Consider the following 72,089-nt stretch of genomic DNA (forward strand, 5'->3'; position numbering starts at 1 on the left):
AGAGATGAGTAGAAACAGTCTTCTTATATTAAATCAGCATGTCAAAATACAGTCAAAAAGTGTTGTAGAAACAGTCTTTAAAACAGAGTTTGATAACCAAAACAATTACAGCAATTACAATATCAAAAAGCTAATCTCTAAGCATTGGCAAACGCTTTATTTATAGGCACAGAGACAAACTGTCCTCTACGTAAACTAAGCAACTACAGTCTTAACTAATTAACTACGCAGCAACACGCAGGCAACTCCGTGCACGTTTGGAGGAAACGATCATCATGGGGAGTAAATCTATGGTTAGATCCTATCCCTTGCTATCTTCGTGGCATGGAGGAAATGCCAGCTGTGGTTCTGTGTCTCAGTTGCTCATGCAGAGTTGTGCCACCGTCTGGAACTTAACTGTTTGACCGTGGGTACTCCTGCGTTGACCAGGGGCATACGTGACTGATTTGGCCCAACCAATAGCATACGAACCATGTATACATCCATACCAACGTGCCCATGTGGCCCGTTCCTGGAGAAGACACGTGGAGTATAGCAAACAACAAAAAGGCTACGGAATCTCTGAATAGCTGTGGAATTGCTGAGTAGCTGCGAAATTGCAGAACAGCTGCGGAATTGCTGAACATGTACCAAAATTCTAAACAAACAGTCAATCATTAGCACAGTCAACAAATCATGTTAAAAAGACATATAATGCAATGAATTGAACAATTTTATGGAGGAAATGATGTCAGAAGAGAGAAGTGAATAGGGAAAAGTTGTTGGGAGGGCAGGTAAATGAGTGGAAGGTTGAGGCTCAACAATTACCAGACAAATTTCCATTTTCTTTGGAAATCATTACAGGTTTATGGATGCTTTTGCAGTGCATAGGAGTAGGGAGTAGTTACAAAGCCAATAACCTAAGAAATAGTTAAATGTTGAATTAAGCATGGGTGCATGGTGCTAGAGATTGACCACCATCTAGTAGAGTAACTGATGGCTTTAACTATCAACCATAAACCGTAATTCTACAAGTTAAAAAAAACCCAATTCTATCGTGCATTCAAGACAAGGAACCATCAAAGGTATAGAGTCACTATTTAATCATGACTTGTTTGTTCTTTGTTATGTTACTCATCTTTAAGTTATGTTGGTCAAAAGTTCAATTTTCGGTGCTACAAGTCTCAAATTACTCCATGTCCTTGTGTAGCAGGGAGCCTTGGGTTTTAAAGTAGTTCTATTCATCTTTCTTATGCTACACCTTTGTCCATGATCTACACTGTAGTCATGAATAATCAATAAATTCACTATATATGAAATGAATTGTAATTTGGCCTAGATTGGTAAGTTATTCATTCAAAGTCCATTAGGAGAAGTCATAGCCATGTTGTTATCTAGCTTGCTTAATTCAATCATACTGTTATGTAAAAGTGTTGTAGTATCATTATGTTAGTATGGCATGCCATGTATTAATCAATTGAGCTATAGGTTAAATCTGTATCGACAAAACTAGTTAGTTTCATGAGTATGTAATCAAAAGGATCAGAACTCTCAAACCTGTGCATGGATCACTGTAAGGTTATTGACACCAGCGAGAGTAGATAATCACTACAAATCATCGAACTAGGCACTTTACAAGATTGAAATGCCTCATAGGCAAGCTACAGGCATGTAGGCCACCTATGGGCTTAACTGATTCATATGGATGTAGGTATTCAGGCAATTTAACGAGGTGGGCAACTGAGATTTGGGCATGGTTATGTGCTCATGCAATTTAGAATTCCCCAGCAGATCCAAAGTTCATTTTCATAGAAGTATGATTGGTGTGTAGATGTTTATTGGCATGAGATGGGTAGGTTGTATTCAAAAGTGTAATGAAGCACCCCAAAATACCTTTGAAGAAAATATTAAGGACAAAGGTTATCTGAAATGATCATATGTTAAACTGAAGTAGAAATGACTAATGCCATTAGTGAACCAAATATCATCTTAAAGTGCTTTAACCTTGAGAATCGACTGAAAAGGGATGAATTGACGACATAATTGAAACATAAGCAAGATGAAAATAGAAGTGAAAAGTAGAAAAAACACAACGATACCAAATAGTAAGATTTATTACGGAGTTCGTCCTTGATGGACTACACATAAAATTAACCAAACTAATTGTGCATGCAGGCACTTCTAGACACTGTCACAAGAAATCTCTCTGAATTATCTTTCCAACGACTGTCTCGGTTCCCAATTCCGACTCCCGATGCTCCTGTTACATTGAAAACAAAATAACATATATCCTCATGAATCTACATACAAAACTCAAAACCACTCTCTCCTTCACTTCAACAAGCCAAACTGTCTTTATAGCCCTGAAAATGCACTGTAACCTCCTTGGACTATGTTTAGGAGTGAATGAGCTAAATTTAGGGTTGGTTTAGGGTTTTTTGAGAGGTTTTTATGTCACTTAATGACATTTGGCACCTTAGGTGTATTAAAATATCAAATTTCCAAACAAAAAACCACCTACAACCTTATAATAATCTAAAAATAGTTAGCCATTTTCTAACCAGGTGGAGGAGGGTGATAGCACATGTGCATAGGCAATTTACCCCACGGTTAGGGCTCCAATGGTTTTACTGACCATTTGTCGTGATGGTTGGTAGTTGTAGCTAACCTAGTTTTCACATAGCACTGCTACCTTGCCTGACCGTAACTATACAACAAATAGTGGAGACAAACCCTAACTACCTGGTGAATGAGATGCTATTCACATGTCTTGTCCCGAGGCAGTTACAATTAGAGACCTGTTCTGATGTGGTGACACAAATATCTGTTGCGGTCTAACTGTGACCTCCTAACTGCTCACATGAGCTCGCTGTAGTCTTCTCCCGGTGTAGTTAGGCCAGTGGTTATGGGGTTTTTTTATGTGTTTTGCAATGTTTTTATATGTTTTTTAATGTATTTCATGACCTGAGAGGGTTTAGTGGACTAGGTTTAATGTATTTGAATACATGGTGTAGTTATAGGTTAGTTTTTTAGGTGTTACGGATATGGCTTAGGATATACATTAGGGTTTTAATATGATGTATTTAGATTTTAATCTTTTTATTTTGTCAAATGAACAAAAGAACTCTTTTTACAACAATTGTCACAATGTGACATAAAAACCCCACAAGGTGACTTGTTCCATCCCTGACAACCAAACCCCGACAGAACTGACGACAACCTTATGTCGACAGTTAGGTACATAACCTTTGAACACCATGAAAACCACATCAACCATTGACATCACTGGGCAACATGAACCATAAACATCACTGTCAAAGTTGAAGACACTAAACACTGAATGCTGACGATGAATACTAGCAAAGCTGATAAAGTTCAAGACCTCAATGACCAATAGTCATTTGACAACTACTTCGATGTTGAACCACTAAAGACTCCGCTCATGCTGGACTAACAAGATCCTCTTGGATCAATCCTCTCCACTTGAAAGCTTTTGGACAACAAAAGTTTGACTTAAAAATATGGTTGATAAGGGTAGAGCTCCCTCACTCTCTACCTTGCCGTGATGATGTACCAATACATTCGATCAACCACCTGAAAGTGATGACCCTGATGATGCTGATCATGGCACATTTTGAATCTGTGAACTGTACCATCGATCTATAGTATGCACAACTTGCGAATATGGTTAAACAACCCATTATGAACATGGAAATTGACTTCTTTCCACGAAGTACCATGAATTAGTGATTCATAAACATCTTTGAAAACGATCTCTACTAGTTATTGTTCAATACTATTGACGTGTATTAACAATCTATTTTGTGGAATGGTAGAAACATTCAAAGACATTATTAACATCATACCAGCTACTTGATTTGATATACTTCCCTGATTCCTTATTACTAAGTGAACTTACTGCAATAAACACATCAAACTGTAATGTCAAGAGTGCTACAACTTAGTTTGATTTTGAAAGTATTGAATGTAGGATGATTTATTTGAATCACTATTTCTTCATTCATTAAATGATGTTTCCATTGATTAGCACCTTCCCCTTATGCATAAGTTTCCCTTAGATGTATTAGATACTTTGACACTTCTTTATAAAAGGATTTGATATGAAAACAAATGGGCTTCCTCTCCACTTGAAAAGAGGCTTCCAAACTATTTGAGACACGAAATGGCAACACAATACAAGAGAAATTTAACACTGAATTTCCCAAATACTGACTTGCATCCCTGTAACTGATAACTCCCAAACTTGGACTGAAATGATTCATTCTGACATTAGGAAGAGGAGATTTGGACATCAACTGTAACTCATGTTGTATTCCCTACTTGTGAGTAAGATGTTTTGTTTCTTTAAATAGAACTGAAAAGTTTTCTACCTCTTTGATCAATCTTTAAGCTGAGACTCATAACTTGAACAAACATCATGTCAATTCTTATGTTGTTCCTTTACACACATGAATACAAATATCTTATTTGAACTTATTAATCACTTCATCTGATTAGAAACAACTAAATTCAAGCGATTTTTCCTTTCATGTGCCCTGACAATAAATTCAACCCCATCTTTATTAAGGTGATATTTATGCTCTTTCCTATAAAACACTGCATCACGATCATAAAGATAAGGAACTCCTAAGGCAACTCCACATATGTCTACTGGAACCACATCTAATTCCACTTCATCAATGTAATTAGCTGTAATGGAAAATCTTAATCGACATCGTTTTGTGACTTTTATCTGAGTTGATTTATTTAGCCATCCGAATGGGTAAGGTCTTGGATGATTCCGTATCTCCAAACCCAAGTTCTTAACTAAATATTCAGATATTAAATTGGCCTGTGATCCATTGTCAAACATTGTATCTATTTTTGTGTGCTTAGAAGTTATCCTTAGGTTAAATAATTCAACATTTTTACCCTCATTTGAAGGATTTATGTTTGATGAAGATGCAATAGTATTTGAACTTGAACCAGTGTCAAAAGTTTTACCTATCAAAACTATGGAAGTTATCCTCCTTTCATCACTTGAATTGGAACCTAGATATTGCTAGATTACTGCAATTGCTTCCTTTTCATCCTTCTCTTTAAGTAAATTTTTGGGCTCAAGATCGGGATGAAGTTTCCAACACCTAGATTCATCATGATCGATTCTCTAGCAATGAGAACAAGTAGGTATTTCCTTCTAAGTTTTCGCTGATTTATTTCTCTTCTTATTGTTCTTCCCCTTACTGTCATTGGATTCCTTGATTTCCAGCTCATTCGATGATTGCAATGAAAACATGAAAGGTCTGCCTCCTTATTCAATATGTATGGCTTGAACACACAATTCATCAAAATCATCAGGATTAAATACTAATAATGTATGCTACAAATATGAATGTAAATTGTCGATGTATTTTAATAAATTTTCACGTGTATCCAATGAAATACCAAGCGTCAATGTTTTATTTCTGAACTCCTGAGTAAACTCCTGAACACTCTACTCTTTACCTTACCTCAAGTGCTGCCAATCAATAACAGCTTGCTGCATGTATCCTAAAGGATAGAATTGTTTCCTAAGAGCTTTTAAAACTTAGACCATGAGGAGATGACTTTACCTTTCCACTTTACATCTATTTGAGTTTTACTTTCCCACCAGATTAAAGTTGTTCCACCCATTCTAATTGTAGCTAACTGAATTTTTGTTTTATCGTAAAAAAAGTTTTGAATACAACAATACACTTCTAACTTCTTAATCTAGTTATCTATCTATTCAGGATTCATTTCGCCATCATAAATAGGTAACTCAAATTTTACATCAAGTTTAAAAAGAGATGTTTTCTTAGGTTTCTTTTCTGTTTCATATTCTAAACCAGAAGAAGAAGATGATGATGATGATGGAGATGATCAAGGTGAAGGAGGTTTATCAGCCTTGCCTTTACCTTTTCCCTTCTTCGATTTCTTTGAAGAAGAAGCTGCATCTATCTCCTTCTTATCTTCGTAAAGTTCTCCCAACATTTGTTGCATACTCAAGAATGCTTGCTGAAACTATTCCTCGCTCATCTTAGTTTCAGGATTTTCACCTGCATCAGATCCTGTCATGGTTGACTTATGAGCGACTCTTTGCTTTCCAATCTCTGGATCAATATCCTTGAGGATTCCTTCTCCACATTGCGACTTTGACCTGGTTAACATTCACTGACAAATTCTACAAATGAAACCTGCTTTGATACCAAATTATATGATCTAAAATGATCATATGTTAAACTGAAGTAGAATTGATTAATTCCATTAGTGAACTGATTGTTAACTTAAAGTGCTTTAACCCTGAGAATCGACTAAAAAGGGATGAATTGATGACATAATTGAAACATAAGCAAGATGAAAACAAAAGTGAAAAGCAACAAAAACACAGCGATACCAGACAGTAAGATTTATTACGGAGTTTGGCCCTGATGGAATACGTCTCCAGGGTCACTTTCAAGATGGGCAACCGCTTTATTAGGATTGAATTTTAGGAGTTCGATTACACAGAAAATTAACTAGACTGATTGTGCACGCAGGAAGTTCTGGTCACTGTCACAAGAAATCTCTTTGAATTAGCTTTCAAACGCATGTCTCGGTTCCCAATTTCGACTCTCAATGCTCCTATTACACTGAAAACAAAACAACATATATCTTCTTGAATCTGCATACAAAACTCAAAACCACTCTCTTCTTCACTTCAACAAGCCAAACTGTCTTTATAGCCCTGAAAATGCACTCTAACCTCCTCTGGCTGAGTTTAGGAGTGAATGATCTGAATTTAGGGTTCGTTTAGGGTTTTTTGAAAGGTTTCTATGTCACTTAATGACATTTGGCACCTTAGGTGTATTAAAATATCAAATTTCTAAACAAAAACCCACCTTCAACCTTATAATAACCTGAAAACCATTAGTCGTTTGCTAACCGGGTGGAGGAGGGTGACAACACATGTGCACATGCTATTTACCCTATGGTTAGGGCTCCGACGGCTCCACTGACCGTTTGTTATGATGGTTGGCAGTTGTGGCTAACCCCGCATTCACATAGCACTACTACCCCACCTGACTATAACTATCCACCAAACAGTAGAGACAAACGTTGACTATGTAGTGAATGAGATGATGTTCACATGTCTTGTCCCGAGGCGATTATGATTAGGGACCTATTCCGATGCAGTGACACGGATATCCACTGTGGTCTAACTGCGACCTCCTAACTACTCACATGAGCTCGATGCGGTCTTCTCCTCGTGCAGTTAGGCCAATGGTTATGGACTATTTTTATGTGTTTTGCAATGCTTTTATATGTTTTTTAATGTATTTCATGACCTGAGATGGTTTAGTGGACTAGGTTTAATGTATTTTAATACATGGTGTAGTTCTACATTAGGTTTTTAGGTGTTAGGGCTAGGGCTTAGGTTATAAATTAGGATTTTAATATGATACCTTTAGAGTTTAATCTTTTGAATTTTTTCAAATGAACAAAATAACTCTTTTTACAACAATTGTCACAATGTGACATAAAAACACCACAAGACGACTTGTTCCATCCTTGACAACCAAACCCTGGTGCAACTAATGACAATCATATGTCAACAACCAAGTACATATCCTTCGAACGCCATGAAAACCATATCAACCATTGATATCATCGGGCAACCTGAACCATAAACATCATTGTCAACGCTGAAGACACCAGACACTGAATGCTGACGATGAATACTATTGAAGCTAATAAATTTCAAGACCTCATTGACCAATGATCATTTAATTATCACTTCGATGTTGAACCATCAAAGACTCCACTCATGATGGATTGACAAGATCCTCCTAGATCAAAAGGAAAGTAGAAGAAAGAAGGAACTACTAGCAACAACTACAAGCCTCTTGCTTCAAGATGAGTAGTATAACAATTGGCAATTGAGAAAGAAGTAGATCAATGTCACAAAACATGAAGAATAATTTATGCTTTCATTGCATCTTAAGCAAGAGATAAGTCAACAGAGTGATTCTTTGATTATGGAGCTACTAAGCATATCACTAACCACAATGATTGGTTTATTGCATTTGTAAAAGACAAAACCACTTTGTGGTGGTTCTGGGTGATAAAAAGAAGCACTCTATTGAATGGAATTGTAATGCGTAGGTCAAGGTGAGAGGTATATACCTCCATGTTGATGAATATGCTTTGTTTTCCTATTTTAAGTAAAATTTTCTTTTAGTTAGTGAAATTATAAAGCCTACTCTATTTTTCAATGTTTTGGAAAGAAATATGCTTTGTAATTGATAAGTAAAACTAGATACAAAGGAAAAATGGTTGTACAATATTATGGATGATAAATGGTGGTTGATATCCTTGATATCCATGAGAAGAAAGAATAACAAGCAAGCAACACAAACTACCCTTTGAAAGAGGGAAGGATTGAAAATCCAAAGGTGTTTTGAATCTTTCCCATGATGATATTTGTAATGTATGCAGACAACTTCAGTGGTCGGCACAAGGTATGTCCTATTGCCTATTGCATTTATAAGGATAATATGTTGTCCCAAAAAAATTGACCACAATTCTTTTGAGGAGCAAGGTTTGGTTCTAAATGTTATTTCCAATGCCATTGGTTAAAAGCAAAGAGATATTAAGAAATAAATTTGGTCATGAAAAGGACAAGTTTTATGAAACATAGAGAAAGAGAAATAGTTGAAAAGGGCTCCCTAGAGGTACATTATCCTTTAAGGAAAATTCATAGTACAAAAGAGTGGAAAGCTGGGATAGACCCAATATCACAAATGGATGGTGAAAACCATGCCAACGTTAAAGGGGACAAAATCTTGAAGTTGCATGGAGGGAAGATCAGTTTGTTGGGACATGATGAAAAAATGTATTCTCAAATTGTAGGTGCTATGCTTGATGGAGGGTTGAACATCAAAGAATGAGATAACTCAAATTAGACAAGTGTGCATTTTTTAGAGTAGCGTCAGTAGATGAAGGTGCAAAAAACATTGCATATTTTCAAGAATTTTTTGGAGAAAATAGAGGATTCAAGAGTACAATGCAAAGTCAGATTCCTTTCAGCCCATGGAAAGAATGTTATTTTTAGAGAGTAATTCCATTCCTCTTCCATGAGAATTTTGTTAATGGTGAGAAATTATTTGAAAATCAAGCATTTGAAAAAGTAGTTAATGTGTGCCAATAAGGAATTGGATGGAATGGAATGAAAGGTTCTAAAACTACAAAGGAAGAAATTGATAATAAATGGGAATCCATGTAAATATTTTATTGTCAAGAAGCCTATTTTATGCAAAGTCACAATTCCTCTCTCATTCACATAATTTTAATTTTATTTGCAACCCACAACCCATAATCAGAGTTATCAATACAAAGAGTTTAAAAATAAATTTACCAGAATGCCTCATTTACCTATGATCGAGTCAGTCAGATGCCTCAGTTAACTGTGATCCCTGGGCAGAGTTCTGATGCCTCATTTAACTATGTGATCCCTTGGCAAAGTTGTCTTGATTCAATAATTGATAGGCTACCTGCCTTTGCCTCTCTGAGAACACAAGCACGCCTCTACCTCCAGCTCTCACTCTTCAAAAGGAGTTTATACATGGTTGCAAAGTAGTATTATATTGCATGGAGACATAAGGAATACTAAATTTGGGAGTGGGTCTTGTAATGTTTAAGTTCATTAGATGGATGCATTATGCTCCACTAGGCAAAACTTGCCCAGGTAATTTTATTCTTTCACCGAGTCTTGGTATATGACATGCTTTGCTCTATTATTTAGGATTCGGTGCTTCCTTGCGATAAATTTTGTCCAAGAATGATGTCAGTAGAAGAAAAAGATATATGTTTCTTTGGTGTGACTCAACCCCCAAATCAGGGTGCTCATTTAGCTTCTGTGGAGTTTCCATCCCAGTGCCATGTTGACAACCAAGGTCCAACAATGGGTGGAAATCAGACCAAAGGTATTAGGATGTTGTAACCCTGAATAATAAAATAGTGGAATGCATGCAAGCTTGATTTTAACATCTTTATTTGTTGTCAAAAGGATTAAAGAAAAAGCTGAGGTCCAAGCTAGCCATGACTACAACTAGGGGTGGGGAAACTCAGGAACCTTATCCTAGGAGTGGGCAGTTGAAAAGGTCTTCTGCGACACAAGATGTTGGTTACAGTTTTGATCCTTGGGAGGAGCAAGCTGTAAAGTGGTCAGGAGGGATGGATAACGGTTGCATAGAACACACAGAATCTCCCAAGAGCACATCCAAGTGAGTAAGAATGCTAGAGCCACTTATTGCACAAGATTCAAACAAAGACGTATCAATGGACAGTAGTGTTGCAAACTTGACAAATGACGAGCATAAACAGTTAGACAAGGAAAAGGAACCTGGTGCATTTTGTTCAGTAAATGTTTTAACAAATATTGAAAAAATAGATGGTCACTACCAAAAAGCAGAGAAGACTAAAAATTATGAATCTTCTGATAGAGCAACAACTGGAATTCTGACAAGGTGAGAACATCTCTAAGGTCATATGTTTTTCTTCAAGGTTGGAAAACCATTGCATAAATTGTTTATACAACCACACCACATAGATAGACTCACCAAATAGATGACAGAAACATACATAACAACAGAGACTAGACTACACTCATACACACACAACACACAGAGCATGAAACTAGACCACACACTGCAAAAAATCTTAGAGGAGGAGGAGAGGCACAACGATGGAAATTCTAATGCCAATGTCAATCAATAAATGCCACTCGGTTTGACTAAGAATAATCACTGACTTGTAAGTTTTCCTAATAAATAATATAGCTATGCTTGAATTTTTGCTAGTAGAACAGGGGTTCATGTTCAGTAGAGAAAATGCATATTTGTAAAATTGTACCTTAAAGGATTCTCTGCAACTGCTGCTATTTATATCAAACCACAATATATTGAAATCTAATCAGCAAATATGTCAAATGTAATCCGACTATGGCATGCTAATTTCTATTCTTATTTTTAGATAAACAGAGTAGTCTAAACACCTAAATTGAAATATTATATTGTGCAATTGATTCTAAATGCAATGTGCATTGAACAAATATCTCTATTATAAAAGCTACGTAATCATTAATTTTCCACGCCTTATGTATTGAAGTCATTGTTAAAGATACCTGTTACTGACGGCAAACTAGAAATTTCATCGGCATCATCCTAGAAAAATAAACTTATTACATCTTAATATAAGAAAAAAATTCCAATCGATCATTATGCATACAGAGAGAGAATTACCTGTGAATACAAACCAAGCTAGAAGTTCTTGGCTTCCTCCAACTATGAAATCCTAGACTCCAATATGTTTACCCGCTCGATAACTTCAGGATTGTTTACGAAATTCGAGAATCTAACCACAAAACAATATCAAAAATCATTTAGTCAACCATACCACTTTCTCCAACAAACCTTAAATGGTGGCCAAGCCTGATTTCACACCATAGATTGGACTTGATAGGAGAGTGCATTCATAATGTGTTTAAGGGGAACCAAAGGAAAACTTGACAGAAGTCAACATTACGAATTAATTTATGAGCTTTTCCAAGATATATACTCAATTCTGGGACCCTGAATATTGGCCTTAAGCTTCAAAATCTTCCTAGATCTGGCAGAGATCTCATCTGTCATGGCAATGGGAAGGATTTGTTTGGTTGTTTTGTTGGCATTGGCACTGTGTTTGAATGTTTCACTGGCATCGAAGAAGAAAATGAAGATCTGTGACAAGGGATGGGAATGCAAGGGGGTTTATTGCTACAACCAGACTATATCAGAGATTTTCACAGTGGACAATTTTGAAGAACTCTTCTCCAAGAGGAATACCCCGGTGGCTCATGCATCAGGTTTCTGGGATTACTATTCCTTCATCAACGCGGCTTCATAGTTTGAGGGCATAGGATTCGGTACTATTGGAGGACAGCTAGTGTGAGAGAAGAAGATTGCAGCCTTCCTTTGAAATGTTGTAGTTGAAACTTCATGTGGTTACTCTGTTGCTACTGGTGGTCCGAATGCTTGGGGTTTGTGCTACAAAGAAAAAATGAGTCCAGACCAGCTTTACTGTGATATACTCAATTCTGGGCAGGGTATTGATAAATTTCCCTTAATATCTATCATGATGGTTTTTATATGACCCATCCACACCTTCACCATTCCGTATAGGCTTTGACTATAACCATAAATGAACTGTCATGGAGATCCAAGGTAGTGACACCAATGCATTTGGCAGGACCACTGTGCCCCTCCATCACTACAACATAACATATTCTGCTGCCACCTTCTTCCCTTTTCCAAACCCTAACCATCGTATCAACCAAGCCACTGAGGAGAAGGTCACTAGACAAAGAACAGACTGAAGGTGGCCTCTAAGGAAACCGAAGTAATGCAATATTCAGTCTTCCTCACAATAATGAAAAATATAGTCGTACTTTAAAATTCATGCTTTTTTTCCCTAAAGTTATGGAAATTATAGCCAGATTTTGAAAGGGATTTCTGTAAATCCAAGTAAAAGCTGTCAAAATTCATAATTTTAGGTGTCTTTGACATTTTTGATGGTGCTGAATCCATTTCTACCATCAAAAACATGATTCAAATACTACATCTACAAGATTGTTTGAAATTTTTTTGCCTGGATTCCGATCAGTTTTGGCTGTCCAGGAAATTCCTCTGCCTCAGTAGATGACTCCATGAATGTATCCATCGTAACATCCTGCTTACAAAATGTGTGAATCACCTAGACTGAGGGCACATGCTTTCATGGGGATCGTTGCATGTTGAGAATCATCATTAAGTTTTTTTGCACTCGCCCACAATTTCATTTAAGGGTGAGTGCTTTCACGGGGATCATTGCATGTTGAGATTCATCATTAAGTTGTGATGCACTTGCCCACGATTTTATTTATTGACAAAAATAGGGGTACAACAAATCGATGAATGTATCAAAATTCAACCATGAAACCCTAACTACGGGTGAATCACTGGAAAACATAGAACAAATGAATGTGAAAATGTAAAACAAATCTGCAGCTAAGGCATTAGAACTCAATGGATTTGAAGATCAAGAATTGATTTAGATATCCCAAAGATCGATCTAGTACCTGCTTGGAGATTCATGTATTCCATGTATTCCCAGTGAAGATTGGAGATTCATATTGCCTTGCTAGAGTACCTTTGTCTTTTTGGTTGGAATTAGATCATGGTAAAATATGTTTTAACCACCCACTCAATTTTGAGTAATATGTGTTAAATTATGGGATGGATAGATATATTTGAAAGCGCTCAATTTTGAGCAATATGTTTTAAATTTATTTGAAGATTTTTGACATTTCGACATTTTCTTTATTTTAACATTTTTTTTTTAATGGTGTGGAAAATAAAATTTTTTCTTCATTTTGAATTGTCACAAAAGTATGCATGTTAATCATTTTGGAGGTCAAAATTTTCTAAGAGCTTAAATATTTGAGATGTAAGAGTGAGATACTTGACACAATGAGTTTTTTACATTTTGGATAAGATCTTTGTTTCATTTTATATATTATAATTTTCTGATGGGCACATTATGATGTTAGTAGTGTTTGGTAGCTTACAACAACATATTTTTCATTTTTTTCATAGCATAGGTTTTTTCATCTGCACATTGAGTAGGGTTGTATTCATATGCTCGTGCACATCATTGTAACCTTGCTCATCATATCATTTTTAGTAGCGCTCGCAAGTTTAGTGATAACCTATCTAGTAGAAATTTCACATACATAGCACCATCACTAAATTGAGAAGAAAGTGGGGAAAATATCCATCTAAGTTGGGAGGACCTAATGTGACACATTAGGCCATGATCATCAAGGAGCATCATCACTAGTAGTTCACCTCCCATGAAGGATCTCTTTCTAGATCTTAAATGCTAGTTTGTTAGTTAGTTGCATATTTTGTTGTTTCTTCTAGCCTTTAATTTGTATGCATGCCAAATTTAAGGATTGACTCTTCAATTGGTGATCTCTTTGTAAAACTATAAAAATTCCATTGCCAAATGAATAAGAACCAATATTTTTTCTTTGGGATTCATTTATGGTTTAATTTCTCTATTCCCTAGGTATTTTTTTTGTATTTCTTTGTGGATGTCTAAGATAAATATCACTAATCCTAATAACTTATTCTTCTACATGAAAATTGCTAGGTTTTGAAAACATACCAATAAGATGATAAGTGACATACATAGACCCTTAGTTTAAGGCATGTTACCATAAATTCAACTTTAATACCATTTTCAAAGAAATGAATGACGTTGTATGACATATAGGCTAAGGTGATTGCGATGATTTTAAAATTCAAGAATGTAGATGAATTAATCATGCACAATAACATTTCAACATACACAACATAAATTGAGCGTAACATTCAAGCATAAAATTTAAATATTAAATAATAGAGTGATTTGAATATTTATCCTTATAAACGTCTTACACCACTAGTTACAATTGTCAAATACTCCATCCAACCGTAGTTATTTTTGGACTAATTCTCTCTATAATAGTCAACCCCTAATATAGGGCTATGATTCCACAAAGGTGAGCATGCTCCTATGGATGTCTATAGTCAACACTAAGAGACCAATACCTACTAAATTAAGAGTGATGTGACCCTTACAATAATTCCTACAATCATATTTCACAATATAAGGATGATATTTATTTCTATGTATCATAGTCCCTTATACAATCTCCATCCCCTTTAGGGATCTAACATAGATTGGTAAGGAGCTCTTAGTTTTGGGATTTAGGAAATCTAGCTACTAGTGGACAATGGATATAGAAATCATGTTGGATGTCTATGTTCATCCTTTACCTTCTAACATTACATGTGTTTGGCTATGTAATCAACCTAGTGTCCAATAGTTTTCTCATACCCTAGTGTCCAACATATGGTGCATCACACATTTCTCTTATCACTAAATTTCTCAATTCTTGAGAATTAGGAACATAAACTTGTGTTCCTTTGCAAGAGGTTTCCATCCTCTTCTAGCATGTAGTCGTTAAATTCTTGGTGTGAATCACCTTGTTGTAAGCCTTCTTTAATTTGTAAATAGTGTTAGTTTGATCCTAATCTTCCAAAATTATTCTTTTTAATTCTATGTTGTATATGCTAATAGCTATAGCATGCATTACATGCACCCTCTTAATGCTAAGTGCACTAACCTCTTTATTCTCTTTTCCCTTAATGTTGTTGATGTCAAAGTCAGATTCACTAGAGCATTCCAACCATCTAATTTGTCTATGTGAGTATTTCAAACTGCTATGGTCTATTTTCAACTCAAAATTTCATCCCATAAGATAATGTCTTCACATTTTCAATGCATGGATAATAATTGTAAGCTCCAACTCATGGGTAGCAAAATTTCTTTCATGTTCTTCGATTTCCTTTATTTCATATTACATGCCTATCATGCATAAGGGATCAAAAAAGTCATTCTTTAAATGCATTTATGCACACCAAAATATCCTCATTTGGATTTGCATTCTTTAGAATAGGTGCATTGGTTAATAAATATTTCAGCTATTGAAAATTATCTTCATAATTTGTAGTCCATTCACTCTATACTCATTTTTGTTGCACTAAAATAATTGAATGTACAATCTTATAGAAACCTTCAATAAATATCATGTGGTAACTAGGTAAACCCATAAACAATCTCACCATTGAAATATTATTTTTGTGATGGCCAACCTTTGATGGATTTCATCTTCCCTGGGTCCATTTCCATGCCCTCCTCTAAGACATTGTGAAGTAAATCATGGATTTTCCTCTGATTGAAAGTGAACTTGCTCAACTTGGCATACAATTATTTCCCTTGTAACACCTATAGCACCATCCTCAAATGTCACTCATGCTCCTCTTTTGTCTTGGAGTGTATAATAATATCACCCAAGAAGGAAACAACAAATTAGTCTATATAAACTCTAAACACTCTATTCATCAAACATATAAAATTGAAAATTGCACCACATGTTTCAAAGTAAATGTTGTAAGGTGGTAGCATAGGAAACAATATCATAGAAGAAAGAAAAACTTTTATGCAATTTTGTTTCTTTACAACTAGCATTTCTTTTTTTATCATATGTTATATTTCAGGGAGATTTCAACGAGGCCAATATTCTAGAATATGTTCAAAATGAAGGTAATGCACAACATCTAAACTCCAAAGGATTTATGAAAATTCTCTTCATTAAGATTCATGAACTATTATAAGTAAATGATTTAAATCAAACATTTCATAGCACAAGTAAACTCATATCACCTTTTATTCACAATGCAATGGATAATAGTTTTTGTTAGAAGGGATTCAAGATAATGTATGTGCATTTTGAGTCATTTTTATGTCAAATGTTGTTATGAGTAGAAAATTTTAGTCATTTTGAGTCATTTTTATGTACTTAACATTGTAGATGGATTTAGAGACACTCTTAAAGGGGTCTCTAAATTTTAACACCGCAAATGGACTCAAAGACCCCTTTGTCTCTAAATTTAACATTGCAGATGGATTCAAATAAGGGGGTCTCTGAATCCATCTGTAGTGCTAAAATTTAGAGACAAAAGGGTATTCATAATTTTAACATTGTATATGGATTCAGAGACCCCTTTGCCTCTAAATTTTAACAATGCACATGGATTCAGAGACCCCATCCATGTAGTGAAATGTAACACTTCAATATCAAAATTGCAATTTTCCATTTCCAGAGTGACATAATTAAAAATTACTAACATAAATGATTAATTCATATAATACTTGTTGTACTTTTTATTTGGTCATATTTTTATTCTTGGACTATAGTAGTCATTTAAGTTAATCATTATTAACTTTTTAGCTTATTATCCAGTAGTATATTTTAGTCCTGGACTAAATTAGTCATTTAAGTTAGTCACTTTTAGTTTGGTCACTTATTATCTAATCGTATATTTTATCCATAGACTAAATTAGTCGTTTAAGTTAGTCATTTTTAGTTCAATCACTTAAAATTACTCAAATTTAGTAGTAATTCACTTGAAATAATTGCGGTGACCAACATTTTTAGTCACCTAGTCACTAATTTCATAATTTTCTACTAGTGCTCAAGACCCATCAAATTTTAGAGTGTTGGATTTCTTCATAGTGGTTCACCTTCACCTATCCCATATTTTTCTCCTCTTCCACAACAACAATAGCAGATTGTGAAATGTCAACATCGTGAAATAGTTGGCCATATGAATGATCATTGTTTTGATCTTCATCCATGTAAGCACTATCCTAAAACCACTCACTCTTCAAACATATGCATCAGAAACAAGCCTCCTACAAGAACAAAGATTCATCTTGGATGGATTGCTTCTTGACAATGGGTTTCAACAACCTAGATTCCACTCATATGTCAGAACTTGTTCTAGAGTATTTAACACTCTTGCAGTTGATTTTTCTACATCATCTCACCTTATATCTGACAGGGGGGAAGTGATGGTCATCTATAAGCTTCAAAGCCACATCGAGTGAGCATAAGCCACAACCTCCCATAACAGATTCAGAGTTGTAGCCAAAGACAAAGATGCCCCGAAGCATACCTTTGGTTGATTATTAGCCTTAAACCATCTATGCGGGGTTGAGACATCTATTCAAAGAATTGGGGACAGTTCCTCTAGCAGAAGGCTTTAGCTCCTTTCCACTTTTAGAAGAGTTCTAGGAATTGCATTAAGCATTCCAGAGTTGGTGGTCATCCCTAAACCATCACAGGTTGAGACCTCCATTTCCAAGTTGAGTTTCTCCTTTTTTATGCAGGGTGAGACCTCCCTTTCAAGGTTGAAGGTTTCCCTCTTCAAAACAACAAGAGCACTTCCTCTAGTAGAAGACCTTAGCTTCATGCCAGACTTGGAAGATTTCTGGGAACTGCACTAAGCGTTCCAGTGTTGGTGGTCATCCTTAAACCACCCCACTTGTACCAACATTTTATAGAGGACATTCAGCCTAGTGCTGCCATGCATTTTTGAACATTTTGTATTATAGCTCTCTTCTTGGACTCATACATACCCCTTCAGATTAAGGGGGGGGGGAATGTTGGACACCTAATCCTCTAAGGGTTATGGTGTGGAAGATAAATAGTCAAAGGGAGTCCAAGAGACCTTGGAATATGGAATCCAATGGTCACCCCCATGTATTATGAATTTGTATCATTTTTTAATAGAAAAGGTATTTGCACTTTACCTTACTTGGGTGTCAACATTCCATGTGCATCTAACACATGCCAATTTTGACATACTAAAAATGTTGTGTATTTAGGATGTGAAGGACATATCTAGTTTATTTTTCCCTTTCATACTAAAAAATTGAGCTTTTGAATCAAATTTAGTGTTGTTGGCATGAAAGTGAATCATTTTACTTGTTTCTACTGATACTCTACACTTTTTTATTTGTGTGTCTAATGTTCCCATTGTTTAAAATGGTTTTCTCCTTTTTATGCTGGATTACGGAAAATAAATTTTAATTTATGCTATTTTTAATGGTTGATGTGACTATTTTTTTTTGTAAGCTTAGGTAGGTCCTTTTTTATATTTATATAAAAACAAGCTGAGCACACATACTGTCAATAGGTGGCCTCAACTTGCCCATTGGGAAACCACATTTGTTGGTCACCTATGAATATTATACGCCATCCAAAATATGTAAGTTTGAAGTCTTTCTACCCAGGATATATAAACAGAACTACTAAAAAACCAATTTTTATCTACAGTTCCCATAAACATGCATATTTAAAGAAAAACCAACTGCTAAAAAATAGTGACCTGAGATCATATGCTCAGTCTAATCCTTCGGCTCATCCTGGTCTGGCTCAATGATTGTTGAATCCTTTGCTGATCCTTCATTTGCTGGTGTCATTTCCACAATGCAGGGGATGTGTCTCTGTATGCGATTCAGGAGCATATCTCTTTTACAGAGCTAGATTTGTATTGTCTATAGGTCTCATTTGTAATCAGGCATATCCCTGATTATCAGTGCCATCCCTACTGAAACTTGCTCCACTGCCTTACACACCAACCTCTTCATGAGCCAGTACAAATGGAGAGTCTATTTGTATTGTGCCATTCAGACTCTCATATTTCTAGGATCAAGGACAAGGTCTCTCCATTCTTCCATCTCCTCCTCTGACTCCTCTTCCTTAACCTTGTCTTCCATCTCACCAATAATTTTCTTGTTGCCAACATTTGTGTCCTTCATGTAAGCTCTGGCAGCTTTCTTCACAGTCTCTTCCATGGGATGATGCCCCACCCTTTTGCCTCGGGTGTCACTGTCCTAAGAGCATGGACCAGCATTTGTCCTGCCCTTGTGACCATGACCGTGACCTCTGGATGTCTGTGCCATTTTTTCACTTCCTTCTATCCAGTATTTCACTTCCTGTGTTTTGGCTGCTTGTTTGGCTTCCTCGTCATGCTTCTTCTTTTTTTCTCTCTAACTATAACCATCCTTCCTCACTTACTCCCTCTTTCATACCTCCTCCCATCCCCCTACTATCCCATCCTACCTTCATCGTCATCCTCCCCACCTCTCCTCGTCCTGACATTCCTCACGACACTTCTCTAAATCGTTCAGTAGTACCACTCCATGTTCTGCCTTTCCCTCATGCGATTTGTGGTAAGCATTCCTCGCTCTAGCCAGTCTCTGACATCGATATTATAGCTCCTTAGCCACTCCATCACCCCTATCGGGGGCATGTTATAATCCATGTCATTTCGATTATCCATGTCCTTCATCTTTGGTTAATATTTCATTTAGCGGGTCCATTCTGGTATCCCTTGGCTGGATGGGCCAGGTTCTTTCCATGTGTCCCAATTGTGGGTCACTTCCCCAATTGGCTAAGAAATCGGCCACTTTATTTCCTTCTCATTTAACGTGTTTGATTATTATGTAATCAAAACATTTAATGATTTCACCCAGATCTTGTATAAGGCTAGCTGTTCTCTAGCTGTGGCAAATCCTATCCCATGTCGTTCCATTATATATCTTCCTCATCATATTGATTACCATTAATGAATCCCCTTCCACTTCTAGTTGTTTGTACTCGAGCCTAACAACTATTATCATCCCTTGTCTTACTGCAATGAGTTCTACTTCATTATTTCTCATCATGCCTCCATAAGTTGTGTACAGCAAACGAGTCCTACCCTGGCTGTCTCTGAAGATGCCACCTATTCCTGCATTACCTGGATTGCCTTTTGAGGCTCCATCAAAGTTTAACTTGATGAAGCCCTCTGCTGGTCTACTATACTTCTGGGGTGCTACCCCACTCATTCTCATTGCTTTCCATGCATGCGCTCCCACCATCTCCTTGATTAAGTTAAGCTTTTTTAGGATACTTGTTTCCTACAAAAGAGTCTCCCAATCTTCTTGCTTCCATTCTTCTACTAGTATGGTTTCTCTTATATGTTCGATTACTCCTCTCCATACCTTCTCGTGTGTAAATTCTTCATTCTTGAAGATCCTTTTGTTCCTTTCCTTCCATATCATCCATAGATTGAAACCTACAACTAGCCCCCATGCTCTATTTAGGACCGGGATGATAAAATGGCCATGTCCCCATTGTTGAACCGTCTCTTTTATGCTCTGTGGATTCTTGTTTGTCCTTCCAAAGACCTCATAGATAGCTTGCCACTGTCGTTGTGCAAACAAGCATGAGTTCATTAGGTGTTCTATATTTTCATTTTCCTTTTTGCATAGGTCACAACACGCTAGTCCCTGCATCCCTCTTCTTTGTAATTGATCCCATGTCAAAATTTTGTCTTTGCATGTTAGCCATAAGAAGTAGGCCACTTTCAGCCACCATTTGCTCTTCCAGATTTGCTTCCATAAGTGTTGGTTCCCTTCCTATTCCTTTTCGGCCTTTAGATCGTATGCCTCCTTTACCATGAAAGTACCTTTCATTGCATAGCTCCATCTCAGAATATCTGGTCTTGCTCTGATTGGAATTTTTGTAGTTTCCATTTCTTTCATATAGAGATTTCTCTATTCTTCTTCTATATTTTGACCCCATTCTTCTGGGTTTTTCCAAACTCTCCAATTCTCCTCTTTGTTTTCATTCTTCCAAAAATTATCCACTCTATTTAGTACTGCATCTTTTGAATACTGCAAAATACTTCTATGTTCTTGCTTTCCATTTAATTTTTCACATTGTTCCCAAGCTCCGTCCCAAAAATTTGTTATTTTGCCATTTCTTATTTCCCAGAAGGCATGGTTTGTGATTACATCCCTGTTCTCGCTAGCTAAGTTCCATATGTTGGATCCACGAGGTTTTTCTGTATGTCTTAAAATATCCTCCGTTCTCCCTGGCATGTTATGCTTCTTAGTCAATATTTGTTTCCAAAGGTCCCCTCCTCCAGTCATCCACCTCCACCAAAGCTTGGCCCCCATAACTTGGTTGGTGAGGTATGGGTCCTTCAATCCTAGGCCCCCTTCCTCCTTTTTTCTAATCATCCCTTGCCATGACATTAGCGCCCATTTTTTCTACTGTTGAGAGCCTCCCCATATAAATTTCTTCAATATTTCCACCATTTTGGAGCATGCTCCTTTCGGTGCTGCCATCCCCGATAATTGGTAAATTGGTATGGATTGTAGGATTGCTTTTACTAATACCACTCTTCCTGCCAGGTTTAGAGATCTGAATGCCCAGTTGGCTATCCTACCTTGGATCTTTTGTATAGTTTGCTGCTAGTTTTCCATTTTTAAGGAGTTGATTGTCAGAGGTATGCCTAGATACTTAGTTGGAAGCTCCCCTTCCCTAAAGCCCAACATCCTTGATAGATAAGATTTGACATTACCTGTTGTATTAAAGAAGTAAGCACAAGATTTCTCTTTGTTAATTTGGGTACCCGAGGCTTCCATGAACAATTCCAGGATGTCCTTCATTCTTTTAACTTCCCTAAGAGACACATTACAGAATAACATAATGTCATCCATGAACTACTGGTGGGTTATCAAAAGCTCATTCCCCCATACCCTTATCCATTTGATTCTATCCTCCTGTACTTCCTTTTTGATATACCTTCCTAGACCTTCAACTGCTATAATGAATAGGAAGGGAGATAGGGGATCCCCCTGTCTTAGCCCTCTGGTGGCATTGAAGGTGGGTGTCAGGGCTCCATTTAATAGGATTGAGAAGACTGGGGTAGATATCATTGTTGTAATCCAATCTATCCATCTTTTGCAGAACCCAAAAGCTTCCATTACTTTCCTTAGGTACTCCCAGTTTAATCTATCACAGGCTTTGGATAGATCCAATTTAATCATCACTCCTACCATCTTTTTAGATTTTAATGAGTGCACCACTTCCTGGGATACTATCAAACCATCTAAAATCTGTCTACCTTCTACAAAGCCTGTTTTCTCAGGGGATATAATACTAGGAAGAATCGGTTTCAGTCGCTTAGCTATTAATGTAGAGATAATTTTATAGATAACATTACACAAGGCAATCGGTCTAAATCCCCGTGGTTCATCAGACTTAGAGGATTTAGGTATGAGAGAAAGAAGGGTAGCATTTAGTCCTGGACATACCTTTTGGTTTCTCCTTGATTCTTCCACCACCGCTACAATGTCATTGCCTATAAATTTCCAGGCTGCTTGGTAGAATTCCGACATAAATCCATTCGGTCCCAGGGCCTTATTTTTCTTTAGTCCTTGCACCACTTCCTCAACCTCCTCTATCGTGATTGCTCTCATTATCGCAAGGTTTTTCTCTCTAGTGATTAACTTGGGGATCTCATTACAAATTCTATGGGTTGCCTCCTATCTTTCCTCATGAGGTTCTATTAAGAGGTCTTTGAAATGCCTCACCAGGGTTTCCTCCATTTCCTCATGCTGGGTTTGTCGTTCACCTGCCTCATTTTTCAGGGAGAAGATTCTGTTTCTCTGCCTGTGCTGTATCATTACTTTGTGGAAAAATTTAGTGTTCCTCTCTCCCTCTCTCAACTAGTTTACTCTTGACTTCTGTTGCCATAAGATCTCTTCTTGCTTCCTGCGTTCCTCTATTTGGCTAACCAATCTTCCCTCTTCTGCTGCTAAGTCTGGACTTCTCCCTTCCCTTATGATTTCTTGTTGGATTTCTTCCATCTTTTGATTTAACTGCTGTTGGTCTTTCATAATGTTCCCAAATTCCTATTGGTTCCATTCCTTTATTTTTTGCTTTATTTCCTTTAGCTTGTGTTGGAATGTTTGCATTCTATTCCTGCCCCTCTGTTCACTCTGTTTCCACCATTCCTCTACCTTGTTTATGAATCTAGGCTCTCTAAGCCAAAACGCTTCAAATTAGAATGGTCATTTTTTAGGGCTTTATTTGAGTTCAATCCCCAATCTCACTGGCCAGTGGTCTGATCGCATCCCAGGTAATATCATTGCTTCCACAAAAACGTCTCTACTTACTATCTCTTTAGATATTAGGAATCTATCTAGTCTTGAGGTGATTTGATGTCTACCTCCTCTTCTATTATTCCATGTATGAGTTCCATTAGTAGTTGTGATATCCACTAACCTCTGATCATTTATGGTATCCCCAAACATATCCATGTCTGCATCCACCCTGCGCACTCCTCCTCCTTTTTCATTTAGGGATTTAATCATATTGAAGTCCCCTCCTATTATCCATGGAATATTTTGATACAAGCCTCTCACTTTTGTCATGTTGCTAATGAAATTTTTCCTTTCTCCTGGGATATGGGGACCATAGACTCCTGAGAGAAGGACCCATTCTTTGGATCCAATATTTCTAAATTTTCCAGAGAGTATTCTTGGCATACTTGTCCAATCCTTGAATCGAACATCTTCTGGGTTCCAGAGTATGGCCAATCCTCCTGCACTTCCAATGGCATCTTGTCCTACTACCTCATACCTTGGTCTAAAGTTTCCCATGATCTCCTTCATATTTATTTCACTGATCTTGGTTTCTTGTAGTAGCATAACACTTGGCTTATCTTTCCTCAATCTTTCTTTAAGATATCTCTGTTTCCCCTTACTGTTCAGACCTCTTATGTTCTAGGTCGTGATTATCATTTCAACAGTTTGGTTGGTTGGTGGAATACCTCCGATAATGGCACCACTCTCCCTGAGTTAACTAGCATTTCTCCCACCATTTGGATGGATTCACTCATGGGTCTTCTACCCATTTTTTCCCTCCTTTGCCTGATGCTCCCATTTCCGGGCCTTGTCCTCCTTGTGATCCAAGATGTTCTGGTTTATTTGTCACTATCATTCCTTGTTTTAGTTTTTATTGTTGAAACATTTCTTTGTATAGTTGTTTTTTATCTTCAAGGATCAACCTCTCATCTAGGTGCCTCCACTTGTATAGTAGTCTCTTCATTACATGTTCCTCCTTGCTGAAGTTTTCCTTTTGTATGTCTATCTCCATCTGATTTTGCTCTATTTGCTCTCTGTTTATTTCTCCTTCTTTTTCTTCCACTGTTTTTGTCGGTACCTGTTGCTTTCCTTTTTCCTTCTGTTTGGGCTCCTCAAGTTCTCCACTACTTTCCATAAGTATCTCATCCATTTCCTCCTCTTGTAGCACTACAAATTTATTTTGGCTTTCCTATTCCTTCTCTTTCTGAGGACTCTTTTGGATACCTGGTGTTTTTTGATTCCTTTTTCTTCTGTGGATTGTTGGGCCGTGAATACGACCACTTTTTAACACTTATTTCATCCATTTTTACTCTTCTTTATCATGTCATTTATTATAATTTATTATATAAATCCATTTTATAATGATTTATGATCTTATGAATGAATATTATTTATTCTCCTTTATTTCTAATAAATTGATGATTATGCATGATTTTATCAATGATAGTTTTAATAAATTGGTTGTAACATTATTCACCATTTTTAGCCTCCAATACAATTTCCAGATTGAAGATTTGATCATTAAATATTCCAACTCAGAAATTTGTTGGAATAAGAAGTAACAATTTTGCGATTGAGATTCTGGGCAAATGAAGAAGAATCTGGAAAGTCTGGAACATGATTTTTGTCCAGAACGGACCAAATTAACGTTAACAAAGAATGGTTTTCCCAAATTCGGCTTGTATTGAGAGAAAAGAAGGGTTCTTTGAGCATGATTTTCTCAGATTTGTTGTGTGACCATTTTCCAAATCTCAGATGCAAAGCCAAATTCGCCTTGCTCTTGTTGAAAGATGAATGAAAACATATTTTCTCGTTGATCAATTGGTTGGAAACAATCTGTTGGGTCATTAATATGCCATTATTATTATCACTTGTGAACACTTATTCCACCCATTTCTACCATTCTTCATCACGTCATTTATTATAATTTATTATTTAAATCCATTTTATAATGATTTATGCTCTTATGAATGAATATTATTTCTTCTCCTTTATTTCTAATAAATTGATGATTATGCATTATTTTATCAATGAAAATTTAACGAATCAGTTGTAACATTATTCACCATTTTTAGCCTCCAAGATAATTTCCAGATTGAAGACTTGATCATTAAAAGTGCCAACTCAGAAATTCGTTGGAATAAGAAGTGATGGTTTTACGGTTGAGATTATGAGAAAATGAAGCAGAATCTGGAAAATATGGAACATGGGTTTTGTCCAGAACGGGCCCAATTAACTTTAGTGAAGAACGGTTTGCCCAAATTCGGCTTGTACTGAGAGAAACGCAGGGTTCTTTGAGCATGATTTTCTCAGATTTGTTGTTGCGGCCGTCCTCCAAATCTCAGCTGCAAAGCCAAATTCGTCTTGCTCTTGTTGAAAGCTGGATGGAAATATATCTTCTTGTTTATCAATTGGTTGGAAACAATCTAATTTTGTAATAGAAATCATGTTGTACTTATCTTGATTGTAACTGCTCTCTGATCTCTCTTTATTTAAATCACAACAGAGATCAGAGAGGTGGGTGATTTCAGAGGGATTCGAATGATGGAATTGAGGATGATTTGGGGATGGCTAAGAGAATGGAGAATTGATGATTTGAATTAGAGATTCAGAAGCAAGGCTTCATGATAGGATAGGAAGAAGAAGGGATTGTTGCATGTGGTAATCCTCAAGCTTTTGTTATTGTAATGATTTCATATTTTGATGATTAATACATGATTTGGGAGTTGTTATTCATTTTGTTCATCTGAAGTAACCTAGCAGCATCCACTGGCGGCTAAGGGCCCAGCCTCTGGTGGAGTACGTTGTTGTTGCTACTGTATATTATATTCTTTTGTTTTATGTGTGGTTTTCTTATCAGTTTTACTTGGTAATCTGGTATGTTCTATTATTTTACATCACAGCTCTATCACGTAATCTCATTTTCTGAGACATAAATATCATATTGACTTTGCAACGCATTGCTGTTTCTTTAAGTGCTGATATAAATGGTTTTTACAGGATACCGTTGCTATTCAATTATGGAATGTCTGTGTTGTAACATTTGACCATTGGTATTATTGAATTCATCTTAGAAATTATATTTCCTTGCGATTGTTGAATATATGAACGTTTCTGTTCCATTCTAAAAGACAATCGTATTATTTATAACTAAGACTGACAAGTGGATTACCAAGATCAGATTGCTATTGAGGTGCGCCGTGTGTTAAGTTGTTATGCATTTGTATTTGACTTTCCATCGTTGTTTCATATTCATTATTAGTTAATGGTGTTCTATTTCTGCGTGTTGTTTGATTTCAATTGCTGGTCTATTTCAAGATTGCTGATTTGTTGTTTCATTTACTTGCCATTTCATCAAGGACGATCTCAGGCTGTAGTGAGCCCCAGCATCTGCTACCTAGCTCCCAGACCTCGGATTTGTTCTCATCAGTTATGAAAAGGATGGGTTATTGCTACCGAACCTTCGACTGATGCAATGCTTGGTGTGATTTAGCCTTTTGAAGTAGTTAAGTTGTAGACATGCACCCATTTACTTTGTTGTTCATTTCTATTGATTAATTGCGCTAGTTTGCTTTTAAAGAGTTTTCCTAGTTTACTTTCAATGGCAGCTTAAGTTCAAGTTCAATTTCCTTTTGATTGCTTTAAAGCAGGACTGTCAACTGTAGAGAACATTGGTTATTGCTTCCTCGTTCCCAGATTCATTGTCTTGTTCCGGTTTGATTTCAATTGAATCAATCTCTAGAGGAATGAGTTATTGCTACTGTATCCTCAATTGATGTTTGCTGAGTGAATAGTTGGATTTCAGAGCATTTGAGTTTATGTTATTGTTAGATTTCTTTTTCAAGCACTCATTTACTTTTGGGTTTTAAGCACTATACTACAAAAAATTACTCTTGAGTAAATAGCCACCTCAGACTAAGTACACTCTTGAAATAAAAAGTCGTCCCTGGGTTGATAATTAATGTGAAGGTAATTAGGAGTTCAAAAGACACCTTTTTATCGCTCCACACAATCCAATTTTGTAATAGAAATCATGTTGTAATTATCTTTGTTGTAACTTCTCTCTGATCTCTCTCTATTTAAATGAAACTAGAGATCAGAGAGAGGATGGAGGATTAGAGATTCAGAATTGAGGATGGCTGAGAGAATGTAGAATTGAGAATGATGGATTCAGAATTATGATTTGAGAATTAGAAATTCAGAATTAAGGATTCATGATTCATGATAGGATAGGAGGAAAAAGGGATTGTTGCATGTTGTAATTCTCAAAGCTTCAGTTGTTGTAATGATTTCACAGTTTGATGATTAATATATGATTTCGGAGTTGTTGTTCATTCTCATTATATGAAGTAGCCCAGTAGCATCCGCTGGCAGCTAAGGGCCCAGCCTCTGGTGGATTGTGCTGTTGCTGTATATTATATCTGTAGTTCATGTGTGGCTTTCATTATCAGTTTTGTTTCGTAATCTAATGTGTTTTTTTATTTTACATCATAGTTCTGTTATATTCGATTTACATTCAACTAAGTAATATTGTTCTTGATGCCAGGAATGTCATATTGATTCATCTAGACTTGTTAATGCATTGATGTTCTTTTAATCATTGATATAATGTTGTTGATCCTTACAGAATGTTATTGTTGTTCAATTACACCGTAACTGTGTTGTGACCTTCATAAGTTGGTATTACTATATTCGTCTATGGTTTACACTTAATCGTGATTGTTTTTCAACTGACATTGTTGTTCCATTACGAATTACGATCTTTCTTGTTTACGACTGAGATTGATATTTGTGGTACCAAGGTCATATTACTATTTCTGTCAATACTAAGGTGTGTTGTGTGTGTTATTCATCTTCGTTTTTTGGCTCTGAGTGTTGTTGCTAATTAGTCTATGTTCTATTTCCATGTGCTGTCCGATTTATTCTTAGAGTAAAGATTGTTATCTGATTTCTGTAGGATACACCTGTTGCACTTATTTTTGTAGATTAAGGTGGTGTTGTTTATAAGAATTAGTTGTCGTTACATTTCCTAGTTGTTGTTTCATTTCCTGTTATTTGCATTATCTTTTCTTTGGTGTGAAGAAAGATCTGAAACTGTAGTGGGCATTGACATTTGTTTTCTAGTTCCAAGATTGATGATCTGTTCCTTGATTATCTTCAGCTACGTCAGTTTACAAAGGGATGAGTTACTGTTATTGTACCCTTGACTGATCATTTGTTGTAGTTTTCTGAATGCGTGATTTAAGTCTTAAAGTGCTTTGTTGTAAGTAGATCTCATTTTGAGCATCTGTTTCCTCTTGTATTTTGAGCACTGTACTACATCATTCATAACATTACTCTTGAGTAAATATCCACCTCAGACTAAGTACACACTTGAAATAAAAATTCGTCCCTGGGTTGATAGTTAATGTGAAGGTAATTAGGAGTTAAAAAGACACCTTTCTATCACTCAACATGGATCTCCTGAAAGCCTCCTTCCATTTCCTTACTTGATCCTTCCTCTTTCTTGTTTCCTTGTGTGTTTTCTGGGATGTTCAAGGGGCAGGATCTGAATAGGTTGCCCTATTCATGGTATCTCCTACACCTAAATGTTATATGCTCATAATCCAGTGGTTATTGCCATATTTAATCATGATATTCTACTTCTATGCTATCAGGGAGAGGTTTTGTAATGTTCATGTACACACAAATCCAGGCATAAGAAGTGTACCTTACTTTTCTTGTTGTATCTGCTACTTTGATGAAGGTTCCAATCGAGTTACCTATCCCTTCCACAATATCTGGACCCAGAAATCCATTGGGAGGTCGAAAAACCTGACCTAGATTGGTGCTGCCAGCATTTTTTCCTAATCTAGGTTGTAACACTCTTCCCAGTGCCGCATGAATAGTCCAACATTATTAAAGAAATAGGGCCCCTCCTTAAAGACATTCTCTTTGTCTGCTAGGTGAGCAAAAACTACTGAAAAGAAACCTTTCACTCCTAGTTTCAGGTCTATGTGACCTTTAATGGTTGATATGACTATTTTGATCCATGGTATTTTTTATTATAGAAATAGGACAGGGATATTCCATCATTGTTTGGTTATAGTTTTGATTATTACAGTAAAATTATAACAAGTCTAGTACATTTTCTCTTTATTGCTTTACAATTGTTTTGTATTTTCACTTCAAAACCACTTAGGCAAGGACTATGTTTCAAGGTTCTCTGAACTTCAACATTGAGATTTGAAATTTGGAGAACCTAAAAAAAAAATTGAGGTTCGATGAACCTTATGGTCATTCACCAAGTCCATAGCTTAAGCTCATAAATAACATCATGTCACAACTCAAGCTTGTAGTCTATCCTAGCAGTTTCCAAGTCCATAGTAGCATATATATAGAAAATGTATATACTATATAGATGAACCTAATGGAAAACCTCATCTGAACCTCATCAAAAAAATTGAACTCGAATTAAACCTAATCATTGTTGAACCTGAACTTCAACCTGAAGTGTGTGACTTAGGGCAAGGATACACTTCCTGTCAGGGATGTACTCTTATGATTCCTCTCACATTCACTAATGAGAGGGTCTTTGCACTTTTATTATTTTACATAGAAAATTAAGAATTCTTAGGTGATTTTTCATGATTATTTATGTCCTGAGAGTGCCTAAATATTTTTTATCTTGTATTATTTCAGCAATTATGGAGAATAATAATTAATTATCAATGTTGACACTTTTGTGCTTCGACATAAGGAACAATACATAAGAAGAGCTTGTCTCATTATCTCAGGTCTGAGTTGAAATATTTTAGAGAAATAATTATAAAAAATAAATGGCACGTGCTTAGTGCCTAGATGTGAACACATGAAACCACGGTAATCTGTTTTCAGAAGTAGAAATATGTGCCTAACCCTTTCAGTAATGATATAGAATATTAATGAGATTTATTGTAAATTGTATGCAGAGTTGATGAATGTTGGATAGAAGCAGGCATCATTACAAACACTTCACAACTTGATAACATCAAAGCGGTATGTAGGAATTTACAAGGTAAGTTCCTCAGATACAACACGAAAGGACATCGCTCACAAACAAATCACATATCAATACACCAGTATTCTTGACGTATTAAAACCCTCAAAGAGGGAAACAGTTCACAACTTGATCAACCACGGCCACTTCAAGAAATTTATTAATAAAAGAAAGAAAATTTACATAAGCTTCTCTCTTGAATGGTCACTCTACAAATGACTGTCCATGCTCTTTAAATGGATATCATGGACCAATCAGGTGTTAAACCATGGATCAAGAGTCGATAATACTAAGGAGAGAATGAACCGCCAAATCACTTAATGTCTAGAACATATCGTGACCGTCGGATTGTAAGTTACAAAATTACATAGTAAAGAAACACACTTTACCTAACTCTACACTAGACCAAGTTATACTTAACTATTTCCTATGTGTCGGAATATCCTAACATCTCCCCTTAAGAACAACTTGGGATAGGATTGAAGGATGTAAAAATATGACACAATAGGAGAAGGTAGGAGGCATTAGAACCTATCCCCCCTTAGTGACAACTTCTTGAAATCCAACCATAAATTGAAGTTCAGTAAAATTCACCTCTATGAGAGCCTTTGTAAAGATGTCTACAACTTGATCATCTATTGAACAATATTGCACTTCAAGAACATGGTCATGAATGAGATTTATATGAAGTGCATGTGTAGTTCAATGTGTTTTTTGTGCTAATGTTGGACTGGATCTTTGCAAAGTTGAATGGCACTTTGATTATCACACCAAAGTGTAGTCGGATGTTGTTGCTGAAAGCCAAACTCTGACAGGATCTGACGAAGCCACAGGGCCTCCTTAATATCTTCTATAGCGCTACGATACTTTGCTTATGCTGAAGAAAGAGAAATGATACTTTGTTTCTTGCAAGCCCATATAATAGGTCCAGAACCAAGAGTGAAAACATAACCTATAGTAGACTTCCGATCTATTGTACCTCTGAGATAATAGTGGTCAGCTATCAATGCCAGAGCATCTAAGGTAATTGTTTTGGGGTTTTTGTTTTAGTTTAGAAGACCAATGAATGAAACAAATATAACATTGTAATGCCTAACCTTTTGAATAATATTAATCCCAAAGTAGAGGGCTGATATAAAACTTCACACAGTGATAAAGCTTGAATAGAGGTGAGCAGAAACAAAAAATAATATGATTATTACAGTTTTTAGATAGAAAATTAAATAATCATAAGTATGAAAACCTCTGACCGGTGTTCAGAAGGTTCAAGAAAATATGCTTATGCTTACAACAAGATGCTCATGATTTATTGATTTAGAGGGAATTAATTAAAGAGACAATTCATTAATCCATTCTCTTTAATGATTATCACTTCAGAAGCTTATAGGAATAGATTGAGACACAATTATTCCTACCTAGGTATCTCTGTAAGAAATAACAATATGAAGAAAAACATAATGTGTAATACTGGAAAAACTTACAGGAAACACAAACTATGTAAAACTAAATTCAGAATCCTTTGCTTTGTATTAAGGGTCTAGAAAATCTAGTACATCAAATGTTTACAAATGCTTCTTCAAGGGTGAACAATGAACCCTTAATAACTCGAGAAGAGAGTTATTTATACAATAGTAGAACTAAGAAAATATCCTAAACTGTATAAGGATTTATTCTAGGAAAATGAAATATCTTCATACAAGAAGATAGAGATAGCTATTGAACTGCTTGCTTGTTGTCCCTGTTATTTAGGTTTTGCTGGTTTTGGTATTTGATATTTTATGCTTTAAGCTACTTGTCTATTTGATCTTCACGCTGGAAGTCATATTCACTTATGACATTTCATCTAATACACTTTAATCTGATACTCTCTGAGCTTATTGACCAGTCAATATCCTTTACTGTGCTTTTTTACTTTTACTGTACATTTCAAGTTTTTACTGTGTATTTCAACAATAAATCATTTAGTTTTTTATTTCTTAGCATCAGGTAGTTTGGATATTGATCATATGTTTGTCTTTTAAATGTATGTTTTATCTGCCTCCTCTGTTTTGCCTTTTAACTGTGTAAATTGTTTGTTTTAACATTTACTGTGTAAATGATTTCTTCAGCTCTATCTTTGGTTTAGTCCTGATTTCTATTTGAACAGGAAAATCATTTGAATTCATTTCTCGAGAATCTAGAACAAAAAGTTTTTAACTGGTATAAAAACCACTTACCCAGTCTCCTAGTCTTCTGCTAATCACCTGCAAAATACAACAATTGTTAAGTCAAAAACATGTTGACAAGGAGGGCCACAATGACTTCATTTGAGTTGAAAGGTCTGTGGATGGAGTCTGAAGCATTTTCGGGAGGCAAACAATGGTTACATTAGTTGCAGAGGCTTAGGGTGGCGTAGGAGGGTTATACAGGTTTTACTGCGTAAACAGACTAAAAGAGCGAAAGTGAGGATTTTGGCGTTTAAACGGATAACTTTTAAAATTTGGTGCGAAAGGGTTAAGTGTATAGCGGATGATTTTACCGTACGTAGGGGAGTGGTTTCAGAGGCTCATCGCAACACTTTTATCCGTGGGGTGGTTTTTCTCCGAGGGCACGGAAGTTAACGTGGAAATGACACGTAACCACAAGGGACCCGAGCAAAACCACGAATCTCGCGTGCTCTCAGGCCTTTAAAGATTGGAGATCGAGAGCACGTGATATGGCTGTGGATAATTAGATCTGGGAGTAAGTGATAAAATGGCTATCACGCGGTTGAGATGCATGGAGGGAGTAGGCGCGGATATTAGCGGGCACATGGAATAATTACAAGTGATTTGTAATTATTTTAATGAATAAAGTGCGGGTTAAAAGTATAATGTTATGGTTTTAATAAAGTGGGATCGGGATTAAAGCATAGCGGATATGAGTTAAACAGGTATATTGGTGGAGTTAACTTTATAAAGCAGAGGTAAACCAAACTCAGGCTTAAAGGGGTTTTATGGGTTTTTAGGAAAAATAGGAAAATAACAAGGGGAAAGTGATTTATTCAAAGGGGAATGGATTTCACACTAGGGAAAAGGGGTTTTTAGGTACGGGAATGAGTTTGGAGGGTAAATTGCTAGGAAAATGTGTGAAACCAAGGGAAAGCGTGAAAATGAAGGGAAAAAGGTGTTTTCTTAAGAAATGATGGGATGATGAGGAAATTAGTAAGGATGTAGTGGGGAATGAAATGAATGAGAGGAAGTTAACCAAATCAACTTGTGAACATATTTTCAATTTCATAACTGCTCCTACACACTGAAACACATGATCAAGCATGGTAAATGTACTTCTTTAACTTTTCTTCTACTTGGCCATTTACTTACCCTAACATTTTCTCTTCACTTAATTGGGTGCATTTAGGCTAGCAGAGCCTTTTCTTTCCTTTTTCTTTTGAAAAGAAAACTATCTAATTCTAACATTATAACATCCAAGGGCTCAGATTAAACTTATGAGCTCCTTATTATTCTCTACCTAACTACTGATATGCCAAGATTAAATAGTTTGGCTAGATCTTTATTCTCTAACTATAAACATGAAATTTAAAGCATGAACTAGTCAAGATTAAACTATTTGACTGTCATGGGTTGTGGAATTTATGAAAAGCTACACATAACCATTATTTTGCATAATAAAGTAAAAGTAGTGGCACCTATACTTGCACATTTTTAGAGCTTATTGCTTTCTTCTTTTCTCTCTAACCTAACATTTTATTTTTTCCTTCCTTTTTTAGGGAATCTATTCTAACATTTTCTTTGATATGAACATGTTATCAAAAAATTTCCTAACATTTTTATTTGATATACTTTTTGTCCATATCCTAGCTTAACATTTTTTGAAAAATATTTTCATTTTTTGGACTAATTTATTATAAATTATCAAAACCAAAAAATGCTACAACACTATCATCAGGGTCACCAGCCTAATCGGAATCAGTGAAACCAAAAAATAAAGGAGATGCTTCTGCACTTTAATGAATCCCAAACTGAATTGTACCTCAAACATAACAAAGTATTCTTTTAGATGCTTTCCAATGACTTTCATGTGCATTTTTCATAAACTGAGCAATAAGTACAACATCAAAGGAAAGGTCAGGATGAGTATGGGTCAAATACAAAATTTTTGCTACAAGTCGACGGTATAAGATAGTCTCAACTTCACGGGAAGTACAAGTGACTGAAAGTTTGGCTCCAGACTGAAAGGGATAAGGGGTTGGCTTACAATATTCCATGTGAAAGTTGCGTAGAATATCACAGGCATGCTTGGACTGGGAAAGATAAATATCTTCCTTGGATTACAAGACTTGAAGATGAAGAAAATAATGCAAGTGTCCTAAGTCTATCATTTCAAACTACTTGTTAAGGCTGGACTTCAAATGGTTTATAAGGTTGGGATCACTACCAGTAATGATAAGATCATCAACATAAAGAACAAGAATGATAAGGGACTTACCCACTTTCTTGGTGTAGACAATATTGTTAGAATGACACCTAGAAAATCCAGTATCTAAAAGAAAGCTATCCATTTTGGCATACCAAGCCCAAGGGGATTTCTTGAGACCATAAAGGGATTTCTTAAGTTGACATATAAGGCTAGAATCTAGTTGTATAAATCCAAGAGGTTGTTCCATATAGATTTATTCATGCAAGTACCCATGCAAAAAGGTAGATTTAACATCCATTTGATGGACTTCCCATTTGAAAGAGGCAACAAGGGAAAGAACAAGGCGGATAGAGTTCATTTTGGCAATAGGGGAGAAGGTTTCAATATAGTCAATGCCTTCAACTTGTGAAAAACCCTTAGCAACAAGACGAGCTTTATGTTTATCAACTTTTCCATCTAGTCCATACTTGGTTCTGTAAACCCATTTTCATCTAACAAGTTTTCATCCCTTTGGAAGAGGAACAAGATCCCATGTATAATTTGCCAATAATGAACGATATTCTTCATTCATAGCTGCATCCCAATCTGGATGGCCTGAAGCTTTTGTAAAGGTGTCATGATCATAATTCGCAGGAGCTTGAGCTAGTAAAGAAGAGGCTCTATAAAATTAAGAATGAGTGCGATGTTGATCTATAGGATCACCTGCAATAGCACCTGCTACATCTCGAGTAGCGCATATCCATTTTGGAAATTGAGGAGCTGAAAGAGAATCCCAAGAAGGTGGGGGTGGATTTTCATCCTCGCTATCATCATCTGAAGAAGAAATATTTTCAGAAGTAGAAGGGATAGAGAGACGTGGCACATCTGCCGAACTAGGCTCGTAGGCTCATATATTTTCAACAAACTTTACATCTCTTATAATGATAATATTTTAGGATTTAGGTGAAAGAAGTCTATATCCTTTGACATATTCAAAATATCCAAAAAAAATACATTTTTCGCTCTTAGGTTCTAAGGCTTTATGTTTCTCATCTGGAATATGGGCCCATGCTTCACTTCCAAAAAAATGAAACTAACTAACATGTGGTTTAATTGAGCTCCATGCTTCTTCTGGAGTGATATTCTTTAAAACCTTAGTAGGAGTGCTATTTACCATGTAATTGGCACAATTAATTGCTTCTGCCCAAAAATTAAGACTAAGCCCTTTGATTGAAGCATATAATTAGCCATTTCCTTTAAGATGTGATTCTACCTTTTAGCTACACCATTTTGTTATGGAGTATATGGAACAATATGTTGCATTTTAATTCCATGATCAGTACAAAATTTTATGAGTTTGTTGTTAAGAAATTCTCCACCATTATCAGATCTTAGCTTAAGAATTTGATGTCTAGATTGTTTTTCAACAAAGGCCTTAAAGGCTAAGAACATGTTAAATACTTCACTCTTGAGTTTTAAGAAGTATAACCAATTGCATCTGGAGAATTCATCAATGAAAGTTAAGAAATATTTGTAGCGAGAGAATGAAACAACTAGAAGTGGATCGCATAAATCACTATGCACAAGTTGCAAAGGGTTTGAGGCATGCCAAGAGGCACGTTTTTAAAAACTATCTCGATGATGTTTTCCAAGTACACATCCAAAACAAACACCATCTCTACAAGATACCATAGGAAAACCTGTCACCATATTTTCTTTACATAGATTTTGAAGGGAGCGATAGTTTAAGTGACCAAATTGCTCATGCCAAAGTTTGCTCACTTCATCATTATGAGAAAAAAAATACCGAGGGAAGAGTTGATGACCCAAAGTTGTTAAACTTATACAACCTTGTAGAATCATCATCAATGCCAATAGCTAAAATCTGTTTAGGTTCTCTTAGGTCCTTAATTACAACATCGTGAGGTGAAAATTTAACGGTTTTACCTTCACCTGAATGAGTTATTTGATATACCGATAGAAGGTTGCAGGATAAGGTTGGAACACATAATAAATCATTAAATTGACCATTGTCTAGATGAACAGTTCCAGTCCCTAAAACACTAAGAGATCTATTATCACCAACATATATATTTTGGTGTTACAATCATTTAAAGAAAAAAAACATGGCTTTGTTTTTGGCCATGTAATAAGAAGCTCCACAATCAAGGAGCCACTCATGAGAATGAGAAGAAGAAGATACATTTAGGGCATAACCAGACTTAGATGCTTGACAACCACATGCAGAAAGTGTTATTCCTAAAGATGAAGTTGAAGTTGAAGAGTGCTCCAAATGGATGTTATGCTTCTTCATTGTTGCTTCCAACGCTTCCATCTCGATAAAGCATTTGGATACTATGTGGCATCTTAATTACAGAAGTTGTGATGTCTATCAGTATTCTTCCCTTTGTTTTTATTTGCCTTATCATTTTGTTGAATTGATTTTTCATTTTGAGATTAAAATTGCTTAGGACCCTTGTTTGGTTTAGGACCATTTGTTTTAGGATACTACTTCTTAGGATTCTTTGAATTTGGTTGTTGCTGTGCGCTAAGGCTTTCTTAGAAGAGTTTCCAAGATTAAGAAGACCAACATGTAAGAATTTTTTTTGTTCTATTATTAAAGAATCACAAAATGCATCAAAAGAGGGGCACTTGTAGTCTTGTTCTTGAGAAATAAAGGCTTCTCTAGTAGAATGGAAGGTGGAAACAAGCACAGGGTAGGATGATCCCAAATTAGTAAGAATGGAATAGATAAGGCTACCATCTTATTTCTTAACCTTAACACCTTCCAAGAGAAGTCTAAGGGTCTTGAACTTAGACAAAAAAATATTCAATGGAAGAAAAATTATTGGGGTCCAACGTAGGCAAGTCATTTTCGAGTTGATGGGCTCTAATTTCATTTTTAATTCCAAAAACGGTAGTGAGTTGTTTCATTGCTTCATCAAGGGTATCAAGTTTTGTGATATGGAATCTAAGGTTTGGAGAAATAGACATTGCTATCAACACACGTTCTTGATCTTGCCTATTTTCCCATTTGGCTTCCTTATCTTCATCTTTAGGTTTAGTTTCTTGGCCTGAAGCTATTCTGTAAAGACATTTACTTCTAAGTAAGTCCACAATGTAGGACCACCATTGTAAGTAGTTGGTGATGTCAATAATAAATTGGCATGGACTTTCCATTTTAACAGAAAAAAATTTATATATGCTAAAACTCAATATTTCAATGGAAAGATATCAAAAAATTAGGCCGATTAAAAAAAAATGGCTCTGAAAACGGCTTACAGATGAAGAAGTTATGACTTTTTGAAGAAAAGTTGTTGGAGATGCCGACGATGTGTGTGAATGTGAGGAAGTGAATGATAATGTTGTATTTTTAAACCCCTTCCCCCCTTTCCAAACTTAATCTAATTAGCTCACTTTAAAAAAAATTATCTTATGTGACCCACTTTTATAAATAAGTGAAAGTCACTTTTATAATGGTACTTTATGAGCTACCCACTAAATTGTAGCTTAAATAAAAGATAAAGAGACTTTAGAATTATAAGTGACTCACTTTTTATAATGAATGAGAACATTTTTACATAAAGTAACTTTAAAACATAAGTTACATGTGTTTTTTGAAAAACTAACTTAACAAAAAGAAAGACTTGAACTCAAGACCTTTATTCTCATAAAGTAACTTTGGACCAAGTGAGCTAGCTTAACAGATTAGTAATTTTTGGAAAAGAGGAATGGGGAAAGGTTAGTAATTTTTTTTTTCACTGAAGCTTTCAGGTGCGTGCTTACTTCAAAAAACCATTTTTGCCTACAAAAAAGTAAACTACACAACCCAACACAGACATACAAAAAAAACCAAACCTTATGGCTTGAAGTTAGCTTCCGCCAAAAACTAAATATTTTTCTCAATGTTTCTGATTTTTCGAGATCACAGTAAGGCATGGTGAAAAAGAGAATACGCATGAGAAAAATCCTTCCTTTATGTTTCTGATTTGTCCAGATTGTACAGAGTCGTAGGGAAAAGAGCATATGCATAAATGAAATGTATAGATCCAGTAATAAAAGAAACAAAGAGCTAAATAAAGTGAAATAACCAGAGAGATGAATAACTAAAATTGAAAATAAACACTATATACCTCCAGATCTTAAAGATGACGTACCTAGGCCTACGGGAAACCTTTTCGCGTGAAACAGAAGGGGTTCCTGCCTAGAACATATGCTCCTAATAAAGTAGAGCAATCCTCTTGGCCCAAAAGCAGTCAGAAACAATAGATCTAGGAAACGACAGTCACATGCACTTGTACCGGCTTCAGATTTGGATCACCAACAGATGCGGTCCTCAAATAGCTCTGATACCGTGTAGTAATTTACAGGGTAAGTTCCTTAAATAGAACACCAAAGGACACCACTCACAAATAGATCACAGATCAATACACCAATATTCTTGGCGTGGTTAAAACCCTCAAAGAGGGAAATAATCCACGATCTGAGCCAACACAGCCACTTCATGCAATTTATTAATAAAAGAAAGAAAATTTACATAAGCTTCTTTCATGAATGGTCACCCTACAAATGACACTCCATGATATTTAAATAGAGATCATGGACCAATCAGTTGTTAAGCCACAGATCAAGCGTCAGTAATACCAAGGAGACAATGAATTGTCGGATCATTTAATGTCTAGAACATATCGTGACCGTCAGATTGTAAGATACAAAAGTACATAGTAAAGAAACACACTTTACCTAACTCTACACTAGACCAAGTTATACTTAACTATTTCCTATGTGTCAGAATATCCTAAGATGGTACAGATCATGGAAAAAGTCACTGGAAAAGATAATGTCCAAATATGCGGAATTTTGTGTGGATATGAGGCATGGAAGGTCCGCAAAGGATGGGCTTATTCATTGTTGCATTGTATGCCTGCAAATGAATGTTAGTTCCTTGGAGGAGGTTATCAAGTATTTCATCCATCTCTCCAATGAGAAGGATGAATTGGCTCGAGCTCAAGTACAGGCATCCAAGATTTCTCTTGATATTGAGAACTTAGAGGCAGAGAAGATGCCATAGGACTTTATGCTTGATTGTTTCAATGGAGAGAAAAGTAAATACAAGTTTAATCGGTAACTAGTTACCCCATGGTTTAAGTTTCTTTGGGAAACCTACAGGACCATACTTGAAATACTTTGTGAATCCTAGAAATTCAAATATGGAAGCATCATATGCGGTGAGTGCATATTAACTAGTGTTGGAATAGAGGGAAAAATTGCTTAATTTGGATAATTTTATATAGTAATGGTTGTTAATGAGTATTCTACTTAATTCTTTCACTAACAACTCCAAATATCCTGCCCCAATCCCACCAATGGATGCACTAAAATTGATTGATCTTGAGCTATCTTGTTTTAGGAGCTTTAAATGTTTGTCTATGGCAGGTATGGAAGAGTTTGTTCTATATATTTTGTTTCAACGATAGAGTATATATTTTCTTTCAATGGAAGAAACACATGCTACACTCCTTCTAGAATGTGCAATGGATATAACATCTAATGATTACATAAAGGAAAAATATTGTGTTGTTTTTTAGTTTCCTATTAAAAAGTGTTTTGAATAAGGTCTTTATTCTAGTATGGCTAACTACAATCCTAATTGGATTAACAGATGACTACACATTGAGCCTTTTAGTTTTGTTTGTAACGTAAATGGACAACAGAGTCATGTCAGCTTAGTGAAATAATACACAAACATATTTTGAATTTGAATAAATACATAGATAAAAGGGATAGTCTTGACATGAATGTCTGTGAGAGTTTGTGGCTTTACCTTTATCCAAGGTTTGAGCAACTGAAGACTGCATCTGAGCTTGATCTCTGGCAGGTTGGTGAGATAAATTTTTTATTTGTAATATATTTTTGCCTTATACTATTTCTTGTGACGAATGGCATATGATATGTAGGAAGCTCTTCACTCCATAGAATATATTCATGGCCTTATGTGTATGGTGAAGATTCTGAAGAAGACCCCTAAACCTCAAATGATGGAAATATTCTATTCAAAGTTAGAAAATATATTTTGGATATTAGAAAGGCATTTGTATCATGCTTATGCATGGTACAAGCTCTATATCCTCTAGAAAAGCTAAAATAAATAGTTAGTATAGAAGGATTTGTAGTTGATGGCATCATCTGGATTGTTGGCTACCATTTCTATTATCCCTTATTATCACAAGCACGGGACTCACCATTTTGAACTACAGAATGAGAAGGAAAGAAGTTCAAGAATGGCCAATCTTTTGGGATTTAGTTTGGATTCTAAAATGGATACCAGATAAGTGGTATGTTGTTTCAATGAAAGAGCTTAAGTTCATCTGTCAATGCTTGAGATGTTGCATTTGTATAGGTTTTTCCAGTATAAGTATTATATTTTATGCTTAGTTCAAGGAATTTTCTTCCAATATGTATAATAATAATATGTGTTTTTGGCAGTTGTCACGTTGAACACTTCTATCTGAAATGGTAAGTAATAGGTATACATGTCATTAAATCATTTATTGATGAAAATATGTCCTTCCTTCATGTTGTTGAGAAGTCAGAGCACACATATATTATGCTAAGCACTTTTTTATGCTTGTACAGATTTTTGTTTTATCAAGCTACATGGTTTCAATTATAAGTGGATAGAATGTGGTGCAATATTAGAACAAATTTTACTATATCTACTTATATTTATAGCTTATACTAAATTTATGTACCATATAATCATAATGTGCTTCAATTTTTAATAATTCAAAAGCGTCTTCACCTCAAAGTATTTGGTTCTACGTATCTCCATTATTTCTTATGCAAATATGGTGTATGTTAATTGTTGCCTTCAAATATAAGTTAACATTTGAGGATATGTGAATATAAGTTAATCATACTGACTTTAAATGCTCTTTGGGTTCATGAAAAGAAACTGGAAACATCTACTTATGTGGGTAACTTGTGTCTTTATTATATTTTAGGTTTCCAAAGGTGTCATGACATATGTTCTGCAAGAAGTGAAAAATTTGTATCATCTATTGGAAAATGATTTCCACCCTTTAGGTATTGTTGATAAAGTTCAATCACTGCTAGGCAGGCTCTCTAAGCTTAGTGACAAATTGTCTTCATCTTCTCTGGTCCCAGAAGTGCAATTGGAGCAACACATTCCTTCTTTAGAAAGGCTAACTACTTTGAGAGTGTTACAGTAGGTGATGGGATTTAATTCCTACTTTTGTTTCATGCTTTCTATTATTCTATAGTGTGACCACTTATGTCATGTGACCACTTGTTATTTGTAAATGTGGCCTACTTTTAGAGTTACACAACTTACAAAATATGATGGGGAATTTAATTATTACTTTTTTCAATTCATTTGTCTCTACTATTTTATGCCATATGGTGTGACAATCTTGGATTTGGTATATTTCTTACACTTTGGTGTTAAAGTGTACACACTCTCTTGTGTCTTCTAAAAGTAGCATTATTGATTTTTTCTAAAGTTAATCGTTGCATCTTCTAGGTATCACAAATGTACCAAACAATGAAAATAACGGTCCTATCAAGGATGGTACCATTTTTCTAATTTTTCTGTTATAAAGAGGCTTAGTGTGGATGATATGAAGTACAATTTTGTATGGTTGAAGATTGACCATTTAAAAGGAATTGTACAGTTTGGTAGTTAGGTGAAGTAATACAATTTTCTGATTTTCAATATTTTGTATAAAAATATAGCTTCTGCTAATTTTGAGGATTTAGCTTTTGTGCATGGAGTCTTTTTTAGAGTGAGCATAATATAAGCTTGTCAATGAATTTATTTATGCAAGACCTTGAATCAGAACAGTCCATATATCATAATCTTATTGAATTGTCTAAATAGTCCATATATCAGGGCTATGAATTGCAGTAGTATGGGTTCAATACCTTAATCATTGTTATCAACTTACCATAGGAAGATGACATAAAAGTTTAGATCATTTCTTCATATTATGATGGCAATCAAATAGGTAGTCTCAAAATTTGGTTTGCATACAATGAATCCCTGAAGTAAATACTTTGAATTTTAATAGAATTTTCTTTTCCCTTTAACATGTTCATTCATGTTGATATTATCCTAAAGACATCTCTTGTCATCAATTAATATTATCCCATATAAACTGCTTCACGGAAAACTCTACTACTCAATAGAACATAATAATAAATTTGGTCTTTATTAAATGTTTCAAACTAATAATTAAGTATATCCAGTCATGATAAGTTAAGATAGGTTTATTAGTGTCCAACGAATGACCTAAGGTAGGTCAACGAGACTACTCAGTGAAAAAGTGCCAACACAGAGTGGGAGTGCAAAATTCAGTATCTAACCATAACTAACACAACACCGAAAAGAAGAAATACAATGCTTTTGACACAAGTACAAGGGAAAGAGCTAAAATGTTATAAATTCCCACTATCAAATGAAGGATAGGGTGTCCTCCTTCGAAGTTGAAAGGGAAGCTCTCTTATCATTTAGAGACCAAAAGGAAAGAAACATTGTATATATGACTAGCCAAATGAGATGGATCTGGTCTGGGGATGTGTCTCTCTTTGGAAGAGGTGGCCCTCTTCCATGTGGTGGTAGGAGGGGTTTTTCTACTAACCTGGCATGAAAAAAAACTCCACATGGGTCTCATTTCTTGAGGTTAAATTGTCTTTCGAACTGGAATGGTTTTGCAGTTTTCTTGCCTCTTGTTTCCCCTATCTAGGAGCACAGGGAATAAAACATTGATCCTCCTAGTAGTTTCCTATAAAGGGGGGTAGGGGGAGGGTAGGAGAATGTGAGATGTGGACCTAACATCCTCTCCCAAGTATAAGGTTTGGCATTGTTGGGATAGATACCAACAAAAGGTGGAGAGGGAGTTCTCGCGTGCCCTGATTATAACAGAAGTGACCATGTATCTCATTGGAATAGGGACACCTAAAAATGCATTTCTCCCTTATCTCTATCTCATATATATGGAATATCCAACATACCTTACCCTCTTGTGACATTTGGTGCTTAACTTTGACCTGAAGCTTATCAGTGCACACTCAAAACTAACCTAAGGAGATCTTGATCCCATGCATAAAGTGTTAAAGAGTGTAATCAGATTAACTCTATAAAGCTGTCTCTAAGTTCCAACAAGTGATCTACATAGAAGGCCATTTTGGGTCTCAAATCCCCAAGGGGGAATCAAAGTGACATAGATATACTACTTGTACATATCTTCCCGGATAATCCCATCCATCTCTTTCTTATTAGAGAAAAAGTGACCAGGAGCATCCAAAGTGTGTTTGAATGGGGGAATATGATCTATCAATATATTGATGGATTGAAAGAAACAAGAAACTTCTAAATACCAGCACTGTGCTCTCCCAAAAGGGGGAAAAATTGGGAAATTACCTACAAAGATAAATAAGCAAGATATGGGTACCAGTCTCTTCCTACTATTTATTAAATCTATAAAGAATATAAAACAACTCTACGAATCTATAGGTAGTCTAAATCCAGAAAGGGTTTATTGCAAACTATGTATCGATGATGGACTAGGGGATCATCCTCTTGCATTTTATGATCCATAATAGTAATTGGGCTAGTACTCGAGGTCACTATAACCTAAGCTAAGGCCCAATTTAACATGAGTAAGCTTGACCTCCATACCTCTGAACCATATAAAACTATAGGTGTCAAATTGGAGTCCATGAGGTCCAGTTTGGATGAGATGCCCTAAAAATGGTGTTGGAAACATTTGTTTGTTTATAATTGAAAGGAATCCATACCCCTTATCCAGTCAAGGTTGGAGACCCTCCCTCAAACCAAACTTAAAACCTAAACATTGAGCCCCCAAATATGTGTATGTGTTGGTAATCTCAACCTGCACCCCTCTAAAGTAAGAATTGAAACTGCATCCATAAAGGGTTGATTGAAAACTATGTATGGATGATGAACTAGGGGATCATCCTCTTGTTTTTGTTGATGCAACATAATAAGTAGGTTTGTAGTCTTAGTAATAAGTATAATTTTGGATTATGGATCATTTAATGATCTATGAGAATTAACATAGACAGGTGTTTTGTGCTAAAATTTCATTTATGTGTCTCATTCTCTTTTACTTGCAAGATGCATATATGTCTGTGTGTGTGTGTGTGTGATGTTTTCCCCGATGTTTCCTTTTTTGGGGGACCATGTTTCCTGCATTACCCATTTCAGAAACTTCCAAACGTTTTGGCGTTTTGTGCAACTTAGATTTATGGGAGATAGATGATTTTTCTCTAAGAGTGTTGCATGCATATGTTGACTCATTTAATTTTTAAGGGATGGAATTCAATGAGGCAATAAGTTCCTTCTTACAGGTCTTCAAATTACGTCGAGAAGCACAAAAATTTGATTTCATCACATAAAAATTTGCAGATCTATATTGTATTTGCAACCCAAAGGTTTTCACAAGCGTAGACATGGTTTATGTGCTTTCATACACTATGATCATGTTCAACACTGATGCACATAATCTAATGGTGAAGAATAAGGTATGCCTTTCTCATCTGTGCAATTAGCTGGCAATTCTCATGGATCAGCATATTTCAAATTATTTTGGGATCATCCTTTGTCCAACTGCCTCTTTCCTAACTTGCACTGTTATTTCAAATGTCAAAGGAAGATTGCATAGGGAATGATCGAGTTATATATGATGGAAAAGATTTACCAGACGACTATATGGGACCCTGGTATGATCATATTATGAAAAATGAAATCAAGATGAAGATGATAATTTGATGCCACAAAATAAAATTTCCATAAATTAAAACAGAATCTTAGATATAGATAGTATATTAAATATTGTAATTTGTAATAGGGGGAAGAAAAAGATCTGGAAACGAGTGGTGTGCTTCTCATCTATCGTACTAGTGGTGTGCTTCTCATCTGCTTCTACATCGTGTCCTTTTCCTGGTTATGGAGCCCTCTCGGATGGTTGTTTCCCAGTGAGATCTTCCCTCTAGAGGTTCTCTAAGGTGAGCAGAGAACCATACACACATATGTGATAAATTATGTAAGTCATGGACTATATTTTATGCATATTAGTGGTGATAGTCCCCTAAGCTTGCACTGATCTAGGAGCATGGGGCGTAATTTGAATGATCTGTCTCTGGAACATAGTCAAAAGATATTAATTTCAAAGAAAATATTGAAATGAACAATTGTTGGTAAACCATTGAGTTTTCAAAATGGGAATGAATTTCTCGTGCCAGTGAGCATTCTTACTTTATCTTATCTCTGAGTCCATGTTGGCCCTGCATTTCTAGGTAGTTCCACAACATTGTTAGGCTTGGTGAAAGTCAATGGGATCTTGATCAATGAATCTCGACTTAAATTGCCTTGAAAAAAACGTATATTTTGATTGCTATAAGATATAAATTAACAAAGTACTAAAAAATAAGTAAAACCATGTGTTTTTAATCTTGACAAGTAACCCCAAGATTTAGCTGCACATGATCAATTTTTTTTCTCATTATTTGTTTTCATTCCAAAATTAACATCTTGAACACCTTTACGTGACTCATAATTTATTCCCTACCAATGGAACTTGTGATCGTGAGCAATGAAAAAGAATAATTTGTACAATTTTCATGTGAAAAGCACGAAATCAGCCGTGAAACTTCTTAGAAGATTATAGTCTATAGAGACATTGTTTGTCCCCCGCTAATTAAAAAATGTTATAGCACAAGAAACAAGAATGATTTTTTGGAAATTCAACATGGAAACAAAATTTAGAGAAATTTGATATTGTTCACACCACCATAAATGGTAAACCCAATCTAGTGGTGGTTCCCAGTTCTTGCATTCTTTTCTATCAAATACTTTATGCTCTCAATGATTGTAGGTGAAATAATGGTTGGATGCAACATGTGTTAGAATGAAGCTCAATTATTTATCCAATTAATTCTCAAGTCCCAACCTCATCATATATTTGAAACCAAACATTGCAGACATATGACTAACATTAGACACAACAAGTCAAAGCTCCATAGATTAAAATACAATTTATAGAAATGGAGATATGATATTGAATATTCCCTTTATCCTGGTCATGAAACATTATTCTTCATATTCATAAATCTATGATTATTTTTTATCTAAAAAATAAGAGGGATATTTTGATTGAGCACATGCAATATCTTATGATGAGGTGATTGATATGCATTGATCAATAGATTTGGAGAAGAGCAATCTCAGAGCTAGAGGGAAGGCTTCAAAAAGGGCCACCAAGCCATTGACCACATTTTCACTTTACAAGCTATCATTGATGACGCTAGAAAAAAATAATGCCGAGCCTTTTCCTTTATTGTTGTTGATTTCTTCTCTGCTCTTGGTTTTAATGGATGGTCAAGACTTTTTTGAAACTAGAAGAAAAGAAAAGGAGAGAGATATTGGAATTTAGTATTGTGCTACATAGGAAACCCATTCTATTTCAAATAAATCTCCTTTGAAAAAATGGTAGTCATATTTAGCTTATAGCAATTTCTTTTTGTGGCCACACCTTATCACTTGTTATCTCCAAAATTTTTAAGTTGATTAGTTTTCACAGCAAAAAGAACCATGAAATTCTAAACTTCTTATCTCTTTGGATGAACTTTCCTATTGTGGTTATGGGGTGTTTTGAAGGAATTGTAAAACTATGGTTGTGTGTATATATATTTGGCTCTCTCATACATTTTATGATGCAAAAAACATGTGCAATATGTCTTCATGCAATGAAATAGGGCCATGGCCATGCCTTATTTATTGCAGAGTGCACCCACACTTTCTACTTTACTTGCATTGCTTCGAATTTGAAGCATGGAAATAGGTTATGTCCTTTTTTTCAAGCCAAGGGGAAAGAAGTTCCCTTACAAGGGATTCATTCAGAACCATTGTGTTGTAGAGCAAAAATAAGTCATTTGAATTGGCCACAAAATCAAGATGGTAGGGCAACAATTTTACCACGTTTACCATGAACTCGTCCCCCACATCCTGAAGCTACAAGACGTGTTACAAAGCCTCTTGTTTTTGTTGATGATGAGCGATTGGAGCATCAATCAAGTGGAGAAAATGGGTCAGGTAGGGAAAATGGGAATGAATCTACTTTGGTTGAAATTGACATAGCAGAAGAAAATTCATAGGCTATAGATTCAAGAGGAAAATTGGCACAACGAAGTGGAGGGTTTCAAGGTAGAGAAGTTGATAGTACATCTGTATAGTTAAAAAAAATTCTTGATTTTTATGAAATTCCATACTCTGAGTTTCATGAAAATTTCAGTGTTGTGGTACATCTGAAAGTTCCATGCTCTAGTGAAAAACAACAACAAAACCAAAGAACTTGGAATACTGGAAATAAATCCCAAACCCCTGATATGCCGAGAGATCGAGCCGCCATTGATCTTGTAATTATTCTTGATGTTAGTGGAAGCATGGCCCCATGGACCGCCTTTCAATCATTGCCTTCTCGTGAACTGTTAGGCATTTTTTCCCTCTATTACGTATGTCTAAGGAGGGTCAACAATTTTCTTTGTGAGTATTGAATGGCCTAATATCCACTGGTGGAACCAACATTTTTGAAGGGTTGTAAAAGGGTACCAAAGTGTTGGAAGACCGGTGTGAGAAGAACCTTGTCTGTACTATCATTTTACTATCGGATGGGTAGGACACCTACAATGTGGGAAACGACATGAAGGTTTCCATTTTGTCAAATTCTAGGAAGGTTTTTGATATCAATCCTTTTTTCTAGGATCAATAAGGAAACATGCATAGCAAAGTAACATACAGATCCCTATACACACTTTTGGATTTGGGATGGATCATGATTCAACATCCATTCACTCCATATCATAGACTTTTGGTGGTACCTTTTCCTTCATTGAGATAGAAAGTATTTTTTAAGATGCTTTTGCATAGTGCATTGGTGGTTTTCTGAGTGTGTTGATTCAGGATATGCATGTTATTGTCACATGTGCAAGTTCAGGAGTGCAATTGAGTGTCATACAAGAAGACAGTTATGTAGTAAACATTCTAGATGATGGGCAGAAGGGATTGGTAAATATTGGAAACTTGTATGTAGAGGAGGAGAGGGACTTCTTGGTTTATGTTAAGCTTCCTCCATTTAGAAAACCTAAATATAACACAACTATTAATGAAATGAAAATATTGAAAGTTATTCTTTCTTACAGGGATCCTTTTTCATAAGAAACTATTTAGACACCAGTGACATAACTATCTATTCGATGTCCTGAATATGTTAGCAGTAATGAACAAGTTGTCTGTCTTGAGGTTAACAGGCAAAGAAATAGGTTTATGCACTACATAATCCATAGTAAAAGCTAGAGCACTGGAAGAGAGGGGTGATTTGATAGGTGCCCGGATTGTATTGGGGATCAGGAGAAGGGCTTTGCAAGCATCCCAAGGATTTTTCAAACTCAGTGGCTTCTCTGACCTTATTCTAAGTTGAGGGGCTTAAATAGGGTTGCACTCTTTTCCCCATCTTAATCAGGATTTACATTGAGTCATGAGCTTGACTAGTTTCTAAGGGACATGACACATGCCAATGAAGGGTGCATTTTACACGATGGTCTAAGTACTTATTTTCATTTTCTAATTTGGTCTTAATTCCTTGCTCTCTTTTGAGTCTTTAGTCACAGCTTGATTTGTTGGATTTCCCTTCAAAATTTGGGGTTGTTAATTTTAATAAGGCTAAGAATACTTTTTTTAGTGCAACCAAAGATACTATGTCATGGTTGCATTTCTCAAATGGAGGAGAACCAATTAAGTTCACCCCTACCTATTCTTACTAAGTTATCTAGGTCTCTAGTTTTGAAGGCCACCTTTCAATTTGGGACAAGCTTCTCAAATGTGGCTATGCAAGGGATACACTTCTTTAGCTGTTTTGGAAAAGCAGAGCTTCCAATTTCATTCTCAAGACATCCTTTGATGTTACCACTATTTCACTATATTGATAGAACAATTTTATTAGATGGATCAACAATATAATTAGACCAAACTTGGGTGAGGCAAATTTATCACTTACTGAGAGATTATTAGATGTAAGTGCAAAGGTCCACATGCCATTATACAAGTTGATTTGGACCTCACTCACTTCAGCTGGAGACTTTGTTCAAGCTTACCTCTTACTTATACAACCTTTTTTCTCTTGGAGATTTGGACTTTGGAGAGGATAGGTACCCCTATATGGCTCTTTTATCATCCAAGGAGATTACTTCACATCCTTCTCAAAGTACATTGAGGAAATAATGTTGGTATTTTAAAATAATGAGGTAACCACATTGTTGTAGTTTATAGTCATTTTCATTAATTATCTTCCTCCCTACAAGTCCTCTTTGAATACCCCGCGTTTGCCTCATTTGAAAGCATAACTAAATCGTGAGTAGAAAATATCTATAGGCAGTTCATTCAGGTAACATGTACCTTCCTATGCCACCACCCCCCACCATCCACTTAACAAGCTCTCATCCACTCAATCCTAAGTTGGGCTTCAAGGTTGAGATCTTAATAAGAATCTTAGAGGTCATTCTTATTCGACCAACATACCTACAATGGCACTAGTATCATGACTTTAGAGATGAATTTGAAAATGAATAGGGAGAATATACACGAGTCCTAAAATCATCCTCTAATAGATTGAGACAATAACCTAATTGTTTTGTATGCACAACAGAGAATATTGGAGGACATTGCAAAGTAAATCTTGGTTATAAATCAGAATGATTTCCATCCTCATGATGCTGGAAGTGGAGCCTTAGGCTCCTCCTAAAACAAGAATTTTCCTCTCGCTGATACTAAACTAATGTGGGATTACCTACAGAAGGGGTCTTCAGAATGACCTCGTAATTACTGTTTACTGTTCTTGTCTCTTTGGTGTTGCCTCTCATACAATGGGCCTTGCTATTATCTTAGCAATATGGACACAAAGTGGATGGTTATTTGTAGGTTTAAAAGGAAGTGGAGTAGTGACTTGACACTCATCAGAGGGTTCCAAAGCCTAAATACAATCTAAATCAAAGTTTCCTGAAGCGAGACCTATTTGGGTTGAGCATCAAGGAGGGTTTCCAAGTTGCGGGGATTTGATTCTTGTATTTGGATCCAAAGGAAATCACTGAGTTTTTCTTTCATTCAATCTATGGAGAAATTTTTATATATGCCAACAAAGATACCTTATGTAATTTGTGACTACCAACAATTCAGATCCTCCAATAGAAGGAGGTAGTCTAGGAGAAGGAGGCATATTGTGGTGAAGCCAACTTTGTAACATGTTCAGAATTGACTTCTTAGACAGTGTAAATCCAAGGACATGTAGGAAACATAACTAATCTAAGTTGCGACTGGTGGTCAGAGTAACTTGTATTGTGGGATTTAGATTTAACTTGTGGTTGATAGTTCTCATTGGTGAGGATCTGAAGTTGTTTAAATTGAATTTCATGCTATGATTTTGGGTTTACATGACATTGAGCAGTGTGTTGCAAAAAACTATTGTATTGATGTTTATTATTCCAGATACCTTTATTCACTGCAATCACAGAAGACAGAGTAACAATTCTAAAATAACATCTAACCACTCTAATAGAAAAAGAAAGGTTAATTATCAAGAAATTCTACGGTGAATTATCATAACATTGTACAGTAGTATCAGTGGTAGGGTGCACTATTGGATTTATTGTGTTAAATTTTTGTACAAGAAGGAGAACTTTTGTTGAAAACTAGGGAAAAATTACCCTATCACATTGCATATAGGTCAAAAATTCAAATTAAAAATATGCAACTTGGAGGCCTGCAACAAAAACTAGCTTAGATTGTTTTCTTCTAGGATTAATATAGATGGGGTTTCTTTGTATTAGATTAATCTAAATATATCGATCTATCTCATTAAAATGAGTATTGTGGTTGGATTTACGTTTGGTTGTTTCTTAAGTTCCCAAAACCTTTTATAGTTTTCTAGTTTTCCTTTTAACACTTATAAGTCTTTTTATGCAATGGTATTTACGTTTTTTAAACATAGATACTAATATGAGGATCTTGTAATTTATTTAGCATATGAGAAGATGGCCTCTTCTTTAGGAAACGTGACAAAAATGACAATTTCTACCTCACTAGGCAACATTCGAAAGGAGAGGAACTTGGGTGCAGAGTTTAATAATTATGGTAGACAATTTTCTTCTCTTTTAGTTTTTCCTCCCATTTCTTTTAATCACTTAAGCAAAAGATGGACTATGAGATTACACACTAGAAAGAAGCTAGTTAATACAAGAGCCATGGAAAAGGATTTTTACTTCAAATAGGATGCTTGAGTGACAAAAAAACTGCAGGTCAAGGAAAAATGGATGTTTAAAGGAAGGTCACATCCACGTAAAAAATCACCATGGATTATCTTTCCTTGTCCACTTATATTTGATGTTAATATGTAGTTTTAAATTTTCATGGAGGGTTGTTTTGGCATATAATATTGCATTCAGTTGCACTCTTATTGAAATCTGATTCTAATTATCTTGTAGGCAGGTGTGAACAAACTTGTTGATCTTGTTGGAGTCACCCTTGGACCGAAGGGCATAAATGTTGTTTTGGAGAGAAAGTATGTTTCTCTGAAAATTGTATTCAATGTCATGATAGTAGTGAAGCAAGTAATTTGCAATGTGTGTTTTGGTTTCATTCTTAATGTTGTATTATTTTCCCCTTCCTAAATGTCTTAGATCTGGTAGGAAAAATTTGCAAACTGAAAGGTCAAAGACAATATATTTGTTACTTAGCGATCTACTTGGTCTCTAAACTAGCCACATGAGAGAAATGAATAACGATTTTCCCAACTGAAAAAAAAGAGTTGTGGCTCAGTCAATTTCTATTGTAATGTATAGCCTAATGAAATGTATTTCAATGCCTTGGTTTCAACCTTTTGACAGGTTGATTTAGAGGACCCAGTTGAAAATCTTGGGGCCAAGTTGGTAAGACAATCTACAACAAAGAAAAATAATTCAGTTGGGGATCGAACTACCACATCTGTTGTTCTTGCATGGGGTTTAATAAGTGAAGGTGTAAAGGTAGTTTTTTTCCACTAGTATTGGTTTAAGATCTATTCATTTTTGTAGGGTGTTATGGTGCTTGTTTTTTTAGTTTTGGTTTGGGATTTAATGAGTTTAAGATGGTATTTGAATGAAAAAATTGTCATCAGGTATTTGAAATTTTTTATCCTTTTGTCAATTGTTACGAGCTTGTTAGGAAGGACCCAACAGACAAACATCATATTGTAACACCCTCCTCCCACATCTACCCAAGCAACCAGCCAATCGGAGTAAACATGCGACAAGAGGCCACGATGATATGATTCAACATACTTGGTGACTTTAAGCAAATGGAATCAACAGAACATCACATACAGTCATCCAAAATCATCCGAATAACCTTCAGGAGACAAATCAGCCACTTAAGCTACCTATCCCTGGGTCCCATTGTTGTTTCAGAGACTTAAGGGCAAGGTAACACTCCCTTGACACTGCCCAGGTGGTGGGCTCTAGTATTGCAGCAATGATGTTGCAACTCCTGGGACTCCCTTCTTTACTTTTATCAACCCGGTAGTTCGTAACAAACTTGGAAGCGACGGTGCTATATGCACAAGTACTAGCTTTTACTACAGGCTGTCACTTGATCAGCTGGCACAAGTTCACTAGGAGCTTAAGCCAACTTCTATGACTTCTCAGAAGAAGCTTTTAATTGTGATGGATGAAAGCTAACTCAAAAGAACCTAGTCTACTTGCAGAAAGAAGATGAAAACTAAAAGGAAACGCAAACCCTAGCAAACCATAGTTTTACCGACTAACCCTACTTGTGCAAGAAAATAGATGAAAGTTGTTAATCTGAATGCCATTGTATCTTGGAAAGGTAATATGCATGTGTTTAAGCTACTTCTGAAGGAAAATATGGAAAAACATCTTTTTGTATTTTCGAGTAATTCTATGCAGAATTATTATGCATCTGTTTCGAATATTTTTTACTGTGTAGAGGTTTATTGGTGAAGAAAATGGAGTGGGAATTTGTAGGAGGTTGAGAAGGTGTGGAGAGGACTTAAGGGGTCCCTAGCACCCTTCTAGAGAATTCCATAGTGATTAGATCTCGAAAAACTGCTCGCGTTCAAACTTCTATAGGAAGTCTGCAGGGGATCTACAGGAAATTCTACAGGAAGTTCTACAGGAATAGGCCGAAAGTGGATTTTAAAGGGTTGATGGTGGAAAAACGATGGGAAAGTGGGAATGAAGGATGGATAAGGATATTAAGGGGTCTAGGATTGGGTAGATGAAGCTTAGGAGTGATGAAGATGGTTGGATCTGTTCAAAGATGAAGAAAGCAATGTTGCACAAAAATGTAGAAATTAGGGCAAGTTTGGAAAATATGGCGAATGGGTGAAGGAAATCTTGAGAGAGAGATTGGAGCAGGTTGTATGATAGAGGAAGAGTAGGTTGGAGTTTCTTACAGGTGTTGTGCACACTTCCTTCCGAAATTGATTCAAGCAAAGACTAAAAAGAAGAGATTTATCTACTTTGACCTAATTCTAACCTAGAAACCAGAAACATGATGAACAAAAGTTTATAGCCAAGAAATCATGCAAGAAAGCTATGGAAACTAAGCAAGAACAAATCTAAGCATAAACACACAACCGATATCAACTTTTCCAACTTAAAACCTAACACGAGCAATTGCATTGGAAGGCAAAAATAGTGTTTTTGTGGCATCAAGTGTGCCTTGGTCTCAATTCATGGTCCCGAGGAGGGAGAAAGGAGATCAAGGATTGCTCAGTAGTCTTTTTGTGGATCTTTTCTGTCACCAAACTATGAAATCAACCTAAAGCAAGAACAACTATCTTAATCATAAAAAACAACCTAAGTAACAAAGCAAGGTTTAACCTATATAACAGAAATTATTCTATGAATGCAATAAGAACACATAAAAGTACACAAAGGAGGTACTGGGCACTTGCGTTGGGCCCAACCCCAAGAGCTATAGCCTCCTAAGAAAGCTCAGATCTGGTACAAAGTGGAATTCATCTTTATTGATCAAAAAATAATAGTCATGTCACAAAACTGTTTACAGAAAGAGCTCAAAGATGAGCTAAATGCAGAGCTGCACCAAAGTGCAAAAATAAATTGTTCAATAGCTAAACTACCAAGGCTTGAAGCCTTCCTACTTATGCAACCGAGGACTTCCAACAGTCCTCCTTAACTTTAGGAGCTTGGCTGCCCAAAACTGCAGTTAATCAGCCACTTCACTAGACCTACTTAGTTGCCCCTTGAAATCATCCTTGGTGGGCTGTTGAACTCTGAGATGATGGTGGATAACTCAAGGAAGGGGTCATTTAGTGCAGGAGACACCCCTCCTATAAATCCTCAGCCTTTTTCCTTCGTATTTGGCGGCCAATATTCTCATAAATGCCTATTCTTAGTCCAAAAATGTCAAAAAATCTGCAATAAGCATGTATTAGACGTTGTGGTCAAGTGACTATTCCCATTCACTCAATTAACATAAATATATTCAAAAGCATGCATAAAACTATAGAGAATGGTGGATTAAATGAGAATAATAGGCAAAATGAGCCCATAAAGTTACCCATTTTTGGGGCTCATCATCGCCCCCTTGCTGAATGTGTTGCTCATCCTCTGAGCAACTAATCTAGTTCATCATATTTGATTGCTTTGACTACCTCTCTGACATCCCAAGCCTCTGAGGTGATCTCTTATTCTCTATCATGAAACCCTGCCTTTCTATCTACTTCCTCCCATTGCCTGTGTTCTTCTTCTTCCTTAACCCCTTCCAGTAGTCCTAAGAGTAGTGGAGGACTGAACTTTAGGCCAATCCAGTTGGCCTTCAGGTTTTGCATTGACTATTTATAAAGGGGTACTCTTGCCAAAGCCTCCCTCATTCTGGTTGGGGAGTGGTACTCTCTTATTTTCAGACTATGGGGCAATGTGTTCCATCTCCTTGTGCAAGCATGAATGCAATTATCACCAAACAGTCTTTCCATGTCTTCAAAGTGAGCAATGGCCTGAGCTTGCCTTTCAACATAATCTGGGAGAACTTGAGGGTTGTTGGAAAGGTGTTGATGAGCATATACTAAAGCTGAGGGATCTTCTGGTTCTGCCCTGATCATGAGTGGCTCACTTAGCTCCCTGTCCATAACCTTCTGAATTTCTATTGCCCTCTTTTCCTCATGGCTTAACCAAGAAGCCATAGCCATGAGTTGTACATCTCCCAATGCAGCATTGGGGTCCCATAGATTCATGTTTGGAAGTGCCAAGTTGTGTAAATAGAATTCTGCTAACTTGGCCTTATCTTCAGCTGAGCTATTGTCACACAAATACATAAACTGATTGTAATTCTGGAATGGAATGGTGCCCCTTTGGGCCAATGTGTTAATTTGAAATTGCAACCATTGGTCTTTAAGATATAATGCATAGGACTTAGCAGGTTTCCTACATTGTAAGGCTTCTACTGCCCAGTTAGCCATGCAAGCCATTTGGGCTTCTTTTTCTTGCAACAGTTGTTTTAAAACCTGTATTTCTTCTACTGCCTGTGACTCCTTTTCTTGCAGCAATTTTTTCAGCATCTCAACATCAGCTTATAGATTTTCCTCTCTTTGTTGTTTTTCAGTTGTTTACTTGTCTGCTGGCGATCCTCCTTGTTGTTGCTGCCCTCCCAAAATGGACAACCTATCTTCCTTATGAACTTCCTGTAGCTGCAACTACTTTTTCAGCAACTCATTCTCCTCCTGTACCTGGGCTCTTTTACTGTTTTCTTTGTGCCTCACCATGGCCAACTCTCTTCTCAATTCCTTTATCTATTCATCTAGGTGGCCTATGTCTGCAACTCCCTTGGATTTAGCAATTTTCATCCAAGTGTGAGTCCTAACCCGTTCATGTTCCAATGCAAAGAAAAGTGGTACAACAAACTTCTGTGGGATGATATTCCCACTTTCTAACAAGTTGTAATATGAGCCCAAACTAGGCTAAGGGCTTGGTTCAAGTATCTCCTTAGGCTTGTCTGCTTCTTGTGATTGTTTCGCTACCTCCTCTTCCAATTTCTCAAATTCTTTTAACTTGGCTAGAGTTTCCTGTAGATATGTTTCAGCCTCCTATAAAACTACCTTTGAATCCATCAACTTAATTTTCTCTTTCCATGTGGAGGTTTTTTGGATTCCTCTTTCATAGGTGATGGATATCTTGAAAGGAGACTCTTCCTTCTTTTTAGTGGGTGTTTCCTCAATGACAATTGGTTCCTTTGATGGTGGCTAGGGTTTTCCCACTTTGATCCTTGTGCTTCTTTTGGCTTGAAAGTACATGGAGGCTTGCCTCTTTCTTTTTCCTTTTTGTTTTGTAGGTGAGATTAATGCAGCAAGCATAGCTGCTGCTTCCCTTGCCAACGTTTTAGGGGATTTCTCTTCCTGTTGTTCTTTCCCTTCGTTTCCTGTAGAAATCTCTATGCCCTCTGTTTTTTCCTGTGTCACTGATATCTCAGGGTGTGTCTTTTCCTTCTCTCGCTGGGTGTTGGCTTTGGTTGTGGCAGTATTCGTTTGGGCTTTCTTGGCCCTTTTCTTTCCAATCTGTGTCCTTTTTCCCTTCTCTGTTCTTTCTGTTATCCCCTTCTATGTCTTAGGCTTAACAGTCTTGTCCAATTCCTCTTTTTCCTTCTATTCTTCCTCTATTTTTCCTTCTGCTTGAATGTCCTGTGCTCCCTTATCATTGTCCTTCTCAATTTCTTCAGTTTGCTCCCCTTCCTCACTGCTGGAGGTGCTGATGTTCTCAGCCAAAATTCTAATGTCATCATCCCTGGACATATTTCTGAAGATTTCCCAAGCGATGGGGATAGTATAGGTGTGTAAAGAATCTTCCACCAACAGTTTGATGAGCCCATGGTGGGCCAACTAATCTGGGACCCCTTCATTTAGCTTTGTACCACATTCAATTAAGGATTGAAGGAGGAAATATGGGATGCTCAGTTTTCTGGCTGGAGGCAAGTCCATCCCATACCTTAATTCATGTAACAACCTAAAATGATATCCATAAATGATGTTGAACCTCCCTTCACATGTGATATACTTCATTATTTGATAACTGACTTCACTCTAGAGAGGAGGGAAGCTTGTCCTTCTTACCCCGGTTTTATCTTCTGCAGGATGCTCCTCAAGTAGAAAAAATGTTTTCTTAGCAACTTGTCCCAATGATCTCTCCTCTTTGCTCCAAGGGAGCCCCAATGGTAGACTAGTAATTCTACTGATGAGATTAGGTGTAAGTTCTAGGGTCAAACCCCTAAAACTAACTGTGGCATGTGTCTTCGAATGTGGTCTTAGGGACATCAAAAACTCTTCAGTTACCTCCTCATCATAACCCTGAATTCTGTCAAAGAAGGATATCTAGTTTGCCCTGGTGAAAAGGTCCACCACCTCAGGGTGCTCGTGCAATTTGCTATAGTCTAAGGGTTCTTTCCTTATGAATCCTCCTGGCATGGTGTTGAGTGCTCTTTTTGTGTTTTAACCAGAAAAGAAAATGCCCAAGTGGGAAAAAAAACAGTTAATCACTGAAACAGAGGATAGTTGAATTCGGTTTTTTTATGAACCCAAGAAGGAGTTTCCTATATGTTTCTTTACAACATAAAATGGCAATAATTTTTAAATGGATATCACCCTAAATTTGACTTTCTGTCTTTGAAAAGAAGGAATTTCTTTCTATAGAACAGAGGATAAGGACATAGGTTCTTTTCTCAACACGTAGATAGATATGCACATTCGTTTTTTCACACACACACACAGGATGGCCCTTACTGCTACATGTATCTTTCTCACAGGAGACTTTGAAAAAGGATGAGGAGATTTCGGGTGCAAAGAGAAAAAGAAACTATGTAGACTCACGGAAATATGTAGGCAGATTTTCACTTTTTCAATGCACAAATAGACTTTCACTCTCTTTTTCAATCTACTGTCATGTTCAATTCACCACCTTGCTCAAACAAATCATGCATAGAGAAGTTTTCCTAAGCCTACCTCCTGTTGAGCTTGACTTTCGACGAAAATCCTGGGTTTCCTTTCTACAGAGCTGTTCTCTGCCTTTCCTGTAGAACCCTTCCTGTAGAAATCTCCCGACTCCTGTAGAATGAAACTGTGCTTCCTGCACAGCCCAATAGGCAGGAGATTTTCAAAAACAAGTAGAAAAATGGTGGTGGATGACTGTTTAGCTCCTCTGGAAATGGTAGATGCGTACTTCAGTCGAGAACGTCATGAGTGCAGAATGAACAAAGGGTGGTGAATGTTCCAACTAAGTTGCCTTTTAACTGCAGCGTGATTCGTGGTGAGGAGATGAGGTGGCCGGACCGGACCATTGATCCGATGTCACAGTCATAATGTTTCTGCATGCTGTCTAACTACCATCACCTCCCTTCTCTCGTTATCCACTGCCATCAGTACCAGTCCCGAATATTTCTTCCTGAATGGACATACCACACATGCTGGCTGCGTATCTTACTGGCAGTTTTGAATTTGACAGGGCTCGTTTGGATGCCACGAGGATGTGTAACTGACCAAGGGTGGCCTGTTAACTAGCCACTGATTCTATTCAATCCAAACCATTCCCATAGTCACGTAGCCTTAAAATATGATTCATGTAATTGAGGAATAGGTTTAGGAATTTACATGTGCAGTTGCGGCCGTGTTATGCATATATCGGATTTTGGACCCCATTTCTTCATTCTTTTTGCTGCTTGCACTCTGCATGCTCAGCCTCGGGCTGTTACTGATGTTCACACATTCAAACAGAGCTCCATGCATGTTTCATATGCCATACTTTACTGACCCTGTCTCTAGAGTATGTCTTTCAAAGGGATCAGCTGCTACAGGAATCTTGTAGGATTTCCTGTAGCTGCTTCTCCTTCTGAAATTCAAGCTAAAATGAGTAGGGCTACAACTACTGATGAGGGTCTTAGATGATAAGGAATATAGATGGAAGGTATCAGGTATGGTGAGTGAAAAAATTGTTGCTTTGATTTGTCATTAAAAAAATTTTGTTTGCAGCATGAAGGAAGCAAGATTTCTATGTGTGACTGTGCAGGGACATAAAAACGAGTGCAATGGAGGTGTACAAATATGGAAAAAGGTGACATCTGGTGATGTATGGAAGCAGGGAGGTTTACAGGATGCATAGATAGATTCCCAACCCTCGAGTCCTCTTCTGAGATTGATTTTGGCTTTTCTATATATTCTACAGGATCCTCCTATAGAAGGTACCGAGTTTCCTGTAGGAGGTGAAATTTCAAATTGAACGAGACCAAATCTTGGGAAAGGGTAATGGTTTTTCATTTTTTTCCTTTTTCTTTTTTCTTTTTTCTACCCTACCCTACTTGAAGAACAAAATCATTTTCAAGTATAAGAATACTTCCAATGGAGCCATGTGCACATCGAGATGAAAGACAAAATGATGTGGAGGCTTGGAATGCATGCTTTGATAGGCATCTGGATTTCAGAGACCAAATGATTTGACTTTGAAGGGATAAAGCATAGTTGAGGAAGAGAGTACTACTACAACTTAGTGACTTTCTGGAACCATATCTCAATATAGTTGTGATGTCCTTGGTCCTTTTGCTGATCTATATCATTCTTCATGTCTTCTTCTATCATGACCTTCACATCTTCCTCTTTTTGCTAATTTTTCTCTTGAATACATGGAGGATTTGATGGTAACCATGAGGGAGCTCTCTCGATCTCTGATTTTGATGTCTTCTCTTCATCAAGTGCAGCCCATGGTCCTTTGATCTCCTCTTTTGAATCTTCTTTTGCTGGATGTGGTCCTTCAATGCTTTCAATATAATCTCTTTTTTGCAATACTCTTCCTGAGCTATGGTGAATATCATTGAGCTCAAGAGGAGTCATTTGGACATGTTGTGCCTCAGCATTGTAATTGGGTTGAGCTACTCCAATGTGCGGGTTTTATAATGATGGTACGAGTAGTTCAGTGGGGGTGTATATTTTAGATGGATGTGGATGGGGTTTTGGTTGGGTAGGTGGTTTCCCACTATATACTTGTTGAGCCTTCCTGTTATTTGGGTTCAGGTTTAGTTGAGTAAGCATTTGGGGCTTCCTTGGTGTAGCAGGAGGTGATGGTTGCAGTTGAGCAGGTAGTGGAGGCAAAGGAGTGGGAGGAGAGTTGTATTGGGGCCTCCACCCCTGATGAGGTGCATTCCACTGAGACTGTGGCTGAGCATAAGGGTGAAATGGATGAGTAGCTGGTTGAACATGATATTGAGATGGATATGACCAAGGAAGGGGTGTGGACCAGGAAGGATGAGCAGGGGGGCCCCAAGAAGGCATGGAAGTAGCTTGATAGGGGTTGTAATAAGTCTGGGATGTCACTTGCATTCCCTTCTAGTAAGATCTCGGTCCATGTGGCCTTCTTTGGTTCATGAAATAGAGTGGTTCAGTGGCGCTTTTGGCCCTTCGATATGTAGCTTTAATTCTGGGCAAGGAAGGGCACTGATTCGTAGGATGGTCTTCTTCACAAACAAAATACACTTTTATGGAATGCAATGGACATTCATTCCTAGGATGCTTTCTAGTGCACCTAGGACAAAAGATGGCCAAAGCCCTCTCGGCTTCCTCTTGCTTCCTTTAGATCCACAAGGTATCCATTTGCATGGCAATAGTCTGTCTCATCTCACTCTTGAAATCTTCCCACATGTTTCTAATTTCTCCTTCAATGGATGAGTTAGAAGAAAAGGTATTGCTCCCAACATTTTCGTTTTCAGCCATTTTCTCTAGAGGAATGTTTTCTTCTTCTTCTCCCCTATAGGTTCTTCAAACATGTCTTGTTGTCCACCAAAGGGTTCTTCTTAATCACAACTATCGAAGAAGAGAGAAGGTTGGCTATGTGAAGCAGGGGGGGTGTTGTGCAAACATTTTTCTGAATTATCTCTACTCCTACAAGGCATGAAAGGAAATCTTTTTGGTTGAATTTTGTTTTTTTTCTCTACTTGTACCTGCAAAACTAAAATTGATTGAATAACAAATTGCGACTAACTAAAATCTATCTTGCTGAAATAAAAATGCAGAATTGAAATGAAAGCAGGAAAGGACTAATCTATTTCGCTGAAATGAAATTGCGGAATTGGAATGAAAGCAGGAAATAGCTAATCTACACTTGCTGAAATGAAATTGTGGAATTGAAATGAAAGCAGGAAATGTCTAATCTACGCCTGCTGAAATGAAATTGTGGAATTGAAATGAAAGAAGGAAATAGCTAATCTATGCTTGCTGAAATGAAATTGCGGAATTGAAATGAAAGCAGGAAATGTCTAATCTACACTTGCTGAAATGAAAATTGCAAAATTTGAAATGAAATAAACTACTTAGGAGAATGTTGCAGAAAAAAATAGAAGAAAGCAGTAATCACAAAGTACTCTGACACTTCCCCGGAAATGGCGCCAAAGAGATGGTGGGCTCCAGTATTTCAGCAATGATGCTACAACTTTTGGGACTCCCTTCTTTACTTTTATCAACCCAGTAGTTCGTAACAAACTTGGAAGTGATGGTGCTGTATGCACAAGTACTAGCTCTTACTGTAGGTTGTCACTTGATCAACTGGCATAAATTCGCTAGGAGCTTAAGACAACTTCTATGAGTTCTTAGAAGAAGCTTTTAATTGTGATGGATGAAAGCTAACTCACAAGAGGCTAGTCTACTTGGAGAAAGAATATTAAAGCTGAAAGGAAATGCAAACCCTAGCAAACCCTAATTTTACCGACTAGCCCTACTTGTGCAAGAAAAGAGACGAAAGCTGCTAACCTGAATGTAATTGACTCTTGGAAAGGTAAGATGCATGTGTTTAAGCTACTCCTAAAGGAAAATAGGGAAAAACATATTTTTGTATTTTCGAGTAATTCTATGCAGAATTATTATGCATGTGTTTCAAATATTTTTGACTGTGCAAAGGTTTATTGGCGAAAGAAAATGGAGTGGGTGTTTGCAGGAGGTTGGGAAGGTGTGGAGAGGACTTAAGGGGTCCCTAGCACCATTGTGGAGAATTCCACAGTGATCAAATCTCGAAAAACTGCTCGCATGAACTTCTACAGGAAGTCTGCAGGGGATCTACAGGATATTCTACAGGGAGTTCTACAGGAACAGGCCGAAAGTGGATTTTAGAGGGTTGATGGTGGAAAAATGGTGGGAAAGTGGGAATGAAGGATGGATAAGGATGTTAAGGGGTCTAGGATCTGGTAGATGAAGCTCAGGAGTGATGAAGATGGTTGGATCTGTTCAAAGATGAAGAAAGCAATGTTGCACAAAAATGTAGAAATTAGGGCAAGTTGGGAAAGTATGGAAAATGGGTGAAGGAAATCTTGAGAGAGAGACTAGAGTAGTTTGTATGATAGAGGAAGAGTAGGTTGGAGTGTCTTATAGGTGTTCTGCACACTTCCTTCCGAAACTGATTCAAGCAAAGACTAAAAAGAAGAGATTTATCCACTTTGACCTAATTTTGACCTAGAAACTAGAAACATGATGAACACAAATTTATAGATAGGAAATCATGCAAGAAAGCTATGGAAACTAAGCGAGAACAAATCTAAGCATGAACACACAACTGATATCAATTTTTCCAACTTAAAACCTAACACTAGCAATTGCATTGGAAGGCAAAAACAGTTTTTTTGTGGCAGCGAGTGTGCCTTGGTCTCAATTCATGGTCCCGAGGAGGGAGAAAGGAGATCAAGGATTGTTTGGTAGCCTTTTTGTGGATCTTTTTTGTCACCAAACTATCAAATCAACCTAAATCAAGAACAACTATCTTAATCATAAAAAAAAACCTAAGTAACAAAGCAAGATTTAACCTATATAATAGAAATTATTCTATGAATGCAATAAGAACACATAAAAGTACACAAAGGAGGTACCAGACACTTCATTTGGGTCAACCCCAAGAGCTACAACCTCCTAAGAAAGCTCAGAGCTGGTGCAAAGCGGAATTCATCTTTATTAATCAAAAAATAATTGTCATGTCACAAAACTGTTTACAGAAAGAGCTGGAAGATGAGCTGAATGCAGAGCTGCACTAAAGTGCGAAAATAAACTGTTCAATAGCTAAACTACCAGGGCTTGGAGCCTTCCTACTTATGCAACTGAGGACTCCCAATAGTCCTCCTTAACTTTAGGAGCTTGGCTACCCAAAACTACAGTTAACCAGCCACTTCACTAGACCTGCTCAGCTGCCCCTTGAAATCATCCTTGGTGGGTTGTTGAACTCCGATCTGATGGTGGAGAACTTGAGGAAGGGGTCATTTAGTGTAGGAGAAACCCCTCCTATAAATCCCTAGCCTTGTTCCTTCGTATTTGGTTGCCAATCTGCTCATGCCTGTTCTTGGTCCAAAAATGTCAAAAAATATGCAATAAGCATGTATTAGACTTTGTGGTCAAGTGACTATTCCCATTCACTCAATTAAAATAAATATATTCAAAAGCATGCATAAAAATATAGAGAATGGTGGATTAAATGAGAATAATAGGCAAAATGAGCCCATAAAGTTACCCATTTTTTGAGCTCATCACCCTGAGGCAAGTTAGTTTTAGGACTAATGGTCCCCAGACACTGTCTAGGTGCATTATAATGCTTCCCAAACATTGCCCAGGTGAGTTAGTCTCAGCACTAATGCTAGCATTCCAGGATTTGAGCCACCTTTTTGAGCCCAGAGCCCGGGATACTGCCCAGAATGGAGTGATCACTTAAAATTAGTCAGGATGCACGGAAACAATGATGCAAAAGCATTAATATGAATAAGATCATCACTAGACCCCTACTAGCCATGATAGGAATTTCGTCAAACATATCATCAACATGTTACCTATGAGTGTAAACAACAGAATTAAGTGTATGGATCTCATACTTATCTGAGAATCATTATGAACCATTGTTCTCACATTCAATTTGTTGCATTATCCTCCATTAATTGATCTGATAATCAGATCTAAGACAATAATAAGGTATTATAGACTTATGCGCATGGATTTGTCTATGTCATTTTAAGAAATGGATCGATAAGATTGCAAAATGCACAGACAATGAAGCAGTGAACAAGAAAACATAACAGGCAACACATGACACATGACACAACAAATTTAATGAGGAGTTCACCCAATACTCCTCGGCTACATCTCCTGGTCCAGCCTTTAGTGGCGGCCTCTCTATTATGTCTTCAAGCGGAGCTGTTTTTACAACAGTGAGCTCAATCTGAGCCTCACGCACAATAGAATACAATACAAGATCTTTACTTGAACCTCTCAAGTTTTCTATGAGTACACAGATTCCCTCAATGATTTCTATCTTTGTCTAACTCTATCACGACATTTTTCCTGCAATACTACTTCCTGTTCTGTTTTCTCTTTGTCTATGGCTTTAAAGCCAATTTGGGTTGCGTTTCTCCTTCCTGACTTTCTATCTCCCAGGTCTCTGTCTGCCTGAATCCATCTTTCAACATTACATAATCATGGCATAATGCCCAAAGGGGAGGTGGCCACCTATTCGGCATCGTAAGAGTGCCTCAGTCCCTAGAAATCCTTTAGAATTACAAACGCAGTCGTTTTCTACTTAACACAGTAAAATGCATGCATAACTATGAAATGCCACCAAACACAATTCATTTCAGACTTCAAAAGTCCTTAAATCCTCCCTATTCTCCCATCGAGTCCTCCTATTGTTGTTGTCGCAAATTGCAATGGCTCTGTCCCTTTGTGTTTCATAAATATTTAAAAACTGTGAAAATGCATTATAAATGGCTTTTCCTCCAGACTTGAAATTATATTGGATAGCCTCAAGGTACCCTTTCAAGTCCAGCGTATCACATCGGCGCTTGGTTTTTGTTTAACAAATGAAACTGTGAAAATACATAAAAACACTGTAGAATCCTGCATGCCAAACTTCAAAAAATATACACTATCACCTATTTTTCCATCGGGTCCAGCTATCGCGAGTTAAGTTGGTATCAGCCCCGCTCTGATAGGCTGCTCCAATCGCGATATTGCAATCGCTCATCGCAATAACCCCTGGACCATTGTAAGTGCTTCTACAATCCCCTGATACCGATCCAACGATGTAATATGGGTCGTCGATCTGCGCGCTTGGTCAATAGTCCAGATTAACTCCACCAATTTCCATCGTAACTTTCATGAGCTCTGCGTTGATAACTGTTGATCATTGTCGCATCTCCTATGTGGATTTTGCCAATCCCTACCAAAGGTCACTGCCGATTGCGATCCACCACTCATATCTGGACCGTTGATCAGCCAGATCTGACGGCTACTGTGTATTACTTGTTCTGCCTCTGATACTCTGTTTTTTCATTGATTTCATGGGTTCTTGCCTCCCAATAGTGGTTTGAAAGGCTTCCTTATGCGATTTTTCCTTGGTTTTTGGCATGATTTCTTTGAGTTTTGAAGACAAAGAGTGTGTCTTGGATCCATTTGTATCACACCTTCCCACTAAAAAGGATTTTGGACCGCCAAAAGTTGGTTTTCAAACATTGTTCAAGTGAGGATACAACTGCCTCACTTGCCCAATCTCTATCCATTTTTCACTGCTGGGTTTTGAACCTTTGAGTCCAATTCTAATGTACTCCATGTCCCCTCTACGTGTTGTCCTCACCTTCCTGTCCAGAACTATATCTTCCTACAACTCTTTGAGGTATTCAAGCAACAAATCATCAATGGAAGGCAATTGACTTTGCTCTTTAGAATCTTCAATTAATGAAGGTTCAAACAGTCTTAAATTTTCTGCATTTACTACTGAATAGATGTGCATGTATGCTGGCAGACCAAGGCGGAAAGCATTCTCACCAATTTTATCAAGTACCTTAAAAGGCCCATACCTTATTGGCTTCAACTTCTTTCCTTCACCTTGCATTCTGTCCTTGCTGATATACAGCCAAACTTGATCGCCAACTTAGAAGTTGTGTTCCACCCGATGTTTATCATGGCTTGCCTTGTATTTGGCTTGGCTCTTTTCCAGTTGTTCCTACACTGCCTAGTGAATTTATTGGATCTGTTCAATGAATCTGGTTGCTTTGTCCACATCACTGTGTCCGACAACTACTATGTCTTTTCAAAGACAAAATCCAAGGGAGACCTTGGTATGAAACCAAAATAGGTCTCAAAAGGAGATCTCTGTGTAGAAGAATGTTTAGCACAGTCGTAAGAATGTTGCACATAACATAAGTGTTCATCGTGAAGCTTGGGATGGTTACTGCATTAACCCCTAAGCAACTGGATCGCTGTCCTATTAACTACCTCTGTTTGGCCATCTGTCTGTGGATGAAAGGCTATGATTTTTCTCAGTCTGGTGTCCATTAATTCCCACAGACTTGACCAAAACTTCCCAACAAATCGGGAGTCTCAATCAGATACTATGGAAGTGGGTAACCCAAAAGGCATTACAAGGTATTTCGCTATTTGTTCAGCTGTAATCTACTTATTACAAGGTATTAAAATACACATTTTGCTGAACTTGTCCACAATAACATATAAATAGTCATGTCCCTTTCTAGATTTTGGCAGTCCCCCAATAAAGTCCATGGAAACACTTTCCTAAGGATTGGAAGGAACTGATAGTGGAGAGTACAAGCCTTGTTTTCTATTATTGGGCTTTCTTTTAGCACACATAGTACACCCTCTTACATATCTATAAAATATTTCATGCATTTTTGGCCAATAGCAATATCTTTGTAGCTGTGCAACTGTTTTACTTACACCAAAATGACCTGATATTAGGGAAGTATGTGCCTCCCTAATTATGTTAATTCTCTCTATTTGTGGAATGCATAGCTTTCCCTAATGAAACAAGAGTTGGTCCTTAACATAGTAATCTAATTCTTCTACCCTTTTGCCATTACTTAAAGCTGCATATACATCTTTAATGTCTATATCTTGAGCATATTGTTCAACGTAGCTTTCATGCATTACTGAGTTATGCTTAAGTATATTATATGCATTTATGATTGGTCTGGACAACATATCTGCAACTTTATTGTGTATGCCCTTTTTATATCTGATGACTAAATGAACTTGTTGTAGGAAAGCATCCACCTATAGTGTCTCGATTGCTACAATTTAGTTTGTGAGTGCAAGTATTGAAGTGGTTGATGATCAGTATGTATTATTGTTTCTTTGTCCATTAAGTAATGTTTCCACTTCTTCATACTCTAAACTAATGCATACAATTCTTTATCATATGTAGGATAATTAACTACTGCAGAATTAAAAGTCTCAGAATGGTAGCATATGGGTTTTCAATGTTGAATCAACGCTGCTCCCATGGCATAGTCACTAGCATCTGTTTCAATCTCAAATGGTTGTTGAAGATTTGGTAATGCTAGTACAGGTGTTGTACTAATTTTTTCTTTCAAGGTGTCGAAGGCTTTCTGCTGTTTGCCTCCCCACTGAAACACCTTGTTCAATCTTGTCAAAGCATGTAAGGGAGTTGCAATCAAGGAAAAGTTAGCAATGAAATTTCTCCAATATTGTGCTACCCCTAGGAAGATTCTAACTTCTGTAACAGACTTGGGTTTAGGCCAGTTTACAATGACTGCAAACTTAGAGGGGTCTATCTTCAGTTCACCACCCCCTACAATATGACCCAAATAATTCAAATATGTTTTTCCAAATTCAGCCTTGGATAATTTAACATCTAGAGATTGTATTTTTTCAAAACATTTAGAGTCTGCTTTACATGCTTCAAATGTTCTTCCCATGTTTTACTGAATATAAGAATGTCATCTAGATATTCAATTACAAAATCATCAATAAAATCCCTGAGTACATCATTCATTACTCTCATGAAAGTGGCAGAAACATTAGTTAAGCCAAAAGGCATAACTAGCCATTCATACAGCCCTTGCTTTGTTTTGAAAGAAGTCTTCCATGCATCTTTCTCTGCTGCTCTGACCTAATGGTAACCACTACGTAGGTCCAACTTGGAAAAGTAAACAACCTCTTTCAACTGATCCAATAGATCATCATTGCGAGGAAGGGGATAACAATTCTTGATCGTTATTTTATTTAGTGCTCAGTAATCAATGAACATCCTCCACAAACCATCCTTCTTTCTCACAAACACTATTGGCGATCCACATGGTGATGTGCTTGGTCTTATGAACCCTTTATCAAGTAGCTCCTATACCTTCTTCTTGATTTTTGCATTCTCTAAAGTGGATAACCTGTACATTCCAATGTTAGACAATGGAGCATCTTGCTGCAAATTAATATCATGTACAATTTCCCTTTTTGGTGGCAGACCTTTAGGTTCTTGAAATAAGATATCATATCCTAAAACAAATCTTTCTAAATCAGCCTTTTGTTTAGCATCACAGCCCTCAAATACATTGGTTTTTTTAGGTTTCTTTTCCTTTACAACCATCAGTAAAAATTGTTTGCATGAATTTACAATCCTTTTCATCTGCTCTGAGTTTATGAGAGTCTAATTATTTTTTATTTTGAGAGCTCTTACAGTATATTCTATTCCATCTTTAACAAGTTGATACTTATTTTCAGCTCTACAGAAAATGGCTTTTCTATCATACAAGTAAGGACTTCCTAAAACAATTCCACATATATCCAAGGGAATTACATCCAACTCAACCTCATCTACAAATGCTGAACCAATGGCAAACCTAAGTTTACATTGTCTAGTCACTTGTAGCTTTGCTTTATCACATACCCAACCCAATGGATATGGCTTCTTGTGAGGTGTGGTTAGAAATCCCAACTTATTTACAATTGCTTCAGAAATTAAGTTTACTTGTGAGCCACTATCAAACAACCTATCAATATTTTGATGATTTGAAATAACTCTAATATGAAAAAGCTCATGTCTTCTTCTCTCATTTTCTTCACTATCAATGGTTTGGGCAGAATTACTAGTAGATGCTTTAGAATTTCTACCTTGTATACCTGTGGCTGTAATGGTTGTTTCATGACCTATTCTAACCCAAAATATTTTTGAACAGTAGCATGAGCCTTCTTCTTCTTTCCATCGAACTTGTTGGGTTTCAGCTCCAGATGCAAAGACCAACAATGTTCATCATCATGTCCATCCTTCTTGCAGTGAGTTCATGAAGGTTTGGCCTTTTGTACAGCATTTTCCTTCCTCTCTTTCCATTTCTACTTCCACTTTTCCTTGTTCTTTCTTGCAATGGGTTTTTGATGATTCCCCAATCTCTAGGTTCACATTCTTGCCTCTAGCCTCTAGATGGGTAGCCTAAACAGATACCTCATCTATGCTAGTAGGGTTAAACATGAGAATGGTGTGCCTCAAATAACTATGTAGACCACCTATATACTTCAACAAAGTTTCAGGTGAGTTTAAAGAAATGCCTAGAATCAAAGCTCTTTTTCTAAACTCTTGGGTGTAGCTTTGTACACTTTTCCCTTTTAATTGGCGAAGAGTTTGCCAACTCATCATAGCTTGTTGCATATAAGCTAGTGGATAGAATTGTTTTTTAATTGCAGAAATAAATTCACTCTAGACAGAAAGAGTTTTACCATGCTTCTTCAAGTAATCTTTTGTCCTACCTTCCAACCATACCAAGGCAGTTCCTCCAAGGCGTAGGCCGGCCAGCTGAATTTTACTCCTGTCTGAATCAATGCTCTACACCCTACAATACACATCAATCTGTCCAATCCAGTTGTCTAGCTTCTCTGCATTTAACTCTCCATCATATATTGACAAATCAAATTTAACATCTAATTTAATCAAAGATGTCTTCGTCTTTGTATTTTCAGGGCTATTAGGAGGTGTGGATATAGGAGCCTCTTTTCCTTTCCTTTTGCCTTCAGAATGGTCATCTCGAAGAGATTCTTCTATTCCTTTGTCTTGTTTGGAAGTTGAAGAATATTCACTTTGACCTTTCTTAAATTCTCTATAAATTTCTTCTACCATGGCTCTCATGGTCATGAAACTGTCCATGAACTAACAGTCTAATTCCAAGGGATTTTCTTCTGCCATTTCCCTCCTAGGATAGACTCTACCAATTTCTAGGTTAGCTTCAACCAATTCTCCTTCTCCTAATTTAAGCTTTGATCTAGTTATCATTCACAAACAGTCTAGAACAAGCTTGTCTAACCTTAGCAACCTAGAGCTCTGATACCACTTGATCTGATAATGAGATCTAAGACAATAATAAGGTATTACAGACTTATGTGCATGGATTTGTCTATCTCATTTTAAGCAATGGATCGATAAGATTGCAAAATGCACAGACAATGAAGCAATACAAAAAAACACAACAGGAAACACATGACACATGACACAACAAATTTAATGAGGAGTTCACCCAATACTCCTGGGCTACATCTCTAGGTCCAGCCTTCAGTGGTGGCCTCTCTATTATTTCTTCAAGCAGAGTTCTTTTTACAACAGTGAGCTCAATTGAGCCTCACAAACAACAGAATACAATACAAGAGATTTACTTGAACCTCTCAAGTTTTCTATGAGTACACAGACTCCCTCAATGCTCTTTGTCTCTGTCCTAACTCTGTCTCAGTATTTTTCCTACAATACTACCTCCTGTTCTATTTGCTCTCTGTCTGTGGCTTTAAAGCCAATCTGGGTTGCGTTTCTCCTTCCTGGCTTTCTATCTCCCAGGACTTTGTCTACCCGAATCCCTCTTTCAACATTACATAATCATGGCATAATGCCCAAAGGGGAGGTGGCCACCTATTTGGCATCGTAAGAGTGCCTTAGTCCCTTGAAATCCTTTAGAACTACAAACACAGCCGTTTTCTACTTAACACAAGAAAATGCATGCATAGTTGTGAAATGCTGCTAAACACAATTCATTTTGGACTTCAAAAGTTGTTAAATCCTCCCTATTCTCGCATCGAGTCCGCCTATTGTCACTGTCGCAAATCACAATGGCTCTGTCCCTTTGCATGTCATAAATATTTAAAAACTATGAAAATGCATTATAAGTGGCTTTTCCTCCGAACTTGAAATTATGTCAAATAGCCTTAAGGTACCCTTTCAGGTTTGACATATCACATTGGCGCTTTCCCCTACGCTTTTTGTTTAAAAAAAGAAACTGCAAAAACACATAAAAAGCTATAAAATCCCACATACCAGACTTCAAAAAATATACGATATCGCCTATTTTTCCATCAGGTCCAGCTATCACAAGTTATGC

General features: G+C 36.7%; 2 pseudogenes; both read left to right on the forward strand.

Moving 5' to 3' along the window:
• The first annotated feature begins 11,667 nt into the window (after positions 1-11,667).
• Positions 11,668-42,534, forward strand: LOC149184394 (eukaryotic translation initiation factor 3 subunit A-like; annotated as a pseudogene).
• A 5,722-nt stretch (positions 42,535-48,256) lies between these two features.
• LOC149184395 (E3 ubiquitin-protein ligase WAV3-like) lies at positions 48,257-49,347 on the forward strand (annotated as a pseudogene).
• Positions 49,348-72,089: the final 22,742 nt, after the last annotated feature.

Source organism: Pinus tabuliformis, chromosome 3_2 (assembly GCF_031772625.1).
Source record: "Pinus tabuliformis cultivar Carrire ecotype Pingquan chromosome 3_2, CPIR1, whole genome shotgun sequence".
NCBI lineage: Eukaryota > Viridiplantae > Streptophyta > Pinopsida > Pinales > Pinaceae > Pinus > Pinus tabuliformis.